This window comes from Trachypithecus francoisi, unplaced genomic scaffold (genome assembly GCF_009764315.1).
Source record: "Trachypithecus francoisi isolate TF-2019V2 unplaced genomic scaffold, Tfra_2.0 Lachesis_group4, whole genome shotgun sequence".
Classification (NCBI taxonomy): Eukaryota; Metazoa; Chordata; class Mammalia; order Primates; family Cercopithecidae; genus Trachypithecus; species Trachypithecus francoisi.
The window spans coordinates 105,220,786-105,281,733 of record NW_022681469.1 but is presented as its reverse complement, the minus strand read 5'-3'; the positions used below and the strand labels follow the sequence as shown (position 1 = coordinate 105,281,733).

General features: G+C 39.3%; 1 protein-coding gene across 2 annotated transcripts; it reads right to left on the bottom strand.

Moving 5' to 3' along the window:
- Positions 1 to 920: 920 nt before the first annotated feature.
- Positions 921 to 40,348, bottom strand: GARS1 (glycyl-tRNA synthetase 1). Of its 2 annotated transcripts, XM_033194894.1 has the most exons (18): positions 39,893 to 40,192; positions 39,100 to 39,217; positions 36,150 to 36,251; positions 35,007 to 35,109; positions 33,878 to 34,019; positions 32,256 to 32,344; positions 31,805 to 31,881; positions 25,305 to 25,450; positions 22,772 to 22,921; positions 19,279 to 19,441; positions 18,062 to 18,226; positions 13,686 to 13,793; positions 12,720 to 12,865; positions 8,880 to 8,965; positions 6,276 to 6,385; positions 3,401 to 3,494; positions 2,505 to 2,695; positions 921 to 1,230 (listed from the first exon to the last, which is right to left on the bottom strand). In XM_033194894.1, exons 4-18 carry the CDS (start codon positions 35,062 to 35,064, stop codon positions 1,105 to 1,107), a joined length of 1,851 nt encoding a protein of 616 aa, XP_033050785.1. In that variant the 5' UTR covers positions 35,065 to 35,109; positions 36,150 to 36,251; positions 39,100 to 39,217; positions 39,893 to 40,192; the 3' UTR covers positions 921 to 1,104. The 2 variants fall into 2 exon arrangements, with proteins under 2 accessions (XP_033050785.1, XP_033050784.1); XM_033194893.1 differs by lacking the exon at positions 39,100 to 39,217 and having other exon boundaries at positions 39,893 to 40,348.
- Positions 40,349 to 60,948: the final 20,600 nt, after the last annotated feature.

Here is a 60,948-nt window from a genome sequence, read left to right as displayed (position 1 = left end):
TCACAGCTTCAATTGTTCTTCACACCAGAGACAAAAGGGCACACTGGAGACCACCACTCCTCTATCCAATACTGTGGGGGAGGAAGTGGGGACACTAGACACGGTAGTAGCTCTGGAAATAAATAGCTGCTTAAGTTCACACACCCTTGAATTTTTCCCTTACAAATAAGCATAGTCTTCTGAGTTTTCTATACAAAAACATAAAAGTAAAGCACCTTAAAACCTGAGCCAAAAACTACTAGCCTAGAATCAAGACACTGCGATAGTCAGGAATTGCTAAATCAGATGAGACAGATGGGTTCCCCTAGCATCAGGAGCTTCATGATTTCCAGGTTACCAGTGGAGCTGAGTACAAGCATGCCTTAAGATAGAAGGCAAATCTGTCAAGGCCCTCCCCTCCTGGAGAATCTGCAGTGGGGTTGGCAGTCCTAAAGCTCCACTCCAGCACGCTGCCTCCTCCACTGCACCACTCCTGCCACCCCATCCTCGCCTCAGTCTTTCCCAGAAGTCATTTCATCTGCTTGGAGACTGTTGTCACAGTATCTGCACGATGCATCCTTTTCTCAGAACAAGATAAAGCATAGAAAAGGGAAATCAATAGACAGAAAGTAGAGGAGTGGTTGCCTGGGCTGAGGTTAGAATGGGAGTGAGGTAAATGAGCATGAGACTTTTGGAGTGATGGAAATGTTCTAAAATTGGTTTGTGGTGGTGGTTGCACAACTCTGTAAATATACTAAACATCATTGAACTGTACACTTAAAACAGGTTATTTTTATGGTATGTAAATGATATCCCAATAAAGCTGTTAATTTTTTAAAAAGTGTTCACTGTGTTTAACATTAAGCCATGAGAATGTCTACCCAAACGTGGGAGAAACAGCCTTGCTGAAAATGTAAAAACACGAGCAAATAGATCACAAGTTTGTTCAGGATTCCTTCAAACTTTAATTGTGGGGGTAAAATCAGGCAGCCACTGAAGATAAAATACAGTCCCTGGGAGTAATCACAATGCTGTTTTCTTTTGTAATGTGGACATGGTAAGAGTTTTTTGTTTTGTTTTGTTTTGTTTTTCAGCGCAAGTGGTCAAAAGTTGTCAAAATTGTCTTCATTCCTCGATTGTCTCTTTTTTACCAGTCTCTTGCCCTTCAAACAGAGGATACCTGGCCTCCACATCGGCCCATGTGGTGCTGCCATTGCCTAGGTCTCGGACTATGCTGGGCAGCTCAGAGACCTACAGACAAGGAGAGAGAAGCCAAGTATCAACCAACTTGTTCAGATTTCTAAGAAGAAGATTCATCCTGAACTCAGGAAACCTTACACAGAGCCAAACAATGTCATGCCGGGCATGGGTTCATGTTCTTCTTCTAGCCCACAATGCCCACCAGTTCCCCCAGACAACTCAATTCTGCCACAAAGCCTTTCTTAACTTTTCTAAATCTCTATGTCCCTTGCTTCACGTGTATTAACTATTAGAACAAACAGGAGTCAGTCAAGTAACTCGGGAGTTACATAAGACTGGCAAACTGGAGAGCTCTGACGAAGGCGGCCACTGTTCCTTAGCCAAAATCAAACACTGGTTGCCACACAGCAATGGTTCTCAAACTCGAGTGCACGTCAGAATCATCTGGAAGTCTCGTTAAAACTAAAAAAGTTTTGCTTGCCCCCCCCGCCTCTCCATCCCCAGTTTATGATGTAGTAGGTCTGGGGAGGTTTTGCTTATCTTACACATTTCCAGGTGATACTGATGCTGCTGGTCTAGGGACTATACTTTTGAGAACCACACCTAGATGGGTACACAGGTCCAGAGTAGCCAGATGGTCTCTAAAAAGTCAAGCTAGAAATTCACGACTTCTGGATTAGACTATAAACTCCTTCAGAAAAAAAAAAGTAGTCTTTTGCTTTTGTTTTCCCTATTAGTATCTGTACGAAGCTAAGTACGGAACAGGCACTTGAAATATGTGCTCAAAGTTGATAAATTAGGCAGGCAGACGTCATTAGAGCAGCTACTCTTTCCTTTCCCTTACCACCCATCCTTCCCCTTCTGTGCTTCTACCATCTCCATTACTGCCTTCCTATTGACCAAAATTACTGAAACATGACTCACTGTTTTCAATATCTGAACACGGAAAAGTTTATACATATGTCTATAAAAATAAAAAATTAAAATGTCTAACCCCTCAAAAGCCTACCAATAAAACTCTGGCAACAAATTCTTGGCATCATATTTCTCTTGCCCAATAAACAAACAAGTATAAAAGCAAACTGCTGGAGAATGAGCCCAGAGCAATACAAATGGTTATAAAATATTAGAGAAGTGCTAATGGATATTTTCATAATTAAACCAGGGGGACTTGAGAATCTGGGCTCTGTCTGATAGAAGCCGTTCATTAAAATTAAAAAGAAAAAAAAAGGAAAAGGAGCATATACACATCAAAATCCAACACAAATCAGTAAGAAGCAGTACACATTTCTAAGGCTAAAAATGCCAAAGAGAAGGCCAGATACCTCTGCTCTTATCTGCCGCATTGAGTCACGGTCCCTCAGAGTTGCAGTGTGGGGGGTCTTGTTCACTGTGTCAAAGTCAATGGTGACACCAAAAGCCACGCCTATCTCATCAGTCCTGGCATAGCGCCTTCCAATTGACCCAGAGGAATCGTCTACCTTGTGAGACACTCCGTGCCTGGTGAGGGCTTCCGCTATCCAAAATAAACAAAGTAAATTAAATATAGAACAATGGAGTTAAGCCCAATGTTATCTAACTACTGTCTTACAAGCTCAGGAGACTTATAAAAGGGACCAAGGCAAGACAGCAACAAGTTGAGCTGCAACACAAAGAAACATCCCTAAAGTTTAATAAATCCGTTGCGAGAATCCAAATCTTCACGCATACCTCCATCTGATACAGCTATAGGAGGAACAAATATAGGACCAAGAGCCAAGGCCAGAAGGTGAGTCCTGACTCCACCACCTCCATTTTTATGGCTCTGAGCAGGTCAATGGACTCTCCCCACTTCCCAACTCTGAAATAAGTGGGATGTGCCAGATGACCACTAGGATTCCTTTCAGGGCCATGGATTCTGTGGCTGTAGATCCACTAGGGTTGCTACACTCCACTTGCGTTCCCTCGATGAACTGAGCACCAACGTCAGTATGAGAAGGAAATAATTTTTAAATCTGACTCTTGGGTCCTACCTTGACTCACTCAAACGCCACAATAAAACATCTGAGTAAGCATACCCTCTCTCTTAGAAATAACAGTACAGGCTAAAATCATGTACTCTTTATAAAATCATTTATATTCTTTATTCAATCTCTATTTTTATTGAAATAAACGATATATTTCCTAAGATTCAGTCTCCTGATGGTGTTCCCATGGAGTTTACCCAATTGAATTTGCTTACATAATTCCTTGACAAATGGCATGAACTCCTGGTTTTGGCTCAGTGGGAGGACGGAACATTTGAATGGAGCGACTACAGCAGGGAAACTGAAGAACTGGATGATTTAAAAAGAAAAAAATCCAAATATGTTAATTCGTAAATATCTAAATGCTAATACACCAAACCAAAAGAGGTTAATATTCAGCAAGTGTTCAAGCATAACATCATTACCCAAATGCCAGAAAACATGACATGAAAAGCAGTATGGCAAAAGAGAAGCAGGAGAACCAGCATCAGAAACACCTGGTTTCAGCTCTGAATTTGGGCCAACTCATGAGCTCTCTTTCTAAGCCTTGGTTTCTCCATCTAAAAAGCAGGTCTCTACCACCTGCTCTGCTTGCTTCACAAGCCCGTTACTAAAAAAGTCAAATGATGTGAAAGCATTCTGAAAGCTACTACATACAAAAGACGGTAATTTTTGGTCCCACATAAAAGACAGTTTTTCTGTGGAGACTACCTAAATCATCAAACAAGTGGCAGTGTCGCAAACCAAAAGCCCATTCTGTCTTTCAAGAAAAGAACCTATGAGCCTTAGTGACCAAGTGAAACAGAAAAGTTTAATTAGCTCACAAACATATGTCCAAAAGAAATAGTACAAAACAAATAAGATGCTCCATATACCTACACTAAAAAGTACATACAGCCTTCTTAAACTGCCCTGAAATAGTTTCTGAGTAACTCAGAAATCAAAGAAAGCAAAAATAAGGCTGGGCACAGTGGCTCCTGCCTGTAACCCCAGCACTTTGGGAAGCTGAGGCAGAATAATTGCTTGAGCCCAGGAATTCAAGACCAGCCAGGGCAACATGGCAAGACCCCATCTCTACAAAAACTAAAAAATTAGCTGGGCATTGTGAGGCGCACCTGTGGTCCCAGCTACTCAGGAGGCTGAAGCAGGAGGATTGCTTGAGCCCAGAAGTTTGAGGCTGTAGTCAGCTGAGATCATGCCACTGTACTCCAGCTGAGCAACAAAGCGAGACCAAAAAAAAAAAAAAAGCGAAAATAAAAATATTCTGTGGAAGGCAAACCAATCTACTACTTTGGGTTGGAAATGGGAACTGAAGGCAGTTCTTAATACTTGTACAAAAGGTACACTTGAAGGCAAAAACACAGAATAAATTTGTCCCATAAAAATAATGAATGACACAGATTCCAGTTTAGCCTCTTACCCAAAGTTCAATTAACCTTTAATGCCAAGCAATGAATATCCCACTCTAAGTAAGGCCTGTATTCCACCAACATTGCTGCTCACATCACAGAAGGTTCAGAATTATATTCCCTTCCTCCATCTTGTGATATTTCTATTTAATATGAGACAGTAATAGGGACCTGCCTTTATAGAAAAATAGTTTTTAGAATTTCACTAGCAATGTTTTTATACGAAATTTATAGGCAAATAGATTGAGGAACTAGGTGCTAATAATTTGGAAGCATTTTTGGCTTCCCACAGTCTAATCAAATTTCTCTTCATCATGGGAATTCACGCAATTCATAAAACACTGTGACTAATTTATTCTTGTTTAGCCCTTACGAAATTTCTATTAAAGCTCTAGTTATATTAATATTGTTAGATTCAAAGAACAGCTAAAAGATTTTCTAAAACCTTTGTATTAGAAAAATAAGCAGAAAAAAGCTTGAAGCAGACTTGACATCTAAAAAGAACACATGCAGTTATGTTTGTCATCATTTCTCAAAAAGAACCAAGCCTTATGCTTGCATACCTGGGGCCTAGCCCAGGTTCTTACAATCTGTTGAATGACTAGGGCTGCTTCTTCAAGGTTGGGAAATGAAGATGCAACTTTAGGGCAGAGAGTACAATACTAACTTTATTAGCTATGTATTACAATCGTGTGTCAGACTGAAGTACTGCTGCCGAGAATGCACTAGTTCATCCTTCAAGGTTAAATGTCCTAGAAAGAACCACAGGGTTGATGTCTAACATTACATACACTCAAGCTTTAGAATGGCCAAGTGGATGACACTGTTTCTTTCAATCAGCCTGACATATACAACCTCTCCTTTTTAGCCATCCTTCTGGTTGGCTTTCCTAGCAATCTGACCAGGAGTGTAACTTCTGCAGGCAGAGGCGAGGTAAAAATGGTGAAGTAAGGCAAGGAGATAGAGAGGAAGAAGGCAAGGAGCAGTGATTCAGAAGCATCAGAACCAAAAGAAAATTTGTGGGAGCTGATGAAGACTTCTTATAAACTTCTATCTTCAGCAATACTTGAATGCTAGGAAAGGATATACCCCAGATTATTATCCCATTTATGATCTGTCAAGCTTTCACAGTGAAATCACCCAGGGTTCTTATTATTAAAAAAACACCCAGATCCCTGGGTCTTAGACCTAGTGAATCAGCATCTCCAGAGTAGAACCTAGGAATTCACATCTTTACCCCAAAAGTACCCCAGACAATTTTATGCAGTTTGAGAGGGTTCCCTTTGATACTTTACCAGAGTATAGATAGAGTTTAGTGGTCTGGCTAAATTCTATGAGTCATCTCATCCTTCTCAAATTTCTGAAAACACAGCATATCCAGAAAGTATCATTCCTTCCATTGACATAATATAGATTGTTCCCCAAAGTAATTGGTTCAGTCTCAGAATAGAGAGCACCAGGCAACTAAAATAATAGCTTCTAGAATAACCTAAAGCTCAAATAAGATAACACAGGAAAGTGGTTTGTCTATAAAAACTTAAGCAAAGATGAATGTTAATAGCACTAGTAGATTATAGTAATAACTAGTTGATCATTCTAGAGTCTTATTAATGTACTTCACAATGTAATTCGAACATTTTTATTTTCTGACACTGTAACAGCACACTACATGACAACTTACTGTTCTCTGTTCATCTCCTTCTCGTACATGGAATGTATGTTCAAATACCGTATACATGATCCTACCCAGGCCGAAGGAGGGTTCAATTACATTCGGAACAACTTCTTCCACTGCGAAACAGAAATTCAATAACATTCTCTTAAATACCACATAATGCATTTCAGATTCTCTCTATAAACAATTCGCTGGGCATGGTGCTCACGCCTGTAATCCCAGCATTTTGGGAGGTCGAGTGGGTGGATCATCTGAGGTCAGGAGTTCGAGACCAGCCTGGCCAACATGGTGAAACCCCGTCTCTACCAAAAATACAAAAATTAGCTGAGAGTGGTGGCAGATGCCTGTAATCCCAGCTACTTGGGAGGCTGAGGCAGCAGAATCACTTGAATCCTGGAGGCGGAGATTGCAGTGAGCCAACATCGTGCCATTGCACTCCAACCTGGAAAACAAGGGCGAGACTTGGTCTCAAAAAAAAAAAAATCTTAGCACTAAAAATATCTCTATTCTAGATGGATTTTTTATCTCTGTATATTAGAACAAAGAAACCAGAACATACCTAAAAACTATTTGCTAATAGGAAACATGCCTCTGAAGAGAAAGTTAGAGTGAAAAAACCTTTCACCAAATTCTGTTTATACTGTGTAAAAATGAAATCTGAGTTACCAGAATATTTCTTCACCAGTTGGCAAACTACGAAGAGCAGCAGCTACACTTTGTCTCTATCACCTGCCTTGGCTACCCAGAAAGCACAAAAAATCTAAGGCTTTTAATAAGATTTTACTAGAATTTAAAATCTAACACAGCTGGCAAAATTCACAAAAACAATTCCTACACACAGAAAGTATTACACAATTTGTGTTTCTTTAACTTTTTAGCTCGTTATCTTGATGAGAACTTGTTCAGAACCAAATTACTGGCATTGTATTACCAACGTTCTGGGGTCAGGACACCCTTAGGGAAGACTTTGCTCAAAGAATAGCAATCCATCAAAGACATCTTACAGTGGCCTACAGCTCTTCCTGTGGGTAAGACAACACCCGTGGTATACACAGGAAATATATTGATAATTATTACTTATTATGTGGAAAGGAAGAAGCACTGCTAAGCACTGTCCAGGTCTAAGATAACTGGCCATAACCTTGGAGAGTTTATGTTGTTTGGGAAATGAGATCGTTGGAACCAAAAACTCACACATGTAGGGGAAAAGAGATCCTGTTTGTCTACGATAAAGAGTAATATTTTATAACCACGATCAAGGCATTTCCCCACCATCCTTCTGTGGTATCTGAGTAATGGTGATGTGCAGCTCTGAACTAGCTGCCAGGATCGTGGCTACAAAGCCCCAGAGCGTGATGGAGAAGCCCCTGCTTACTCCTACCACTGCTCACTGAAGCCTGGCTACAAGACAGGCCAAGAACAAAGGCTCACTCTCTCCACTGGCAGTAGCTTCTCAAACACCCACTACTATTCTGTTTCCAGGAATTTCAATTCAGCCACAAATAAACTTCGGCATCCTTCATATATGCTCCAAATTACTCATTGCCTGATTCACATAATTTGTTCTACAAAAAAAAATCATCTTCCTAACTTTTAAAAAAGCATGAAACATCACTGGTCTAAATGGCTTTTTTTTTTTTTGAGACAGAGTCTCGCCCTGTCACCCAGGCAGGAGTACAATGGCGCGATCTCGGCTTACTGCAAACCTCCCGGGTTGAAGGGATTCACCTGCCTCAACCTCCCGAGTAGCTGGGATTACAGGCACGCACCTCCACGCCCAGCTAATTTTTGTATTTTTTGTTTGTTTGTTTTTGAGACGGTGTCTTGCTCAGTCGCCCAGGCTGGAGTGCAGTGGCATGCTCTCAGCTCACTGCAAGCTCCGCCTCCCGGGTTCATGCCATTCTCCTGCCTCAGCCTCCTGAGTAGCTGGGATTACAGGTGCCCGCCACCACACCCAGCTAATTTTTTTGTATTTTTAGTAGAGATGGGGTTTCACCATGTAAGCCAGGATGGTCTCAATCTCCTGACCTCGTGATCCACCCACCTCAGCCTCCCAAAATGCTGGGATTACAGGCGTGAGCCACTGTACCCGGCAAAATTTTCGCATTTTTAGTAGAGACGGGGTTTCACCATGTTGGCCAGGCTGGTCTCAAACTCCTGACCTCGTGATCTACCCACTCTCGGCCTCCCAAAGTGTTGGGATTACAGGCATGAGCCACAGCGTCTGGCCCCTAAAAGACTTTTTAACAAGTTATTTTGCCAAAAAAGACAGGGAATGAGGGCTAGGCGTGGTCGCTCATGCCTGTAATCCCAGCACTTTGGGAGGCCGAGGCGGGTGGACTGCTTCAGCCTAGGAGTTCAAGACCAGCCTGGGCAACATGGCAAAAACCTCATCTCTACAAAAAATACAAAAATTCGTTGGGTATGGTAGCGTGCTCCTGTAGTCCCAGCTAATTGGGAGGCTGAGACAGGAGGGAGGAATGCTCAGCCCGGGAGGCAGAAGTTGTGCCACTGCACTCCAGCCTGGGTGACAGAGCGAGACCCTGTCTCAAACAACAGCAAAAGCTTTAGGGAGCAGTGACTTTTAGTTTATCATATTTACAAATTTACCATATAGTGTTTTCTGGAATCTCTTCACATTGACCATGTCTTTTGTTAACTGAAATGTTTTCCCTTCAGTTTCAATTGTAAATTCCCTACAAAGAAACAAAATACATTTTGTATTAGTTCAAACAGGCACCCCATGCCTTAATTTAAAGGAATTTTGTAGATTGCTAAATTGCTTTTTATTTTTATAACTTGATCAACTCTCCAGATATAATAAGTCATCACTTATTTAAATTATTTCATAAGGAACACCAAATTAAGTATTATTCTAACAATGGCACCAAAAAGTACTCTGAGGAGATACACCAAATTTTGACTAGTTTCATAAAATTCCACGAGTAACTTAATGACTAATGCCTTTGGTTTTGAGATCAAGGTAAAACCAAAAACAACTTTTTGAAAATTCAGTTTTAGAATAATAACAACTTTGTCAGAAATAAGCCTGCTGGTAAAAACACAAGGGTTCTCATTATTGTCCCAACAAATGTACAAATGAACCAGCATGTCATCTTACAGAAGTAATTTTACAGTCCAATGCCCACACTATTTTCAAAATAAATTTTGACATTTGTGTTGATGAAGATCAGTTTAAAAGAAGTTTAATGTTTCTGTTTCATATGGCAACATAAAATATTATCCCCCCCCAAAATCACTGGCTGTCATGTATTTGTGTCCTGAGATATACCCATTCAGTTTCAGGTTATAATAATTCACCCTTATGAAGAGTTTCATGTAATACCTGTATTTCAGCTTAGGAGGTGTTTCCTCACATTTTGAGTATCAATTTGGATTTCTCTTGCCTCCCAAGCAATTCAGTGCTAGGATAGAGAGCCCTCATGTGGTTGTCTCGGAAGCTGGATACTTGGCATACGTAACAACTGCATTTTGCTTGTTTCCACCTGTGATAATTTCATGCCTCATCTGAGTGGTGTTCACTGAATTCTTCCATTTTTACTATTCTGTCTGAAGTCTGTGTGTGCATGCATTAAAGATTCCATTACATACACAGTGTTATATTCACCCTCTCTGTGAGCACAGTCTAAGTGTATCATAGTGAACAGCTATAAAAGAGTTGCAATTGGGTCAGGCATGGTGGCTCATGCCTGTAATCCCAGCACTTTGGGAGGCCAAGGCAGGCGGATCACCTGAGGTCAGGAGTTCAAGACCAGCCTGGTCAACATGGTGAAACCCTGTCTCTACTAAAAATACAAAAAATTAGCTAGGCGTGGTGGTGCACACCTATAGTCCCAGCTACTCGGGAGGCTAAGGTGGGAGAATTGCTTGAAACTGGGAAGCAGAGGTTGCCGTGAGCTGAGATCGCACCACTGCACCCCAGCCTGGGTGACAGAGTGAGACTCCATCTCAAAAAAAAGAAAGAGTTGCAATTGACAAGAAGACAGCCATTACTTGAGAATAAGTAATAAAGCAAACTGTGTTTATGGATAATGATATTTAACTAGTAATATAACTTAGTCCATTTTAATGGGATTTGATATTGTTTTAGTATAAATAGGTGTTAATTCTAGAAGACTAGAAATGTTTTAAAATTTTGCTGAAACAGATATCTTCAACTTGCAAGAGTTCATCTTTGTCCCATCTGTTCTTTGTTCCTTTTCCTCTTCTCCCATCTTCTTGTGGAATATTTTTTCTTATTCTACTTTATCTCCACTATTGGTTTATTAGTTACACTCCTTGTTTTTTGTGTGTGTTATTTTTTCCCAGGTGATTGCTCTAGAGTTCACTCTATGCATTTTTTAACTTATCATAGTTTATCTTCAAGTAACATTACACCATTTCATATATAACGTATACACCTCACAAGAGTATATTCCTAATTCTTTGCTCCCACCCTTTGTGCTATTGATAGCATACATTTTACTTCCATGAGTTATAGATTCTGTATTATTATTTTTACTTTAAATACTCCATTATCTTTTAAAGAAATTAAGAGATGAGAAAGAAAATGCCATTTCTATTACCCACATATTTATAATTTCTAGATCTCTTAAGTCTTCTGGGTAGATCTAAACTTTCATACTTCTGCCTGAAGAAGTTCCTTTAACAATTCTTATAGTGGAGGTCTGTTGGTAATGCACTTTCAGAGCCCTGGATTGTCTAAAACAGAGGTGTTCAATCTTTTGGCTTCCCTGGGCCACACTAGAAGAACTGTCTTGGACTGCAAGTAAAATACACTAACACTAGCCATAGCTGATGAGCAAAGAAAAAAAAACTGCAAAAAAAACTCATAATGTTTTTCGAAAGTTTACAAACTTGTGTTGGGCAGCATCAAAAGCCATCCTGGGCCATATACAGCCTGCAGGCCGCAGGTTGGACAAGCTTGGTCTTAAAGTATTTCCTCTTCATTTTTGAAAGATATTTTTGCTGGGCGTAGGAATTTTAAAACACTTTAAAAGATTTTAAAGCACTTTAAAAGATTTCATTCCATTATATGGTGATCTGCATAGTTTTTGATATGAATTCTAATCATTCTTATCTTCATTTGTTTTTATGTAATGAGTCTTTTTCCCCTTTAGCTGCTTTAAAGGTTCTTCTCTTCATCCCTGGTTTTTAGCTATTGATTTTCATGTGTCTTCATATGGTCATCTTTGTGTTTATCCTGCTTGGGGCTAAGCTTCTTCAATCTGTAGTTTTATTGTTTTCATCACATTTGGAAAATTTCCAGCTATTGTATATTTTTTCTATACGCCCTGTCTAGGCTTAGATGGTCTGATATTGTCCTATTGGACATTTTTTTCCCAGTCTTGTTTTTTCTATGCTTCATTTTGGATAGTTTTTGTTGCTGTCTTTGAGTTCAATGACCTTTCTTCTGTAATGTTTAATCTACTGTTAATCCCATCCAGTGACATTATTTGAGATACTGTCTCTAAATGTTTCATGTTGTTTATATATATAAAAAACATGTGTTTATATCCATATTACACATATATTTTTCCATTTCTCACCTCACATGTTCATGTTTTCCTTTACACCCTTGAGTACATGAAGCATATTTATAGTAAGTGCTTTAACATCCTTATGTATTTACCGCATCATGTTTCTTCTAGGTGTTTCTTTCAACTGACTTTACTCCTCATTTTCCTGCTATTTCATATATATATAGTAATTTTTATTGTTTGCTGGATATTGAAAATTTTACATTGTTCAGTGCTGGATTTTGTTGTATTCCTTTAAAGACTTTTCTCTATTTTTTTTTTTTTTTTTTGAGACGGAGTCTCGCTCTGTTGCCCAGGCTGGAGTGCAGTGGCAAGATCGCGGCTCACTGCAAGCTCTGCCTCCCAGGTTCACGCCATTCTCCTGCCTCAGCCTCCGAGTAGCTGGGACTATAGGCGTCCACTGCCATGCCTGGCTAATTTTTTGTATTTTTAGTACAGATGGGGTTTCACCGCGTTAGCCAGGATGGTCTCCTGACCTCGTGATCTGCCTGCCTCGGCCTCCCAAAGCACTGGGATTACAGGCGTGAGCCACCGTGCCCTGCCTTCTCTATTGTTTATATTCATGCTTAAACAATTAGAGAGTATTCTAAACCTCCAAAAAGGAGAAGTGACCTGAGAGATAGTAGATGTAGTTTCTAACCCTTCCTGGCTGGGTAAGTCTCTTTAAGAAAGTTAATAGGAAAAAATATATATATATTTATATTCTACTTCAAATCTTTTTCCAGGCTCTAATGCCAAAATCTCAGGAAAGACAGTCCTTCAAATGCAGCCAAGATACAGTACTTACCTGCAAAAAATCTTAAGAAATTAATCACACCCTAACTTTCAGAACCTGGCAGAAGACACAACTGACTGGAGCCCATGGAAGACTAAACATCTGAAATCTTACCCTTTCTCATTCAGCAGCATCTCCATTTCTGTAACGCAGCACTCATCACAAATGGCAAGATACTCCATCACCAGTTTTGCATCCTTCTTATAAGCCTTACCAATTGCTCCCTTATTGGGTTCAAACTGAACAACATTGACTGTTTTGTATGAAGTAGTCAAGGAATCCAAAACTACAGCACTGCCTCAGTATTTCAGAAAACGAGCCTGAAAACAATCAGTCAACAACTTAAAACTACCCCAGCTCTCTATCAATACTCCAGATCCTGTTTATGTTGATTTTAAGACAAGATGAAACACCTGTCCACAAAATCATTCAGGCAAATCTCACCCAAAATTAATACCATCAATAGAAACTTTTCCAGTTACAGCGAGAAAAAAGAGATATTATTTAATCAGCAATGACCCAACCCATGGCATAAGAACTTCTGATAAGAATTTATTTCTAAAATGCCCAAAACAAGATCTATTTCCTGTCACTGACCTACCCCTAAGAAATCAGCTCATAACTTCACTGCCTAGTAAAGAAAGAAAATTTCTATTTTGCTGATTTTCAGACCAAGTGAGTTAAACTATTATTTCATCTACTATCAAATGGCACTCATCTTTTAATGGAAAAAGCTTTCACCAGGCACTCTTTATTTAAAGAGCATGTAGGTAGGTGCAGGTGTGAAGCGCATTTTGGAAACAGCTGAGAAAAACTATTAACGCTCTGAAAGATATTCAGAGTATTTTTCTAAATATGCTTCTTTTAAAGGCCAAACATTGAGTGGGCACATGTCAGACTACAAGTGCAGAGAATAGGAAAGGAACAAAGAGATAGGTAAAATAATAGGTTTAAACAAGTGTTACTACGGTATTGAAAACATCTCCATTTATCCATAGAACACGGTAAAGACTTGGACTTAGTCATTAGCAAGATGTTCACATGTGAATCCTGAGTTTTTGGAGTGACCAGAAAGGATATGGGTTCTTTCAGAGGTTTCTCAGCTACAAGTGGGACTTTGGTGGCTCGTGTATGACAGGAGAGGTCATAACAGGAACGATCAGCACATCCAACAATCTCAATCCAACCCTAAAAAGATATAATCAATAAAAACATTACTTACTTATTACTTACATTGGGTTCATTCACAAATGCATGCAGATTATAACCCTTTCATATATTCAAGGATAATTCGATTATATAATCTTCATTCAAATTTTATAAATATTTGAAATGGGAATAGCCTCATATATCAGGCAGCTAATAAACCTATAAAATATAATTCACACGGATCTGGGTATGATGGCTCACGCCTGTAATCCCAGGTACTTGGGAAGTTGAAGTGGAAGGATCACTTGAGACCAGGAGTTTGAGACCAATCTGGGCAACATAGTGAGACCCCATCTTAAAAAAAAAAAAAAAAATGAAAGAAAAAATATATAATTCACACTGTACACAAAATAGTATTCCTTTCTGGATGAATTTATATTGTCACACTGAGTCTGCGGTGTAAACTAATATATTCTGGAATTTAATTACGGAAATTAAATGTGAACCTAGACAAAGCCTGTAAATTTGGTTCAAATTTGTGAACAGGAATCAAAATGAACTTGGCAGAAACCATAATTCTTTGGATGAAGTACCTACTGTTCTCACAACTTGACAGATGGCTGACTAAACACCTACTTCAGCTTGCCATAAATGTGGGCATTTGGATTCGATTCACTTTCTTTACTGAACAAAAGAAAACTCAGTATAAGAGTGGATAAAGTTTAGGTCACACAATAAAATTATATAAGAGCATTATGATCACATTGATGCCAGGTTCCCTGTCTTATAAATACATACATAAGATACTTTTAAAAAGCAAAATTTAAGTTATTTTCAAAGAACCTGCAAGGAATTGAATGCTTGTGTCCTTGGCAAAATTCGTATACTGAAATCCTAACTCCCAACATGATATTAGGAGGAGGTGCCTTTGGGAGGTGATTAGGTCATGAGGATGGAGCCCTGATCACTGGAATCTGGGACCCCAGAGAGCTCTCTTACCCTCTTTCACCATGTGAGGATACAACAAGAAGTTGGCAGTATGCGACTGAGAATGGGGCCCTCACAAGAATCAGACCATGCTGGCACCCTGATCTCTTGACTTTCAGCCTCCAGAACAGTGAGAAATCAATGTCTGTTGTTTATAAGCCACTCCGTATGTGGTACTTTCTTATAGCAACCCCAACTATGACAAACTCTTAAGAACCCGTTATTTCAATAAGAAAAAGAGTTTGTAAAGAGCTTATTTTGGTAGATATCTAGTTAGTCCTTCTCATGAAGATTCGTTGTTTTTTTTTTTTTTTTTTTTTTTTTTTTTGCCCTTGATCCAAAGAGTTTGGGGAAATTAAACCATCAAAACTACTAAGCTTGGCCAGACACAGTGGCTCATGTCTGTAATCCCAGCACTTTGGGAGGCTGAGGCGGGCAGATCACCTGAGGTCAGAAGTTCAAGACCAGCCTGGCTAACATGGAGAAACTCCGTCTTCACAAAAAATACAAAAATTAGCCGGGTGCAGTGCCATGCATCTGTAATCCCAGCTACTCGGGAGGCTGAGGCAGGAGAATCGCTTGAACACAGGAGGCAGAGGCTGCAGTGAGCGGAGAATGCACCACTGCATTCCGGCCTGGGTGACAGAGCAAGGCTTTGTCTCAAAAAAAGAAAAAAGACAAAACTATTAAGCTTTCCAAGCCCATGTTATCACATGGGGTGTCTGTAATAAAGCAAGCAAATATAAAACTCATATGAGCTCAGAAACTCCAACACAAAACAACAAAAGGAATTAAAGAACAAAGCCTAAAAACATGCAATCTGGCAATCTGACATTCCCTATACATGTCGACTGGTAAATATACTTATGTTCTTAAACATACAGTTTGGTGGTTATAATTTACCAAAGATGTCAACTAACATTTATGTACTAAAAGGTAAAATTACAAAAACGTGCCTGAGAATAACAACGTTGGGGTAGCGATTACTTCTCTGGAGGGAAAGAGGATTAGTGTGGCATTAACTACAATGGTAACTTTTTTTATTAAAAAAAATATATAAAGCACACAAAAGTACTAAACTCTCTAAGGGAGTTCTTCCCTCTCGTTAAGAGCATCTGGGAATCTGCAGCTTCTTGTTTCATTTAGCCCTGTTTTCCAGTGACTTTCCATTTTCTGATCCCCAGCCTCACAGTAGCACTCAGATAAGGACTAGAAGGCATACAGTGGGGTTTATAAAGCAGTACAGCATAACTGTTAAGAGCATGGGCCTGGCGTCAGACAGCCAGGTTTATATCCCAGCCTCACCACTCACTGGCTGTGAGACTTAAGCAAATTACTTAATGGAGACAGCAAGAACAACATCTGGTTTAATCTGAAATTAGAGTCAGAGCAAACTAAGAGAAGGAGCTGGGTATGAAACAAAAAGAAATAATCTTTTCTCATAAAAAAGGAAAAACATTTTATTGGTTTGATCCGAAAATAAAAAGAAGTCCCAGAAAATCTAAAAAGTGTAAAGAAATTAGTGATCACCCATAATCCTAAGAATAATTACTATTATCATTTTGACATATGTCAAGTAAGCTTGCTAAGAAAATCCTAACAGATTACAGTAATTCTTTCCTAATTCCACAAGGGAAAAAGAATATATTAAAAACAACATCATTAATAGCCATTTATAAACGTATGCAGATTATGCATTTATGCATGTGTGTGTTACAACACATAGAAAAATCATCTAGAGAAGGCAGACATACCCAAGACCATGGAGCTAAGCATGATCTTTTTTTGTTTGTTTGAGACAGGGCCTCACTCTGTCGCCCAGGCTTGAGTTCAGTGGTGCAATCACGGCTCACTACAGCCTCAACCTCCCGGGTTCATGTGATCTTCCCACCTCAGCCTCCCAAGTAGCTGAAACTACAGGGGCGTGCTATCACACCTGGCTAATTTTTGTACTTTTTGTAGAGACAGGGTCTTGCTATGTTGCCCAGGCTGGTCTCAAATTTCTGAGCTCAAGCAATCCTCCCACCTCGGCCTCCCAAAGTCCTGGGATTACGAGCATGAGTCACCACACCCAGCCAATTTGGACATGTTTTAAAAGCTGTAAAAAAACAACAAAGTTACGTGACAAAGACTCATAAAGCTAAAAATATTTACCATCTAGTCCTTTATAGAAAATGTCTGCTCAATACAAAGAAGAGACATAAAACACCTGGGGAGAGGCACATAACTGGAAGTTTCATTTTCTACATAATATTCTTCAGAATTATTTTTTCCTTTTTGTTTTAAAAAAAGTAGCCATTACTTTTTAAAATATGACTGATTTTGATTTTTAATTTTCAAAAATCCATAAAAAGAAAGCCATTTTAAAAAGTAAAAACTGCGCCTGTAGTCCCAGCTACTCGGGAGGCTGAGGCAGGAGAATGGTGTAGGCCCGGGAGGCGGAGCTTGCAGTGAGCTGAGATCCGGCCACTGTACTCCAGCCTGGGCAACAGAGCGAGACTCTGTCTCAAAAAAATAAATAAATAAATAAATAAATAAATAAATAAAGAGTGAAAACTGAACCAAGGGTACAGTGGAACAAATGACCCTGGACTAGAATAAAGTCTCTTTCTATGCAGGTGAGGAAGCCTCTCTAACACCCAAGAAGGGAAATGCCAAAAGACTCTCAGCCTTGTTTTGGATGCCACATTTCCTCCTGCCACCAGTATAGACAGCATCTCCTATACGCAAATGCCTTTCATCCCTCAGCTCCAGTACTGATGTTCATGCTTGGTGGTGGAGGCTGGAGGGGTGACAGCACACAGGGGCAGGAGAGTACCTCGAGATCGTCTGTGAATTTTGAGTTAAATACATAACATTTGAGAAAGGTAATACTTAAGCAAGAGATCAGAATCAACTAGTATATTCCCCAAAGCTACCACATAGCTCATTGAGCTAAGAGCACTATGACTTTCTTTACTCAACCTCTCCACCATTTCCAATGTTTGCTGGGATTCTTGCCAGGAAGGAGAGGCCAATGTGTCTTAGATCCACTACAGGATATTGCCGGTAACACTGCCAATACACTGTACAGCTAGTGTACACATCAGCACTGTCCCATCATCAACTAACTCTTTCTCTCAGCTGTCTAAGACTACAACGGGCTCTTTAGGACACATAAAAAGGCAGGAGGTAACTGCTTTTTCCATTTTGCTCAGGAAAAGATCTCTTTTCTTTTCCCTTTGTTCCTCTGTGACATAAAGTGCACAAAAATCCATTTTGATACCTGGGCTCCTAAGTTAACAATGTGAAAACCACATGGTAAACAGCACCCCACTTACATAGGATGTTTTGGATTCTGCATCCCAACAGTCACAGGCATAATGGGCCATCTCATTCTCCATGTGCTGCCGGAAGCGGAGTTTATCTGGAGATATTCCAACCTTCGTGAGGTAGAGGTAGATGCGGCCAATGAAATAGCCTAATACTGTGTTATTAATCACACCCTAAATCAACCAGTAAGAAAGCAAGCATGGAGGAAGAAAACACACATTAATTTGAAAGCCAAGATACCATTTTCCATTGACTCCTACTGAAAAATACTTGAAACCCAATGCAAACTATTATATCTTGCTTTCAAAACAATTTCAAATACTCAGAATGAGATCTTGGTTATTTTTTAATGGGTTAATGTCAAGATGATGATAATGGAGTTATTCAAAATCTGTTCAACATACTTAGTGGGTCAGCAAAAATTCAGCCCAGTACCTCATACCTTCTCAATCTACAGTACTAAAAACAATATTCATAATGACACTAAAGAATGGCAAAGACATTCCCTTCTGAATTAACCAAAGTAACGAGACATGTTGAGGGGATTTTAATGTATCCTTACCCACTGAAATTTGTGAACCCCATAGAGTACACATAATCATTTTAGTGTTTGGAAGGACCTTAGAAAACATCTAGCCCCATCTCCATACACTGCAGAGGTCTTCTCTGCAAAGTGGCTGACAAGCTATCGACCAATCTTGCCAGGAATATTTTCAGGGCCAGGAAGCTCACTGCTCCGCGAGGCAACACATTCCACTGGTGGACAGCAGCTACTGTTGGCAAGTTTTCATGCACTCACTTCTCCAGGCAAATATTTACAAAGTGCTTATATGCAAGGCCTTATTCCACTGCTATGAATACAGAAGAGTCTGAAACCCAGAGGGCTTGCTCTCTGTGGGTCCAATTCTGTCTCCCCCAAAGAAGTACATACTGTTGAGAGTCAGATTGGTGAGGCACAATGCAAACCAAGATCTATTTTCCAAGTGCTCTGCTAAACATTTTTTTTTTTCATGCTAGCCCCAAGGCCCACAAATTGAGATGTTCAGGTGATTTTTCTCTTACTATAATAATACTGTATAATAAATTCTGTACAAAACCAAGTTCTGTATAAAAAGCAAATGACCGCCAAAATAAAATACTTTGTCACCCAGAACACATAGAATTTGCTAATTACTGCAAACCCTGAAGAGGCACAATCTAAGTTAAGTTACCTCCAGAATCCTACCTGTTCAACAGCATCTCCCAGGCGCATTTTCCGAGCGGACTGTCCGCTGACCTGGGCTTTTGCTGAATACAAATAAAGGTGAAGGTCTGCCACATTTTGGAACTTGGGGTGGTCTTTCTCACTGGGATCGACAAAGTGCTCAATTTCTGCCATTGTGAATTCTCTGAAAGCAAAAACATAAGTAATAAATCTGCATATTTAACTACAAAAAAAAAAATAAAACAAACAGTAAATAAGGCCCCTATTTTCAACTGCATTCTAGTGATAAAGGCTCCATACTACAGTCATCTTTTTCACTAAACACAAAGTTGGTTTCCTAAGGGAATGGCCAAAAAAATTTTGAATTAAATTTGTCTAGGTAGTTGTTATTTTTATTTTTTTGATGTATTATATTTCTACAAATGTATGGGGTACATGTGAAGGTTGTTATTTTTAAACACATTAATGAAAATTTTATTACTCACTATTTAAAATAAACATGATCTAACTTCTCTGAAGTACTAATTCCTTCCCTCCAGCTACGTTCAAAAAGATTATTACTTTTAACTGAAAATAACTTGTTAAAGGCAGATTAATAGTTTTTTAAATTAGGAAAACATACGCAAATATCACATGCAAAATAAGAAATAAGACATTGAATAGTGACATCCAGATAAAATGGTTTTCCTTAATGCATTAGCAAGTCTTTATAAGTATACACTAAATGAAGTTCTTCATCCCATTCAAAGAATGGGAAATTAAAAAGCGAAATGAAATGGTTCTTTAGTTTTCACAGCAGTTTGATTTCTTCTTTTTTACTGCTACAAAAAAGTAAATGACTGATAATGGCATCATACAGCTGGTTTCTTTGGAGTAAGAGTTTCTTAAATAAAGTGTTATTCAAGGCAAAGGACATAAGGCATGAATTGAACAAGCTAACATCAAGCTAATTACCTAACGATGAAGTGCACACTGTAATGGTTTCCCAAAGAGATTTCTCTGAATGCAATTTAGTAGCTATTTGGGGGGAAAGTGTTTCAAGTTAATTTTATGAGTCAAAATCAATCTCTCTTCTTTCAAGAAAAATCACATTTTCTGGTGTACTTCCATGATTATCGCAGATGTTTTACAAGTAATGTAAAATTGCTTAAATGGATCCTAAAAATACATGAAATATACTGCAAAAGAGGTTTAATTTTTAAATTTTATTTTTTAATAGTGTCTCTTATTTGGTCCTGCAGCACCTATGTTTTAGTTGTCTTTCAACAACTAAGAAACATCTTCTGCGCCCATATAAATGTGAGAGAAACAAACATGGTGTTTATTCTCACATAGCTTGTAACTGGGCTGACAGCGACTGAATATCTACAATGTGGGACAGGATAAATTAAGGGCCCTGTTTAGAATCTCCAAAAGGCTGCTGTCAAAGTCTTTCCACCTGTTCCGTCACAAATCTCAGCACAGTGTCTATAGTTAATGATTCACCGTATACCTGAAATCTGCTCAAAGAGTAGATCTTAAGTAGATCTCACCACTAAAAAAAAAAAAAGTAACTATGTGAGGTGATAATTATGTTAATTAGCTTGACTGTGGTAATCATTTCACAATGTTTAAGCATATCAAAGCACCACACTGTGTGACTTGAAATCATACAAATCAAACAAAATTTACTCATCAATAATCTCAGCTCATAGATAGGAGGCAGGAATCATCAGAATTCTGAGTAACTGTATCTGAGTTCAGAGACTGTACTTGAAACTATAGAGAACTAAAATATATACAGGCTAGGAAGACAGACAAGTCAATCAAAATAAAATAAAATTTTAGAAAATCTTCATATGAACAATCTAATACCCCTAAACTAACAAAAGGAAATACAGCTATGCAAAGATTAATCACCAGAGAACTCTGCCATCAAGAAGAATCAGAACACTACATGTCCTACCATGGAACAAAAGCCAGGAGGATGCTGACTCATGAAAAAATTAGTGGACTTCTGGTCAGGAACTTGCAAGGGACATAACAAAACTAGCCAGAATTCAGACACAACACTTTGAAGTGAAAATGACCAAAGAATACACTGTTGAGAAACCCCAGAGCCTTTCCACCAGTTAACCCCTGAGATCACTCCCAAGTTCCAAGCTGGTTTCCCTATCCACCACTTTGTTACTGCACAGGCCCCAGACACTGCGTTACTTCTCAGTCCTTCTCAATAATCTTCCCATAGCTACTCTGTGTAAACCCTCTTCGTAACACTGGCTTTAGACAAGGTCAGTCTTACACAGCTTCCTCAGTTTGGGAAGGCATGCTTGCTAGATATTGAAACAGTCAAAAACAAACAAAAAAACACTCAGACACTGGGAAATAAAACGAAGTCTCAAATCTGACAAATTTTTCATTGCTATCATACCTGGCTAAAGTTTCTGATGACCTCCTCTTTTTACATGAAAGCCCAGCGGGGTCCTTCCCCCCACTTTCTCTAAGTTGTGTACATTCTTTCCTCTGTAAGTCCCTCCTTCCTAAACTATAAGCCTGAAGGGCCTTAGAGATACAGTTTGCACAGAACGTAGGCATCTTCTCCCAGACAGCATCATGGGAACTAACAAGATGAGGCAGGTGCTGTGGATGCTTTGATTCAGAGTCAGTGACTGGGCTATGTTATGACTCAAGTCTGTAATTACAGTGAGTAAGAAGAGAAGATAGGAAATGGGTGGGCGCTGGGGCTGGGAAAACACTTTGGGGCCTTAGAAAGTTGTGTTTAGCTACACCTCATATTTTATATGGAATGTATTACACTGAGAGATGGTACCAGGAATAACATGTATAGAAATCACAAAAAGCTTAAGTCATAAACAGCTAAGTCATAATAAATTTCTAAAGAAATGTGGAACTCACCAGCCCCAATATGCCTCCCCATACAACCCTGGATAGATCAGACAAAAGTAGACTAATTGAATAGAGGCAAGTGAGTGAACATGAGTGATGAGGGTAAGCTTGCTTGCTGGCCTTTCTGTCATACAGGCCCCCAAATACCTGGACGGAGGTTGTGTCCAGAACACTAGTTGGTTACTGATACATCCTCACCCCAACTTTACCAATGTTGCCTGCCCTAGACACCTAGAACAATCCTCCCGTCATAACTTTTACCCTATCCCCACTCCACACTTTCATACACATCACCATTGCCCAGAATGCCTTGGTTTAGACAATCAAGATACTACCACCCTCGACATATATGATGAACAAGGAAAAAGGTAATTTTGGAGCAGGTGAGATTTAAGATATTCTCCATCCTCCTTCCTTTCCCTTCAAGTTCACTTTTGTCACTCAAAACTGCCTGTCATCCTAGAGATTACATTTAGAGGATTCCAAATGTCAAACATGATTTTTGGAGAAGACAAAAATAAATTCATAATCAGGATTATGAAGCAGAATTGTTTCAATATAGCAAGCTTTCATTTTCAATGCAATGCCAAGGTCATTCACTAATTTGTAAGAGTAACCTGAGCAGTACCTGACTCTGATCAGTCCAGATCGAGGGGAGATCTCATTTCTAAAAGAATTTCCAATCTGGGCAGCAGCAAAAGGCAACTTTCCTTGGTTGAATTCCAAAAGTCGTTTGAAATTCAAGAAAATTCCCTGTGCAGTTTCTGGTCTCAAGTACCTATAAATTTAAGTAAATCAGTCTGTTACAAAGAAAGAAATTATGTTTTCCAACAATCCTGAAATTCTAGATACAAATCCTAAAAGTCCTAAATATACCATTTTCACGACAAAGTTGTACAGGCCCTAAAATGAAGTTTTAGAAATATTTTCCTCAGTATCAAACATTTTCATAGCAAATATTAGAAAATGTATTAATTTGTGTGGCAATACTACTGTTGGCAATGCCATTTCATTTAATTACACCAGTGAGTCAAAACCTCATTTCTCAAAAAGCAGAAATAAAAATAATTTAAAAACACCACCTCAGGCCGGGTGCAGTTGCTCACACCTGTAATCCCAGCACTTTGGATGGCTGAGGTAGGCGGATCATCTGAGGTTGGGAGTTCAAGATCAGCCTGACCAACAGGGAGAAACCCCAGCTCTACTAAAAATACAAAATTAGCCAGGCGTGGTGGCACATGCCTGTAATCCCAGCTACTCAGGAGGCTGAGGCAGGAGAATCCCTTGAACCCGGGAGGCAGAGGTTGCAGTTAGCTGAGATCACACCATTGTACTCCAGCCTGGGCAACAAGAGTGAAACTCCATCTCAAAAAACAAACAAACAAAAAAACACCACCTCTCCCATAGTGCCCCTTAAACCCCTGATGTATTCTAAGTCATCATGTACATGAAGGCAGATGACAATCTTAGATCCTCTGGAAAATAATACCTACGCCTATGTTTAGCCCTGTTAACCCACATATTAAAACTTAACTGAGGGGCTAAAAAGAAATCAGTATGGGCTCACATTTAACATCAGCACTCACTTATCACTAACTATCACCTCACCAAGCCAGGTAATTTTCAATGTTTTTCAAATCATTTTATTCTCTGCAGTATTTTATATTTTCAACCAGAGGCTTCCGCATTTCTCTGTATTTTAAAGATATAGTCAAGCAAATACACTACTAAAGCCACTGCCCTCTCAATTTCCTAGGAAATATCCTGTGCAAAACATCCACTAAGGAAGTGCTCCCAATGGCCTACTTCAAAATAAGTATTTTACTAAAATAACTTTAAAACCAAGGGGTAAAAACCCTAAAACTGTACCCTCTTCTTACTTAACAGACAAACTCTTTTGATTTTTATGGCCCTTTCCAGATTTAATCCAAATGTAAGTAAAGTTTACATGCATATTTACAGTTACTATGTATAAAATTATGTATTATTTATATTTTATACTTTTCCATTTTCTAAATAATAGTACAAATTTCTCACATTAATAGTGGCAGAATATTATACTAAACTAATCCACTTTACTATAATTTGTTTAACCACTGTCAAATTACTGAATAGGTTATTTCTACTTTCAGTTTATATACTTCTTGTGAGTATAGTTTCCTTTCCTTCTGAATTATTTCCTTAGATCAGTTCCCAGAAATGGAACGTCTGGGTCACAGGTTATATCTCGTTTTATGACTCTCTGTACATATGGCCAAAATGAAAGGCTTGCCACTGGCCTCTTTCCACGAAATATTCCAAATCAACCTGATGTTTCATTAGAATAATTAACTGTGACACATTTTGCCACAATTAATTTTCCTTATTCTTCAGTTCTTCCTCTGGGAAACACGATCTATCTAGCTCATGTAGCAAAAACTTACTCTCTTACCCTAACATAAGAAAAATATCTAAAGCTATGAAAAGGAACATTGACTAAGTCTGTTAAACAGTGGACAAGGAATCAGAAGATAAAGATTCCAATTCTGAATCATACTGTAAACTAACCAGATGTTCTTTATCCGTGAAAACCACATCTTTCAAATCAACAGGCTACACCTATGCTGTCCAATATGGTAGGCCACTAGTCACATGTCTATTTAAATTTCAATTAAGATGAAATAAATTTTAAAATTCAGTGCCTCAGAAGAACTTGACCCATTACGAGTGCTCAAGAGCCAAATGTGGCTGGTAGCTAATCACACTGGACAACACAGATTACAGAAAATTTCCATCACTGCAGAAAGTTCCATTGGACAGTGTCAGGCTAAACTAAATGGTTTCTAAAGTATCCTTCAGCAATAAGTTCAATGGCTTTCAAAACCATTCTTCAACTGTCCCTTCTGCCCTATGCAGCTATAACTAGAAGACATAGTGATCAGAGATTTTACATCTATTTTATGGCAAAAAAAAATACATATATACCAAAACAGAAATTATATTCAGAAATAATTTTTTTAAAGTAAGACATCTCTGCCATTATTTCTCCATAATATATTCACCTGTAGTTCTGTATATCACTTTTTAAAAGTTTTTCCTTCATAACATTGATATTTACCTTTTATTATAAGCAATTTTAAAAACTTCATTACATAAACAGGTAAACAATAAGTGATACACACCCAGGCATGTTTCCTCCAGGCCCAATGAAAGTCTTGAACATTAAGTTAAAAGACACTGGAGGGGATAGGTCATTTCCAGTAATGGGAGATTTTACATTATAGTTCACAAAAAGATCCGCAAGTTCTTGCTGTCCATAGTTATCAAGCTAAAGGACATATAAAGAAATTAGTGTAAAAGACAAAGAAAACAAGGCATAAGATATAAAGTATTACATATAACCCTAGCAATCAATCTACTGTTATATAACTCACACAAAATTTAGGAACATCACAACTAACCTAACCTTCAGGACACCCACATTAAAACCATAACCAGCCGGGCGCTGTGGCTCACAGCTGTAATCCTAGCACTTTGGGAGGCCGAGACGGGCGGATCACGAGGTCAGGAGATCGAGACCATCCTGGCTAACACAGTGAAATCCCGTCTCTACTAAAAATACAAAAAAAAAAAAAAATTAGCTGGACGTGGTGGCCGGCGCCTGTAGTCCCAGCTACTTGGGAGGCTGAGGCAGGAGAATGGGGTGAACCCAGGAGGCAGAGCTTGCGGTGAGCCAAGATCGCGCCACTGCACTCCAGCCTGGGCGACTAAGACTCCGTCTCAAAATAAAAATAAAAATAAAAATAAAAAGCCCACAACCAATTTACACACTTTCCATTTATCAAGAGAGAAACAAAATATCTTTCTGGGACCTAAAACTCATATAGTCACTGTTTCAAAATGAAAGATAAAGCAAAATACCTCTTATTCAATTATAACAGTTATTAGTTGGCAAGAATCTGAATTACATAAATAAGTTTTCAAAGCTGAATTTTACTACTCTGAACACATTTAAGGTGCATTTCTGCATTTCTCTGTATTTTAAAGATCCAGTCAAGCAAATATACTATTAATAGCCACCACCCTCTCCTCAAATGAGTAATTAAATGTGCATTGAACTTTCCTTTCCCTTAGGAGCTAAGATATTAAGCTCCTAGAAGATAGAAGCTGTTCTTATTCACCTCAGCATTTTCCAGTGTATTGCATATTGTATACATTGACCATCAATGCCAAATCCTGTAAAATGATATATGACCTCCAATTCAAGAATTTCAAGTGGCTATGATAAACCATCTAATAGTAAGCAATATTTAAAACTTAAAAGTCTCCTAATGGAAACAAAATAATTCAATAAATCAATTAATGGCCATAAGAACTGACGCTTTGAGTTCAGAAAGACCTGGGTGTATCTCCCAACTCTATGCCACTTATAGGTTGTGTGACTACAGATTAAGTCTTACATAACCTCTCTAAGAAGAGGGGAGAACAGCATCTACTTCACTATGTAAGACTATTTATGAAGATTAAACAAAACATGTAAAGTACTTAGCACAGGCAGGACCTGGTACATAATACCTACTCGATAAAGAGCAATTATGTTTGCTCCCCTCATAAATCCAATGGTATTTCTACTCCATAAAAAGGCAACTCACTCACACTAACCGCATGTTCCAGGTTTGAATGCGCGATTTAAAACACTAAGCCTTCTAGACTCTATTTCTACAGAATTTCTACGGGGAATCCACAAAATAACGTTATACAATTACCCAAGAGGCTGGATCAATGAGGAAACTGTTCCAGTGACCTTCAAGACACGGGTACCGTAAATATAAGCTGGTCCTACTGGAGCAGAAAGTCAAACAGCCTGAGGAACAGCTATTTCCCAGGTAATTCAAGAATATATAGTGCTTTCCAATAAAAGGCATAATGTAAAAAGAAATCAGGAGGAAAAAGATTCCGCCAATACAGATAGAAATCAAAACCCCTGGGAAAGGGAATCTGGCAATATCTGACAAAATTACATTTGTATGTATCCTTTGACCCAGCAATCCCATTTCCAGGTATCTATCCCAAAGACACAATAGCAAAAACATGGAAAGATATAAGCACAAGATTATTCAATGTAGCACTATCTGTAATGTTAAAGATGGGAAATAACCCAAATGTCCAGCAGTGGACAACTGGTTATAAAACATATCCACACAATGCAGAATTATGTAGCTATAAAATGGAAGGAGGCAATCTCTATATACTATGAGGGACCAATCTCTGAAATATTTTGTTATGTGAAGAAAACCACAGTGGAGAAAAGTGTGTATGGAATGCAACCATTTATCTAGAAAGGGGGGCATACAAGTATCTATGTCTTTGTTTATATTCTATTTTTTTTTAAAAGGCAGCTGTTTCAAGTTAAAAACTCCTTAGGAAGCAGGGAAGTGGAAGGACGGAAGGTGAAGGGAAGAGAGATAGTAGACTACTTAAATATACCTTGTTTTTTAGATTTGCCTGTAGAGGTATAGAAAATGCTTTATATGATTATAAAACAAATTTTAATTTTTTTAAATTATACTTTAAGTTCTAGAGTACATGTGCACAACGTGCAGGTTTGATACGTAGGTATACATGCGCCATGTTGGTTTGCTGCACCCATCAACTCGTCATTTACATTAGGTATTTCTCCTAATGCTATCCCTCCCCCACCACCCCACCCCCCGACAGGTGTGTGATGTCCCCACCCTGTGTTCAAGTGTGCTCATTGTTCAATTCCCACCTATGCATGAGAACATGGAGTGTTTGGTTTTCTGTCCTTGTGATAGTTTGCTGAGAATGATGGCTTCCAGCTTCATCCATATCTCTGCAAAGGACGTGAATTCATCCTTTTTATGGCTGCATAGTATTCCATGGTATATATGTGCCACATTTTCTTAATCCAGTCTATCACTGATGGACATTTGGATTGGTTCCAAGTCTTTGCTATTGTGCTATATGATTATAATACAACTTTTTAAAAATGAAACCCTGAATACTGAAAATAAAATGAAATACATGGACTAACTGCACATCTAGCTGATGACATCGCCACACAGACAGAATGACTCCAAGTGACTTTAAATACAGTTATCAGACTGTAAGACTACACACTGCTGGCATATCCCTAAAGAAAAGAATAAAAATATTTTTAACTGTTTTTAACATTCATATTGCCGATAGTGGTGTGGGTACTGTCATTCTGAGACTGTTAACGTATACAGTGGGAGATAAGGCATGTCAGTAGTTATGTTTTGTTGCTGAGAAGTGGGATTTTTGGTGAGGTTTACATGAAGGAGAGATTTAAGATTAACACAGTAAAAACCCCATAAACCTAACTTTAAGTAAACTATTAAGTATCTACATTAACTCACAAAAATTTTATCTCTTAAAAAATACCAATTTCGTAGCTCAGATCACTGACAAGGTCTATAATTAGTGATCAATACCAACCCCACTAGTAAGTACGAGGGCTCCTTGGAGAAATGTCTGATTCCAAGTCCGGGACAGGAAATGTACAAGATGAGATGGCAATATCTTGTCATATTAAAGGAAGTTTTCAGAGACTACTAGGGCTGTGTCAAAAGGACTCAGCAGAGAACTCCTAGTCACCAAAGACTGGACAATTTAACCATCAATAAGAAAAATGCAACTGACTGAATATCAAATATTTGAATCTAAAGTTCACAACAGTAGGAGGAAAAAAGGAAAAGGCAGGCAGGAACTCGTGAATTTCTGAAGGATGTTAGGGAACCAACTAATGGAAAACAGGTTAAAAAAGACAATGGGTGGGAGAATGGATTAAGCACTTTTTCTCACTTTTCTTTATAAAGGGTGTCTCGGAGAAATCAAATAGTTGATAGAAAAAGTTTTTCCATACAGAAATAGTCTAGCTAAAAAAAAAAAAAAAAAAAACAGAATGACAAAAACCACCATTTTGAAACCCCCTCATCAGTTAATGCATCTAAACAATGGACATCAATGGCCACAGCCCACAGAAGAGCTGACCAGGTACTATGTACCTCCGGACAGGAGGCCATAACACCACTTAACCAAATGTCTTGCCAAAAATACCTGGTCAAGCCTCTAAATCTAATACAGAAAAAGATGAACATGTGTAACCTCACTACAATAACATAATTAGCCAAATCCAGACCAAATTCCAGTAGAAAACAATAAGGAACAAATGACTCAGCTTCTTGAAAAAAATTTTAATGAAAATGCTGGGAAAAAAGGGAATGAAGGAAGGCCATATAGATTGGAAGAGATTTAAGAAACATATCAACCAATCACAAAGTACAGACTTTATCTGGATCCCAATTCAAATTTTAAAAACTGGAAATATTTAAGACAGCCTAGAAAACATGAACACTGATTAAATATTTGATATTAAATTATTAACATTTCCCAAGGTAAGAGGATTGAAAAGGATTTTTTAAATCATTTAAAAAGCCTTTATTTTTAAAGGATTTTTCTCTTTTAGAGATAGATAATGAAAAATTTACAGGTATAATAAAATAATGTTTGAGATCTGCTTCAAAAAAATTCAGGCTGGGCACCATGGCTCACATCTGTAATCCTAGCACTTTGGGAGGTCCAGACAGGAGGATCGCTTGAGCTCAGGAGGTCGTGGCTGCAGTGAGCCACGTTCATGTCCCTGCACTCCAGCCTGTGCTACAGAGTAGGACTCTGTCCCCACCCTACTACACACAAAAATTTAGGGGAAAGAAGTCAGTAAAGTGAGAGGGGAACAGATACAAAAAAATTTAACAGTGAAGCATGGGGATAGGTACATAATTGTTTATTATGTTTTTATTTAACATATAAAATTTCGTATGTTTTGAATTTTTCATAAACAAGTTAAAAATGATTTTTAAAACTGGAACATCCAGAGATGTGCCAGCAAAAACAGAGACGAGAAACAAAAGAATTCGTTCTGAGCTGTTAAATCCACATAATAGGAGTAGAGGTCTTCCTACCACAGAAGGTAAATCAGGACCTTTAAAGAAACAATCGTGCTTCATGAAGCTGAAAAGGAGTCAGACACTAAGGCGCAGAAAACGCTATTCTGTGCTTAAGCAACAGATGGGCTTTCAGCCAGTGAATCCACCAGGGCCATTTCTGAGTGCTACACCATTTCCCATGGGTCCCTAACTTTTCATTGAAGATTATATTGACAGCTGTACATGTATCTGATATGGCAAATCAAAAAACAAATTGCTCCCCTAGAACACAGATCTAAAATAAAAGAGAAGGCCAATGCTCAAACAATAAATTGACTTGTCAATCAACTAGTTACTTCCCAACTCTGACAACGTACTTGGAAATGAATGATACTGTTAAGGTTGAAAACATATATATACAAAACCTCAGTAAATCTAAAAGTCTGAATGGAAAATTTTAGGGATACTTAGAGGCACTTTCCATTTTTTCTAATAAAGGGTATGCCTTTGGAAAAGAAAATGAGATGAACGTGTGGCTTCAACAGCATCAAAATATAAGAAATAATTTTCTAAACCATGAGTAACTGTACTAAAACAATGAGCTTCAAGCAAGGGATAAAATTATACTCCACAAGGATCAAAATAAATCAGCAGATGATTCAACAGCCAAATTAAGAGAGTTTTCAATGTAAATGAAGGAGAAATTATTTTAGCTATGTTGGAAAGTTAACTATCACAGAGAAAAATAAGCATGCTAAAAAAAAAATTAGGACAACAGTGGAAAAGTATCCAGTAATTCCCATGAGAAAAAAACAACAAATTAGGGAGTTCTATATTCAAACACAGAGAGAGACACAGATCGGTGTAAAGAAAATAGGTTTAATCACTGCACTGGTTTTTTGTTTGTTTTTCACCCAAGGAAGTAAATAAAATTTAAGAAGTGAGCCTCAGTAGATCTCCTGAGTAAACATGGTGTTGGAGAAATGTACTTTGCCTAAATGGAACAGCTGATAGATGAGGTGAGACACCAGCAACATATATACCTGAGCACATGCATCTTCCCAGGGAGGCGTGCAGTTTTGATCATATTCTTAGGGTGGTCTGTGACTCAAAAAAAGGATAAGAACTATTTCTAATATAGAAAGTATTCCTGCAATTGGCAAAAGGTCAGAATAATCTCTGTGGTCTATTTTTTGTCTTATCTAAAATTTGTCAGCTTAAATATACAAATTATATAACTTTAGAACTACAGGCAAACTGGGAAAAGCAAGGACAGAAAGGTAGGGACCTGCTGATGAGGTTCTAAGAATAATAGCACAAAATCAGGGTCCAAGCAGAGGCAGATCAAATAGCTAGTGAGAAAGTGCTCATCAAGTTATCTGCCCCGAAATCTCCACACCAGTGCTGAACACTACCCATCATCAGTCACTCCTGTGGTGTTAGCTATTAAATCCAGAAAAGCAGTTTCCAAGGACAGACAAATTTAATGCCTATTTACACTGACTTGTTAGTTTTGGCTGAAATAAAGGGTTAGTCACAAAAGAGAGAAGAAAATAAAACTGCAAAAAGAGATGGTATAAAGGACAGAATTAACCTCTGCTTCTTTACAATGTGGCCAGGGTCAGCATAATGGGAAATGCAACAATCATTAAACACTGGAAGAAGGACAGCGACCACCTAGGTTACTCTGATAACATCTCTAGAGTACTCACCTGGGCCAAAACACTTTCCATCTCTGATTTCTTTTCGACAGAACACTTCTTATCAGACATCAATTTCTGTAAATGAGCTGTAAGAACAGTGTTGACATATGATCATCAATGGGAAAAAGGACAATGCACTTTTCAGTTTCAATGCTGGACAATTAAAAAGTAAATCCATGGATAAAGTTCTTAATTTACATGAATCCCATGGTTGATTTTACAGCAGTAGTCATGGTATTGTCTTGATTCATTTGCTAATTAGAAAAATTATCTGTATATAACTAATTAATCTACACATAACTTTTTTAAAAAACAAGGGACTTGATTTATATACTTAACATCTGTGCACTTTACTGTTTGAATGTTATGCCTCAATAAAACATTTAATGGAGAACATCTGAGAGAAAGTTTAAACCTTTTATTTTGATCACTCCTACCTGAAGGAGATGAAGAACCTCACCTTTTAATAGATGGTCAGCACGAAAACATTCTCCATTTTTTACATCTTTCACCATGAAGTCAGCAAATTTGTCTACATGGCCAGAGGTCCTAAATTAACAAACGCCAACTCAATTTGTCATTCTCATACAAATTACACATAGATATTACCTTATAAGATAATTCCCCATCAGTGTTTATATCTGTGTATCTCAAAGATGGAAGCTCCCACATCTATAGTAATGATGTATCCATGACAGACAGTATGCCAGACAAAATTCTTCCTCAAATCTATTTTTCACCCTCTCCCACATTCTTCCTTCCCATAAGAAAAAACACATTAACCACACAATAAAAAGACAATTCTTTTCTACAAGTTGTCATAAAGTCTGTACTATTCTTCAGGATCAATTAATCCATGCCTATGCCATTATTATTAGTGATCTAAACAAAGGTCAAAATCATTGGGAATTTGACTAGTTAAGAATTCATGGCAGCTTGGTATAGACATTGAACCTTAAGAAAGTAGTTTCTGCCACTAAAACCTGTACTGACATTGGTAGTATCTCTACAAAGTTCCTATTGGTGGAACAAGTAGCTAAAAGGATAGGTAGCCTTGATCTTATAGAGCCACCATCCAGAATTCCTCATCTTAACTGGCTGAAATTATTAAGAGAACCTAACGGATGCCAATAGTAAAAATTAGCTCTCCACCAGGCAACCTTAAATGAATAACGACAAGTTACAAAATGGCAAGAATTCCTCTTTCAGTTTCACATTCTGAAATTCTGCCCTACTTTGGGAGGCCGAGGTGGGCGGATCACTAGGTCAGGAGATCGAGACCACCCTGGCTAACACAGTAAAACCCTGTCTCTACTAAAAATACAAAAAAAATTGGCCAGACATGGTGGTGGATGCCTGTAGTCCCAGGTACCTGGGAGGCTGAGGCAGGAGAATGGCGTGAACCCGGCAGGTGGAGCTTGCAGTGAGCCGAGATCAAGCCACTGCACTCCAGCCTGGGCGACAGAGCGAGACTCCGTCTCAAAAAAAAAAAAATTCTGCCCTACTTTCAATAATGTTGGTAGGAATAATCTACATTTCTGCATTGAAACTTCAATACAAATAGTATTTAATTGAAAATCTCTACAAATATACCTTTGCTCAGAACTTCTAAAAACTTGTATTAAGGAAATAATCAAGGATACACCCAAAAATCCATCTATCAAGATATTCAGTGCAGTCAAAAATGAGAAACACCTTAATGCTTTCAATATGGCACAAAGTAACATATTATGGCACTTCCATAAAACAATACTATGTTGTCATTAAAAATGTTTTAGATGAAGTTAATGACATGAGTATATATTAATCTATATTACATGAAAATAAGCAGTGTACTGCTAACACTGAAATACATAGGGACATACAGAAAAAACAGATTGGAAGGACAAACACAATCATCTTAACATTGCTATCTGTGAGCAGAAGGTATATGTTTCTTTGTTTTTCCATATTTTCCAGATTTTCTACATGAACATGAGTAGTTCTTTATAATCAGGAAGTTATTTAGCTAAGTATATTAAATAATTTAATAAGTTGTTTTATTTAAAGTAGGATTCCCCCCACTCCAAAGTAGGATCTCACTTTAAAACTGGCTCAGGGGTGAGCATGGTGCAATCGATCTCCAGGATCTGTTCCTCTTGGATAAAGTGCTGCCTCCAGGTCTGAATAATATTGTTCTTCAAAGCACAGCCAACTGGCCCAAAGTCATACAGACCACTAACACCTATAGAATATGAGAGGAAAACATGTACTTTACCTTGTTACTCTGAACAAATGAAGGCAAGGAGACATGAGAAACTGATACCTACAAGACTTCACATACTCCCTAAAAGTGTATTCAAGTCAACAATGGAAATTCCTCAATACTGAAGAGCCTTACTTTCAGCTAGCTGATGGAAGTAAAATAAAAAAGCTCTTACACCATTTACTAATATCCTATTTATTCCCTAATTTCAAGCAGGACTAGCCCAAAATCTACAACAAAAGTTCCCCCTTGTACAAGAAACAGAATGAAAAAAGATTCTAGTTTTCTGCCATAAAAATTAGAAAATAATTTCTCACAACAACAATGATCTATAATTTTAGCATCCAATTCTCTACTTTATTCCTGGGTATTTGAGGCACTATTTAACCTCAAAAGGGTAAACATTTACAGATCTGCTTAGCCAAACTCAAGTCAACTTTCAGTGGCAAAGTACTATATGTCTAACGTCGTAATAATCTACTGACTATGAAAAATACAGTTTTACATTTCATCAGTGAATTGTATTTGCCTATATACCTTCATATGGCATTCAGAGTGATTTATCTACATCCCTGGGAAGAATGCTTTCTCCTGGCAGATGACCATAAAGAATAAACTAAGGACTGTTTTATCACCGTCCCTGTGTGAAGAGGCACAGTATAGTTAGCCAGTACTACAATGGCCCAAAAGAGTACATGAGTACACAGACACATCAAATGTATACATGGGCCTCCAACAGTTCCCTACATCCCAATAGAAAATAGTGCTCTCCAAGAATAAATACAGTGGAGAAAAATAACAGGTATTACACCAAATGGTGACTCCAAGCAAACAAAAGCAAAATATCTATCCTCTGCTTCGTAGCCTGATACAAGCGGATACCAACAGGCAAGCCATGTTTTCGATTTAAGTATAATATTAGAGCCACTAACAACACAACAGTTCTTTTTGTTGTTAATCCCTTACCTCCATAAATAGCAAAAGCTTGATCATAGAAAAACCTCCTCTTCAGGGTATCTTCCATTTTTGCTCGGTCTACAATATCATCTTTGGGCTGTAACGCCAGCTCCTGTTAGAGATTAAATAAAAAGTGAGCGATTGGAGGGGTGGGTGGGAATCTAAACTTACGTATCTGAATTTAGTTTATTCCTCACCAGAATTAAATATAAAATTTATCAAACAGACAAGATTTTGATAGGTTAAAAACAATAGAAGCCACAGGTCTTTTTTTCCCTTTGAGTAATATAAAAGATACCTTTACTTCATCATTTAGGAAAATATATGATCATTTCCAAGATTACAAGACTAAGCTTGGCCAGGTGCGGTGGCTCATGCCTGTAATTCCAGTACTTTGGGAGGCCGAAGTGGTGGATCACCTGATGTCAGGAGTTCAAGTCTAGCCCGGCCAACATGGCAAAACACCATCTCTACTAAAATACAAAAATTAGCCGAGCGTGGTGGCGGGCACCTGTAATCCCAGCTATTTGGGAGGCTGAGGCAGGAGAACCACTTGAACCTGGGAGGCAGAGGTTGCAGTGAGCTGAGATCGCACCACTGCACTCCAGCCTGGGCAACAGAGCGAGACTCCATCTCAAAAAAAAAAAAAGACTAAGTTTACTTCGATGTAGATACTGATAAGCAATATAAGCAATATTTGAATTGTTAGTGGATTGCTATAGCAAAATGATTAATTTAAAACCCCAAACAACTTAAGTTTGGCGATGGGAGATCTATGGGAGATCTATTGTTTGAAAGGTCTGGGAGCAGGTATCAAATAAACAGACTTTTTCCTTAAAACAAACAAACAAAAATCATTATTTCCAGACATAAGAGAAGTCGTAAAGAAGAGCACAATCCTTTCCATGGAAATTCATGTAGCGTACTGAGTCCAGAATTTGCAGGGTCAGGAAGGCGTTATTAAAAAGTTGACATTTTGAAAGGATGAGGAGCCTACCAGGTAGAGGGAAAGGAGATGAAGGCATTATGGATAAACAGATAAACCAAATGATACTTGTTCAGAAACTTTTCTAGGTCTCTCCCATCCAAAGAAATTAAAGATGAACAATCCCATACCTACTTACGTTCCTATTTTAGCATCCCAGGACTCACCTTTGCTTCCAGAACCCTCTTGCGGGCTTTGAGCTCAGCCACTGCTTTGTCTACATCTACTTGGGGTGCTTTATCTTCTTTCAGTTTTCGCACAAGATCTCCCTAGCCAACAAAAAGAATTTATGTTCAGGATTGGTTTCAGAAGTCAAGAAATGGTAGAAATGTGTTTTTAAGCATGCCTTTTAAAGTCTATGTAAGAATGATACAATTCAGGTCAAGTGTGGTGGCTCATGCCTGTAATACCAGCACTTTGGAAGGCCCTCTTCACCACCTGAGGTCAGGAGTTTCAGATCATTCTGGCCAACATGGTGATACCCCATCACTACTAAACATACACAAATCAGCCAGCCGTGGTGGTGGGCGCCTGTAATCCCAGCCACTCGGGAGGCTGAGGCAGGAGAATCACTTGAACCTAGAAGGCAGAGGCTGCAGTGAGCTAAGATCACGTCACTGCACTCCAGTCTGGGCGACAAAGTGAGACTCCGTCTCAAAATGGAAAAAAAAAAAAAAAAAAAGAATGATGCAATTTGAATGTTTATTATGCGAGTGGTCATTATGAATGACGGTCTCTGCCCTCGTCATTTATAATCTAGAAGAACATACAGGCAAATTAACAAATAACTGCTCACATGGTGAATTTTTTCCTTTGGGTATAGAGGGGAGAAAAAGGAGGGGAGAAAAGCATTGATTAAAAAGTAAGAAAGAGCAAGATTTGTACTGAGAACACAGAAGAACCAATAAATCGACCACCCTCTTAAATCTCTCTCCTCTCGCTTACAAAAAACAAAAAAAATATTATTCAGTTTTCCTCCCACTTCTCTGATCATTCTTCTGTCACTGCTGGCTCATCTTCCTTTGCCTTTCTCTTTATAGTTGGAATTTTTTCCTTGCTAATATTTCTGAATTATTTTATTAACTTCCAACAACCTATACTAATTCCGTATTTATAGTAATATGGTGAACTAGGTCATCTGAGAAAACAATCAAAATATTACCTATATAGGATGAAAAACTTTCAGCTGAGTAATTAAAGTTGTTAAATTGATAGAGCCCTTGGGCACCCAACAGAGTTTTTAATTTCAGTGATCCATTTCCATACAATATGTGGTCCATTTTCACACTGCAAGATTGTTTTTGGTAGTCTGTTGTTCTTTGCTCATGTCTTTGAGTCCTCTTTCTATTTTAAAAAATTATCTTAAGCATTTTAAAAGTATGTGATTATTCTAATACTTTTGGAGAATCTAATTCTATTATCATTTCCCCTGAGTCTCACTCAAGGTGGCTTGTTTCCTTGTGGGTTTTTAAATTTTGAGTTTAGCACTTATTATTTTGGTAAATGTAATCTGTGAATTATCCTAGAAGACCAATGTGGAAAGTCTGCTTCTTTTGCAATATGACGTTCTGGGTAAAGTATATGAAGAAAGACATATGTAGGTGGAAAAGGAAAAATAATTTTAAAAGCCGTTTCGCATAATTGTGGATATTCTTTGATACTACCTCAAAACTCTGACAAGTATTACTTTCTTCAAGGTTATTTCTAACTCAGAAACTATAGCAACAAATTTTTTGTACTGTTAGAATAAATCTATTAATGTATCTTAAGCTTTGAATGGCTCTTTCACCAATACCTGATTTCATATCATGCACCGGTCACCTGGAAAAACATTGGTTCACTGAGTTATGCAGATTATCCAACTACTATAAAAAAAAAAAAATTCCACGTTTGTTAATATCACCACTCATCTCATCACAAATATCTTTAAGGACTGTGAAGCTGCCAAGCTCACAGCAAAAGATACACGTCTTCTCAAATTCTAAAATTTCTCCAAAGGTTATTATTGGCCACAAATAGTAACCACTGTTTTCTTAAAGTGACAAGCTCACTCATTCATTTTCCAAATTAACAAATTTCTATGAAACATGTGCTACTAACAAGACCAGTCGTTAAGTAAAAATCCCACTCCGGAAAGGTTTTCAATTGCACTTCACAATGGAATTATCCAAAATGGATAGGGGTGACAGTGTGTCTCATTTCCCCATAAACAAAAAGTGGGTAAAATTAGATCCTCTTTAAATTATCTTTCAGCTGACATCGGACTCAATAATTCACACAATTAACTAACCGATATATGTGTGTTACTGGAAAATTAGAAAAAATATCCAAACTAACTTAAATCAACTAACTCACATATTCGGAAAATATCTTAAAGTACAAAACAATTAATAATCAAGACAATATAAACAGTACACAAGGCAGTAACAGCATCGGAAAGCTGCCGCGATCAAAGTTTACTTTAGTTAACTTGATCCAGTCTTAACTACCGATGGATGATTTTCACTGCAGTTCCAGGCTAACGTGGCAGAGGGAGGGGTTTGGGTGTGGTTTTTTTTTTTTCCCCAAATTAGTTGTATGTTCCCTTCTAAAGGGAAGGATATTTTTAAAATGGCAAGTTAAGAAAAGACAAAAGAACCACACCTAATTTTATTTGTGGAGTGGAAGGTGGGTGGAGGGAGACAGAGAAAATACAATCTGTGTTCTGACACCAATCATGAAGAAAAAAGTTAAGCCCGTGGTGATATTTCAAAATGAAAGGCTATTTATTAAAATCGGTCAGGCTCAAACCAGCGAAGAGGACAGATGGCAAAGTGGCTGAATTTGCGGCAGCTATACCCCAATGAATTATTTCCGAGAGAGGGTTCCACCCTCTGTAGCTAAGGCAAATTATTGCATCAGGCGCCCATGCAGGAGAAACCCGTTTGGTGTTTACTACTAGGTCATCGATCTCGGGGTCCTACTGCAAGCTTCTGGCTCTCCCTAATTGGATATGGGAATCATCTGAAATAATCTTTTCCTCGCCATCTCTAAATTCTAATCTCTATGGCAGTGCCCTAGGTAAAGGAGGTCTATATTAAATCACCAAGCCCTCCAGCCCATGAAACCTTCCCTCACCTTCGGGAAAATCAAATTTCAAAATATTCCACACTAAGGATGGCTGACATCACCAAGTAACTCCGCAACATTTAGTTTCCCAGGTTTACGATCTGAGAGCTCACTGGTTCCAAATGGCCTGTTCAGAAGCCAGAAAAGATGACACGAGCAAAGGATGATGAGTTTACAGCATTAATAGAAAAGTTCGACACCTCCCCACATCCACGTTTCAACTCTGTTTTCTCAGTCAATCATTCGGCTAAACTAAGCACTGAATGAAGGAAGATGTTAAGGAGGAAACACTATTCAAAGCGTCCTGAAGATTAAAGGGCCTGGCCGTAAGACGAAAGAACCGGCAGTTTTTCGGCTCATCATTGACCACGGAAAGTATTAGGAAGCTTTCCACCCAAGATGCACAAAGAGTACAGCAGAGCCTGGAAAACTGAAGGTTATTCAGTTAGGAGGCGAGGAGAACCAAAGGGTCACAGATCCCAGCCCCATTGGAAATGGAGACGCGGGCTGTGACAGAATGGGAAAGGAGAACAGAGCCAGAGGAGAGAGACGCAGGAAGTCGGAGGGGTTCCAGGGAGTCATCCAAACAGAGAGGAGGACGGAGGTCCGCGGGAGATGAGGTGGCTGACGCACGGGGGACTTAGGACCAAAGTGGGGGAGGCGAAGAAGACGCCAGAGGATGAATGGAAAGAAAGGGGTAACCGAAGAGGAGGACAGTTCCTCGGGGAGGAGGGAAGGATAGCCAGAAGAGGGCCCTGGAAGAAGAGCCGAAGGCTTAGCAGAGGGCGCAAAACACTGGTACCTGCTGGCGCACTGCTAGCCTGAGAGGTGCCAGCACCTCCTCAGCCCCCGCGCAGTCCATGCTGCTCCGGGAGGCGGCGGGGAAGGAGATCCGGGCGCAGGAGGGTGCGCTGAGGAGCCGGCGGAGGGGGAGCGAGGGCCGGGCTAAGAGCCGGGGCGGCAGCAGCAGCAGTAGAGCGGCGCGACCACCTCTAAGCAGCGTTGGACGCGGAGAGGGCATGAGCCGGCGGCCCTGGGCGGTCTAGAGAGGGTGGCGACGGAAGCGGCGCGCGCGGCCCGGCCCGGAGCATGATGAAATCGCCGCGTAAACGCCGCGGCGCGCGTGCTGCCGCACATTCCCCACCCCACGACGCGGCGCCGACTAGCCGCGGCAGATTCGACACAAAACCCGGAAGGACACATCCTAGGGTTTTCTCCGGCTCGGGCGAGGGGTAGGGCTGCGAGTGAACAGATTTGCACAGAAGTGCGTCAAGCCACCCCAGCAGGGTGGGGTGGATGTTCAAGGACACGGCTCTGAGCGAGACCTGCAGGCCGAGGCACACGAGAACCTTCAAAGCATAGGTTCTTACACGAGTGACACCCCGGCGGACCTCCTTGAACGCACACTTCTGCTTCTGTTCTTTCGCGCCCTGCGCCTTAGAAGGGTCGCAAAACATCAAATCAGATAGGGACCTTAGAACATCTCAAGTGCAGATGTTCCCCAGATGAGGAAATAGGCCCAGAGAGGTTAATGATTTTCCCAGTGTCATACATTCCTGGTCCGCCGATGTCAAGACAAAAGCTGGCGAAAGGCGGAGGAGTGAGGGAAAAGGGTCACCCCAGGCTTTCTGGAGAAGGTAAATTCCAATCTGCCCTTGCGGGGCGAGCAGGATTTGAACCAACAGAGATGAGGAAAGGCAAGAGGTGCCTGATAAGTCCTTCTGCTTGGCATAGCGTCAGTCTGTCTGCCTCCTGTGGTTAGACCCCAGCAGACCAACCACCCAGAGATGACTTCCGCCTGCCCCACATTAGGTTCCTCCTGCCCAAAGAGTGGAGGGCCTAGAAAAGCTGGGTTCCCCCTCCAGAAAAGGAAGAGAAAAATAATGTGTTGGTTATAAAAAGAGCATTGCGCACACCTGCAAAAATGGCTGAAATGAAAATGATGGAAAATGCCAAGTGACCCTCTGAGACTCTCCCACACTGCTCAGGGGAGTGTCAACTGGTGCAGCCAGACACTTGGGAGCTCTTCCGCAGTATCCACTGAAGCAGAGCACATACATCTCCTGTCACCCACAATCACACCCAGGGGTGTGCAGGAGTAGACGGGCTCACTATAATGAAGTCTCCTTTCCTAATAGGATGAAAGTCCATGTTAGTTCTCTTCCCATTCCAGTGTGCAGTTCTGGAGAAGTTCTTCCAGTTCAACATGAGCAGGGTGGGTTGCTTAAGAACCTTCTGCAATATTAAACAGTTATATTTTTAAACACTTTCAAGATTTGATATTAATTATAATTTATTTGACTTATTTTACTAGGTAATTTTGAATTTATTTTAATATTTTTAAATGTGAAAATCATTTTAAGTATTACTTTTATTTTTATTTAGATTTTTATTAAAATGTTGAAATTCTATATCCTTTGAATAAAACTGTATTTTATTTCTAAAGAATTCCTTAGATCAATAATGTCTCATCCATTTTCATGTTAGAACAGTCCTGAAAGGACTCTAAATCTGTTCTTCCCTCCTCCCCCACCAATTCATCCTTCCCACTGCTGCTTCAGTCATTCTTTCTTTCTTTCTTTTTTTTTCAGACAGACTCTCGCTCTTTCACCCAGGCTGGAGTGCAGTGGCATGATCTTGGCTCATTGCAACCTCCGCCTCCCGGGTTCAAGCGATTCTCCTTCCTCAGCCTCCTGAGTAGCTGGGATTACAGGCGCGTGCCACCATGCCAAGCTAATTTTTTTTATTTTTAGTAGAGACAGGGTTTCATCGTTTTTGTCAGGCTGGTCTCAAACTCCTGACCTCGTGATCCACCCACCTCGGCCTCCCAAAGTGCTGGGATTATAGGAGTGAGCCACTGCGCTCGGCCCAGTCATTATTTGTGAAAGGCAAATCTGACTGTGTCCCTTCTCTTCTCAAGACACTTCAGTAGGTCCTTCATGGCCCTTGGCAGAATTTCCCAAACTGTTTTCCTGTGTCTGCACAATAATGATAATAGTTTACGTTTGTTGAGGACTCACTATGTACCATTTCGTTCTAATTTATCTCATGGAATTTATTCACCAATTTAGTGAGATAGGTTCTATAATTATTCCCAGTTTTCACATGTGGGATTCAAGGGACTGAGATATCAAACAACTTGTCCATGGTCACACAACTGAGTGAGTGTTGGGCCAGAATGTGAGCTGGGGGCAGAGGCAGATTTTCTACATAGCTAATGAAGCTTCAAGTGAGTTTAGCCCCTTTCTCGGTTGGGCTCTTTAAGTGCCCTGCAAGAGGCCCTAGTATTGTGTATGTATGATCATATATTTTTCTTTCTTTATTAAAGTTCATTTATTTGAGGGAAATACATTTTGCATACATTAAAATGAACAAAAATGTATAGTTCAACGGGTTGCAACAAAACAATACCCTCTTGTAACCCCAACACCAAGCAAGATAAAGAACATTTTTCCCTGACCCCACAAAGTTCCCTTGCATGTCATCCTGGTCGTCCCACCCTCCACAACCAGGCAATCACTATTTTGATTTATTTTCCTCTTAGATCTAGACTGTTGTATAAATGAAATCATGTAATATGTACTCTGTGTCTGATGTCTTTAATTGGCCATAATGTGTGAGAGATTAATCCATATTGTTTCACATATCAGAAATTTGCCCTTTTTTGCTCTGTAGTATCCCATTGTGTGAGTATACTATAATTTATTAATTTATTCACTAGTTGATAGACATTTGGGTTGTTTCATATTCTAGACCATTATGAATAATGCTACTGTGAACATTCTCATACATCTTTTTTTGTAGATATATGTTTTTATTTATCTTGGGTAAATATCTAGGTGCAGAATTGCTGAGTCAAACGATAGATGCATATTTAATTTTATTAGATTGTCACAAGTTTTTCCAATGTGGTTGTATGTAAGAGTTTTCTCATGAGCAATATGTAAGAGTTTTAGTTGCTCCACATCCTTGTTAACATTTGATGTTGCTGGCCTTCCAGATTTTAGCTATTCTAACAGCTATATCTCTTTGTGGCTTTTATGTATTTTCTTGGTGATTAATAGAGTTGATTGTGTTTTCATGTGCTTAGTGGTCATTTGTACCTCTTCTTTTGTGAAACTTCCACATTTTTTGTCTTTGCTTTTTAATATTGAATTATAGGAATTTTAGATATGCTGGATACAGTCTTTTGCTAGGTACATGTTTCATGAATATTTTCTTCCAGTCTGTGGCATGTCTATTTGTTAATGATGATTTCGATAAGCAGAAATTTTTAATTTTGATAAAGTCTAATTTATCATTTCTTTTTTTTTTTTTCTGGGTTCTAAAAAATCTTTGCCTACACTCAGATATTCACCCATATTTTTGTCCAAAATAATAGTTTTGTGTTTAGGTCTATGATGCATCTTGAATTAATTTTTGTGTATAGTTTTAGGTAAGGGTCAGAGTTCATTCTTCCCGTTTCACATGTCCGTGTGAAGAGACCACCAAACAGCCTTTGTGTGAGCAACAGCCTTTGTGTGAGCAAGCTGAGTCCAAAAAGAGAGTCAGCAAAGGGTGGTGGGATTGTCATTAGTTCTTATAGGTTTTGGGATAGGTGGTGGAGTTAAGAGCAATGTTTTGGGGGTAGGGGGGCGGATCTCACAAAGTACATTCTCAAGAGTGGGGAGAATGACAAAGAACCTTCTTAAATTTGGGGGAGATTATAAAGAATCTTCTTAAGGGTGGGGGAGATTACAAAGTACATTGATCAGTTAGGGTAGGGCAGAAACAAATCACAATGGTGGAATGTCATCAGTTAAGGCTATTTTCACTTTTGTGGATCTTCAGTTGCTTCAGGCCATCTGGATGTATACGTGCAGGTCACTGGGGATAGGATGGCTTAGCTTGGGCTCAGAGGCCTGACACTTCCCATATAGATATCCACTTGCTACAGCACCATTTGTTGGGAAAAAGAAGAGCTTACAAAAAATTATTGCCATTGATCAGCTGTAGTGCCTTTGTCAAAAATAAGTTGACCATATAAGGTGGGTCTATATCTGGGGTCTCTATTCTGTTCTAATGATCCATTTATCTATCAATAATTTTTATGCTAGTATCACACTTCCTTGATGACTGTTGCTTGAGGATAATTCTTGAAGTCAAATAATGTATATTGTCTATCCTTTCTTTTTCAAAATTGTTTTTCTATTCCGGGTTCTGTCTATTTCTATATACATTTTAGAATTGACTTGCCAACTTTTTAACAATACCTGCTGGTATTGTGAACCTGTAGGTTAATTCGGGGAGAATTCCTAGTTTAAAGGACTGAATGCATTTTGGTAAATAAATGTATTCCTAAGTATTTTATTCTTTGAGTCTTGTAAATGTTATTTTATTTTCCATTGGTTTGCTGTTAATGTAGAGAAATAAAATTGATTTTGTATAGTGATGTTGAAACTTTCACTTATTAGTGCTATTATTTGTTTTGCAGGGGCAGGGGTTGTAGATTCCTTAGGATTTTCTATATTAATATGCACATCTTTTGTAAATAGAATCAGTTTTACTTCTTTCTTTCCAATATTTATGCCTTTTTCTTTTACTTGCGTGGTTGCATAGTCTGGGTCATCTTGCACAATATTGAATAGAAGCAGTGAATGAACATCTTGCCTTGTTCCTGATCTTAGAGGGAAACGTGTCCAATGTTTCTCTATTAATGTAATGTTAACAAATTCAACTTGATTTTGTCTTTCTTATATTCTGCTGGATTTTATTTACTAACATCTTGATAAAGATTTTTGCCTGTATGTTCATAAAAAATATCAGCTTATCATTTTTTTCTCTTGTATCTTTGTCAGGTCTTGGCCTGGCTTTATAAAATAAGAGTTTCTTTCTCTTCTATTTTCTGAAATTTCAGTCTTTGTAAGATTGTTATCATTTCTTCCATAACCATTTGATAGAATTCACCAGTGAATTCTGGAGTTTTCTTTGTGGAAAAGTTTTTTTGCAGATGCAGAGCCATCCATGCTTTCTATTTTATCTTTTGCCACTTTTGGTAAGTTTTGTTTTTCAAGGAATCTGGCCATTTCATGTAAGTTATCAGATTTATTGTTTTAAAGTTGTTTATAATATTCCAGTATTATTATTTGAATATATGTATAAGATCTGGAATGAAATCTCCTCTTTCATTCCTGATACCAGTAATTAGTTTTTTTCTCTCCCTCTCTTTTCTTGATTAGTCTTGCTAAAAGTTTACAACTTTATCAATTTTGTTAAACATAAAAGTTTTGAGTTTGTTAATGTTCTCTATTATTTTGTCTATTTTCTATTCCATTGATTTCCACTTTTATCTTTATAAGTTTTCCTTTTTACTTACCCTGGGTTTAATTTGCTCTTCTTTTTTAGCTTCTCAATATGAAAATTTATAAGCCTTTCTTCTAAGACAAACATTTGAAATTATAGATTTCCTTCTACTTACTGCTTTAGTTAAATCCACAAATTTTTGATACATTATTTTCATTTTCATTTAGTTTAAAGTACTTTCTAATTTTCTTTTGATTTCTTCCTTGACTTACTCCTTATCAAGAAGAGTGTTGTTTAATTTCCAAATATCTAGGGCTTTTTAACATATCCTATTATTTTAATTGTTGCTTTCTAGTTTAATTCCTGTGTAATCTGAGAAAGCCTTTTGAAATTTATTGACTTGTTTATGACTCAACATATGGTATATCTTGGCGAACACTCCATGTGTACTTAAAAAGTGTGTATTATCCAGTTATTGTATGTTGTGTTTTATACATGTCAATTAGATCAAGGTGGTTGATAGTGTTGTTCAGGTCTTCTATATTACTTCAACCCAAATAACAGAGGGAGATTCTCCAGAGATATTGAGTTTATTTGAGATACGCAGGGGACTTGCAAATCCAGGACATGGGGCTCTTGGGACCATAGGCATATCTGAAGAGGCTGAGGCAAAGGGAAGCTTTTAAAGGCAACAGGGAGAAGTACACATAATTTGCTTTGAAACAAAGAGAATATTGGTTACAGCAGCTTATCACAGGAGTTGAAGCCAGTTCATTAGTGAAGACAGTGTGTCAGGCAGGTGTTCTTGTACATCTGGCTAGCTATCCTTGTGATCCATGTAACAGTTTGGGAAGTCTTTGACAAAACTTCTTGTTACAGGCATGGGCAGGTAAGAGCTCTTCAGAGAGTCTTTGTAATTGAGTTCTTATCACAGATATGTGTGCAAGCCCCCACCGCCCCCCGCTGCCACCGCCTCACTTCTCAGCCTGCCAGCCTTATTTATTTATTTTTGTTAGAGTTTGACATAAGTAATTCCACTTAGACTCTGACAACTTTCATGATCATTACTAATTTTTTATCTAGTTCTATCAGTAACTAAGCAAGGAAGTTAAAATATCTAACCACAACTGTGGATTTGTCTATTTTTCCCTTTAGTTCTTTCATGTTTGCTTTATGTATTTTGAATTTGTTATGAGGCATGTACACATTTATAATTGTTATATCTTACTGGCAAATGACATTTTTATTATTATGAAATATTCTTCATCTCAAAATGTACTTTGTATCTTATAATCTGTTCAGCCTAACATTAATATAGCCACTTCAGCTTTTTTATGATTACTACCAATAGTCAGTGAGGAGCTGAGGCCTCCTGCCAACAGCCATGGGGGTGAGCCATGCAGGAGGTAGATTTTCCAGCCCCAGTCCAACCTTCAAATGACTGTAGCCCCAGATGACCTCTTGAATCTAACCTTATGAAAGATCCACAACTTGCCAGCTAAGCTTCTCCCATATTTTTGAATTTCAAAAACATTGAGAGAATAAATATTTGTTGTTTTTTAAGCTGCTAGTTTTGGAGTAATTTGTCACATAACGGTAGATAACTAGTACAGGGATCTTCCCTGAACCGAGTATACGATTCTATTTCTTGAGAAGGGAGGTTCCTTCAAGGTGCCTCCTGGGGCTTTGACAATGAGTGTCACAGCAGTGAGGTAGTATCCTCCCTGAATCTTCTGTGCCATGTAAGAGCCCCGGCACCTGTCGTATAGTCATTTAATCAACATTTACCCCTTGAGAAGCTGAGAGTTCCAAAGTGATATGGTTTGGCTGTGTCCTCACCCAAATCTCATCTTGAATTCCCATATGTTGTGAGAGGGACCCAGTGGGAGGTAACTGAATCATAGGGGTAGGTCTTTCCTGTGTTGTTCTCATGATAATGAATAAATCTCATGAGATATGATGGTTATTATAAGGGGGAGTTTTCCTGCACAAACTGTCTTTGCCTGCTGCCATCCCTGTAAGATGTGACTTGCTCCTCCTTGCCTTCTGCCATGATTGTGAGGCTTCCCCAGCCACGTGAAACTGTAAGTCCAATTAAACCTCTTTCTTTTGTAAATTGCCCACTCTTCGGTGTGTCTTTATCAGCAGCATGAAAACAGACTAATACACAAAGCTTGATTTTTTTAGTCTTATTTCCTTAGGCTCACGCAGCCCTAGCAAGAGCCAAAGCAGATAGGTGCACCGAGGAAGCCTCAGAAGGATGAGTAAGCCCAGCTTGTGGGCCAGATGATCTGGCCTCATTAATCCTCCCTCACTGACTCTCCTTTCTGGCCCGTGACCCATTAATAATGTTTTGCCCCAACTTCCAGCCTCACTTAGCAAAGATTTGTTTCAGCCTCTGTCCTCCAAAAGTGAGGAGATGAGGTCCCTTGAATTATGTGGGATAGTGTCAATAGCTGAAGCAGTGCCATTTGTTGTAAGATTTAATTCTCTTTTGATTTCACTGGTACAGAAGCATCAGGCGGGAAGAGGTATGTTTCCCTTCCCTCCCTCCTTGATTCCCAGGGCATAGGTAAGGGAAAACTTTATTTTCTAATCTGTTAAAGTACGGTTGGGGAGGTGGCATTCAGGGGCTTGGAGAGTGAGAAGCAGAAGTGGCCAGAGTGACAAGATTTTCTCTGAGATGAAAACCTGCAGAATCAAGGCCTGTGGGTGCCAGAAGAAATGGAGACCTGTTCACTGACTGTGACAATGCCAGGGTCTCAGGGAAGAAATGGTCATGTGTTGCTCTGGTGGAAACTGGGTCCTAGTGATGGGATTCTGAACCTTTGAAAGGACTCCTGTGTTCCAACTTGACACTGAGTGACCAAACTTTTGGCCTTCAAGAGACCTCTTAGGACTTAAACGTGTATGTCATGGGAGTGAGGTAGTGTCCTCTGTGAATCTTCTATGCTGCACGAGAGTCGTACACCTGTCACATAGTCATTCAATAAAGGTTACCAAGCACCTACTATGTGCCAGGCATTGTTCTAGGCACTGGAGGGGCAGCAGTGAACAAAAATAATGAAGTTCCTGTTTGCAAGGAGCTCATAGTCTTTGGGACCAGATTGGCAAAATAAAAATAAGCTGATTAATACATCATTTCAGATATTGATACTCTAAAAATAATAAAGTAGGGAAAATTGACAGAGCGTGATGTGAGATGAAGGTGGTCTTTAGATAGGTGGTCAGTCCTCTCTGAGGAAGGAACATCTGCTCTAGGACATGAACATGACAAGGAATCAGTCACAATAAGAGCATGTGCCAAGGTCCTGAGGTAGAAACCTGCTTGGCCAGTGAAAAGAACAGTAAGAAAACCCGTCTGTCTAGAATATTGTGAGTGAAGAGGAGACTGGTATAAAATAAGAGCAGAGAGGTAAGCAGAAGCTAAATCATAGATATTGTAGGCCATGGTAAGAAAATTGTATTTTCAGTGCAATGAGAAGTCACTGAAGCATTTTAAGCAGGGGTGTAAATGGTCTGATGTCTGCTTTAAAAGGATGATTTTGGCTATGTGTGGAGATTGGGCTGGAATGGGATGAGGATGGAGGCAGGATACTAGTTAGGGAGTCATTGTTGGTGCCCTTTAGCTTGCCTGGGTCAGGGTATGAATAGTGGAGATGCGAAGAGAGGTTGGATTTAGAAGCTATTTTGAAAGTGAAGCAAATCAGACTTGCTGATAGAAAGACATACTGCAGGAGGGAGGAAAATCAAGAGAAGAAAATAATACTTACTTGTAGATAGTTTTACTCTAAGAAAATGAATAAATTGTGGTGTCACTTCCTGGTATGGAGGGAACAGGGAGAGGAGCAGGCTCCCTGCATCAGTGAGAAGGGATCCAAAAAATAAGACATGGATTAGACCTGTGGAAGAACATGCTGATGGAGAACAGGAAAGGAGGATGAGTGAAGTGAGAGGTAGAAGCTGCATGAAATTCAGAGACTTCCTTTCTGTGACTTCTGTGAAGTAGGAGGTAAAGTCACCTGTTGAATGTGAGGGGAAAGGTTGCCAGGCTGTAATGTTGTGGAGGATGGAGGAGGTTGCAAGACCCGGTATAAAGAACACCAGCGTAAACCCTGTTGGAGAGATGTGTAAACAATTCAGGCCAGTGCTGGAGGCCCAGCTGAGCTTGGAGACTGTTATGGATTGAATTGCATCCCCCAAAAATGTTTATTGAAATCCCAACTCCTGGTACTTGGGAATATAAACTTGTTTGGAAATAGGGTCTTTGCAGATGTAAACAAGATGAAGTCATTAGGATGGGCCCTTAATATGACTGGAGTCCTTAGAAGAGTTTGGTCACAGACAGATTTGCAGAGGGAGAATGCCAAGTGAAGATGGAGCGATGCAGCTGCAGGCCAGGGAACACCACAGGTGGCAGCCACCACCAGAAGCTGAGACAAGGCAGGGAAGGATGCCACCCAGGGACTCAAGGAAGCACAGCCCTGCTGAGGCCTTGATTTCAGACTTCCAGCCTCTAGAATGCTGGGATGATACATTTCTGACGTTTTAAGCCACCAAGCTTGTGGTACTTTGTTATGGCAGTCCCAGGAACCTAATTCATAGACTTTATAGACCATAGCTCTTTCTTCATCCTCTTAATCTTTATTCTTTCTAATTACAGAAATAATACAAGCTCTTTGGAAAATACAAATATTATAGCAGCATATGGCTTGGAAATTGAAAGCCAGAGAGAGAAAGAATAAGGAGGGAGGGGGACAAGTCACATATATTTAAGATATATCAATATTTAATATACATACACATTTTTTAGAGATAGTTTCTCACTCTGTCACCCAGGCTGGAGTGCATTAGTGCCATCATGGCTCACTGAAGCCTTGAACTCATGAGATCAAGCCATCCTCCTGCCCTAGCCTCTCAAGGCATGTGCCACCACTCCTGGCTAATTTTTTTGGTTTTTGTAGAGAGAGATCTTGCTATGTTGCCAAGGCTGGTCTCCAACACCTGCCTCCAGTGATCCCCCAGCATTGGCCTCCCAAAGTGCTGGGATTACAGGTGTGAGCCACTGTGCCCAGCCTCTGGTTTTAAATATTTAGAATGCATTTGTGTTGTTTATATTTTTACAAGCTAAATTACCTCTACATTTAAAAATACTTTTGTCGGCTGGGTTCACAACTTGTACTCTTTCCTTTTTTTTTTTTTGAGATGGAGTTTTGCTCTTGTTGCCCAGGCTGGAGTGCAATGGCGTGATCTCAGCTCACCACAACCTCCCCCTCCTAGGTTCAAGTGATTCTCCTGCCTCAGCCTCTCTAGTAGCTGGGATTACAGGCACCCACCACAATGCCTGTAAAAATACCATATATTTTTAGTAGAGGCGGGGTTTCTCCATGTTCGTCAGGCTGGTCTTGATCTCCCAACCTCAGGTGATCCGCCTGCCTCGGCCTCCCAAAGTGCTGGAATTACAGGTGTGAGCCACCACGACCGGCCAACTTGTACTATTTCTAAGCAAACACAAGTCCATTTCACATAGATAACACATTACATTTCTACAGAAATCATTGCATTAAGCCTATTGAAATGCATCTTGCCGTTTTTTAAACTTAAGACCATGTATAAGTGATAGTTCTTTCATATCAGTACATGAATCTGGGAAGACCCTAATTTTCAGTGACCACAGGTCTTTAATCTGTTTTGATTTTTGCCTGGCAGCGCTCAACAGCTGGGAGCTGCCCCATGGAAAGGGACTACTGGCCTAATCCCAGGCTGGGGTTTGACTAAAAGGTTGCACCAGGAGGACAAAAGGGAACGAGAGTAAGACCACTGGCAAACGAATGACCAAAATGATAGACTTGGGCCATATTTTGGGCTAATTGTGCCCCCCAAAATATATATGTTGAAGCCCTAACCCCCAATGTATTGGTATTTGGAGATGGGGCCTTTTGGAGGATAATTAGGTTTAGATGAGGTCACGAAGTAGAGCCCGCATGCTGGGATTAGTGCTCCTACAAGACATCAGGAAGTTTGCTCTCTCCTGTCATGTGAGGATACAGTGAGAAGGCAGCCGTCTGCAAGCTAGGAAGAGGGCCCATGCCAGAACCTGACCACGCTGGCACTCTGATTTTGGATTTCTAGTCTCTAGAACTGTGAATAAGTACATTTCTATTGCATAAGCCACCCAGTCTATGGTATTTCCTTATGGCAGCCTGAGCTGACTAATACAGGCCTCAAGATTGGAAGGGGAAGGAAGTAAAGAGAGAGAATTGGTAGGGATAAAGAAGAGGCATCAAGAGACTTGGGGTATCTACTGCTGAAGACATCAGCCCTCCATGGCAAAACTGCACAGCATGTTTGGAGTAAGAGAAAGCTGAAGTCTCAGCAAACAAATAGATTCTTCATGTTCTATATCACCGGACAAACTGCAGCCCTTTTATACATATGGAGTGCTTTCTGGGCCAGTCCTGTGGCCCCTTTCAAATGTATGGTGTTGAAATGTATTAAGTTTATGTCTTCAAGGTCTGCCCCTCCCTTCTTGCATTATATCATAAACTCTTCTCATTTCTTTTCTTTTCTTTTCTTTTTTTGAAACGGAGTCTCACTCTGTCACCCAGACTGCCAGGCTGGAGTACAGTGGCGGTTCAAGCGATTTTCTTGCCTCAGCCTCCCGTACTCAGGATTACTGGCACACACCACAATGCCCAGGTAATTTTTTTGTATTTTTTAATAGAGACTGTTGGCTAAGCTGGTCTCGAACTCCTGACTTCAGTGATCCACCCATCTCGCCTTCCTGATGTGCTGGGATTACAGCCATGAGCCACCGCGCCCGGCCAACTCTTCTCAGTTCTAAGTGTCCTAACACCCTGCATCTCCTGCTGACTGCAAGGCAATTCTCAGGGAGGAGCCTGGATTGTGTCCATGTGTGAAGAAAGACTCTGCTGCTGATGTGCAAAGGAATGTGGATGTGATAGTTTCCAGCCTGAAAGGCCCCCTCCTTTCATCTCCGCAATGTAGTTCTTAGAAACAACAAGCCTTACTTTTACAGTGAGTCCATGTCTAAAACTTTATGTGAACCCAAAATACCTGAGATAGGTCTCAGTCAGTTTAGAAAGTTAATTTTGCTAAGGTTAAGGATGCATGCAAGACAGCTTCAGGAGGTCTTGATAACATGACAACATGTGTCCAAGGTGGTTGGGGCACAGCTTGGTTTTATACATTTTTAGGGAGACATGAGACATCAATCAATATATGTAAGACATACATCAGTTTCATCTGGAAAGATGGGACAACATGAAGCAGGGAGGGGGCTCCCAGGTCATAGGTACAACTGCATTCTTTTGAGTTTCTAATTAGCCTTTCACTGAACACATAACTTACAGGAATGGTCACTTATGCCTTAGTCTGGCTTAGTGAAACAATAGGAAAAGGAAGCAATTAGATATGCGTTTATCTCACATGAGCAAAGGGATGACTTTGAGTTCTGTCTGTCTTTTGTCCACAAGGAATTTTCTTGTGGGCAAATTGTGAGGGAGGTACGTAGCTTTTTAATCTTTGTAGCTATCTTGTTTAGGAATAAAATGGGAGGCAGGTTTGCCTGCAGTTCACAGCTTGACTTTTCCCTTTGGCTTAGTAATTTTGGAGTCCTGAGATTTCTTTTCCTCTCACATCTCCCCCCTTTTCTTTTTAAAATCTTTCAGAGAGAGCATTTTAGAAGAAAACAAGTATCTGGTCTCAGGCTTTGTCTGATCTCTCATGGCTAGGATAGTTTATTCCTAGATGGACAAGTACCACGTTATTTGGAAAGCTCATTTTTAGTAGGTTATGAAGTCTCATGTCCTAGGAAGAGAAAATAGGGGGAGGAAGGAAGAAAAACAACAACAAACAAACAAACAAAATGAAGAAGAATCCTGGAAAATCGATATAGGCTGTATTACTCTGAAGTCCATGTCAGTAGGCAGGTATGAAAGTGGTTTATGTGTGTAAATAGGTTGCTATTGTTTTCTTCTGAAATTTATGTTGTCTAGCTTCAGTTTGTAGGGCTTTAAGAAAGACTGCTTAATTTTAAGTGATTTCGAATCAGGAAAAATGGGGTGGGGGGAAGTAAAGGAAAGAAGAAAAAAATTGAAAACATTATTTTGGAGACTTATAACCAGGAAAAATTTTAGAATTCAATCCAAACTATAGAAAATAATAAAAATTGGAAAACATTAGGCAAGGCAAGACTGGAATATAATAACAGGTGTACTATAGTTTATGTTGAAATATAATTTTCCTCTGTCCAGTCTCATTTTCACTAAGACAAGTCATAGGACGAATTCATTTGCAAAATAGGTTTTAGTCTTATTATACTCGGCTGGAGTATTTGCATAAAGTCAGAAGGATAATTATTTGCTATATAGGCTCCTCTTTTTTTTTTTATTGGCTTTGCTGGAACTTTATTCCACTCAGATTTAACTTTAATGCATTAAGCCTGGCCTGTGCCTGCAAATACTTGCATTAGTTGAGTGAATTCCTCATTTCAACGTCCCAAGAAAACTTGGGGCTCTTGAGCCTGTCAGAAAGTGACATTCTTTGCTCACTACAGGTCACCCTGTTTCAGGACTGTGTAGACAAGGTATGAGACCAGCTTTCTCAAGGAGTTTTTATTGGCTCTAAAGTCAAGTTTCATTCTTTAAAGGAGTCTGTTTGTATTTGAAAGCATCCCATTCCAGTCAAAACCTTGGTAAAATAACCAGTGTCTCCAATTGTGCCCTGTTACAAAGGAACATTCTTGAGAAAGAATCTTTCTCAAAGGGAAGATTCTTACTGCATGTATGCAAATAACTATATTGCCATAAGTTAAGAATACTCACAACTGGTTTCTAAATTTTGGAGAAATCAGGTAGAGAGAAATATGCTCCAAATTTTGTTTACAGGAATATACTTTACTCCACTGTTAAACTATAAATAGCGGCCGGGCGCGGTGGCTCAAGCCTGTAATCCCAGCACTTTGGGAGGCCGAGGTGCGCAGATCACGAGGTCAGGAGATCGAGACCCTCCTGGCTAACACGGTGAAACCCCGTCTCTACTAAAAATACAAAAAACTAGCCGGGCGCGGTGGCGGGCGCCTGTAGTCCCAGCTACTCGGAAGCTGAGGCGGGAGAATGGCGTGAACCCGGGAGGCGGAGCTTGTAGTGAGCTGAGATCCGGCCACTGCACTCCAGCCTGGGGGACAGAGCGAGACTCCGTCTCAAAAAAAAAAAAAAAAAAAAAAAAAACTATAAATAGCTCAAAAGTTTTCTTGGCTCTGAAAAATAAAGGGTCAGCAATGTTTTAGGCAAAAAGTCATAAAAGGATTATTTCAGTTTTCTATTAGTTCAGTCCAGGCAGTTAACTCCTTTTCTGGTTGATATTCATGAACATTTCAGCTCTCCAATGGAGTCTTGGAAGTTTTTCCTCTCTTCCAGTGTCACATTCTCCAAAGTTATTATAAGCCTGCATTCAAGAGCACCTGTCAGAGTCCCATAGCTGACTATAAAACCACCTTTTGAATAGGATAAAAGTTAAGCAACTGTGGATGACAAAAGTCTTAGAACAGTTATAAAGACACAATTGACAAGGATATTTGGTTACTTCTGTGGCATACAACAATTTTACATAATTATAATTACCATAATTACATAATCATAATTACCATTGATAACATATGCCAAGACATATCAGAATCACAGGAATTTAATACAATTCTCAAACACATACCAATAACACATGTGCATAAATATAATCCAAAGAAGGTTAAACATTGTTTCTTACTTGACAATACTTCCTGTATGATTTTATTATATCAAATAAACCAAATATGTCTCTTTTGAACTTCAGGGGACTAATATAAAAAAATTAATGAGGACCAAAGTTAGAATTTGATTTTGGAAGGTTTGTCAAACAAAAAGTTTAAAACACTTAATAGCACAAAGTAGGATCACAGGTCATTGTAAAGTCATTCATTTAGACAAAGTGATAACTCAAAGATTTTTTTTTAAGGCGAAAACCCTTATTCTTTGAGAGAAGACTTCATTTCCCAAACTATAAGCCTTAATCAAGATAGAATGAGGCCAATTAAACTTGTTTTTCAAAATTTTATAAACAGTCTATAATATTAAATAGTTTAATCATCTTGACCATAAGATGTAATTTCCATAAGCCTTTTTTATAACCTTTTATTAAGGAGTGGGTTAATGCTCCAAGAAAACCTTGTTAATCTGACTCAGAGGCCCATATGCTAGTCTTGCATCAGTGCCTTCAACATTAATGGTTAATTTATAGAGAAACTAAACTTATTTTAGCTCTCAAAATTGGCTCTTACAATGTCACACATCCATGTCTTCCATGATAGTTCCTGGGTCTTGAGGAGTTGAATAGTTTTAATTTCTGGCCCTGTGTATCATGAACGCTTTTGGTTGGTAACTTCTACAGGGTCTGAAGACAAAGCTTTAACTGCTGTCAGGGTTTAAGATTTAGCAGGACTTGGCGTCCTTTTTAGACCCAGGAGTCTAAACCCTGTAACTTGATGGCACAAGGACTTTAAAAGCACATACAGAAAGTTACACAGATGTAATAACCTTAATGGAAAATATTTTTTCTTTTAATCTCAGTTTTTTCTAAGCAGACCAAAACTTAGTAATAATGACATAGGAACTATTTCAATATGAAGTGTAAAATCCGTTGTTAGGCCAGTTACCCAAAAGCAAAAGAAAAGAGCTTCTGCAGTGTGACTGCTGTTCCCTATGGAGAATCCATTTAGATTAACTGCAAGTCAAAACTAATTAAAGAGATACTTGAATTAGTTATGAGAGATGAAGCCAGCTGGGCTTCTAGGTTGGATGGGGACTTGGAGAACTTTTCTGTCTAGCTAAAGGATTGTAAACACACAAATCAGTGCTCTATGTCTAGCTAAAAAGATTTGTAAATGCACCAACCAGCACTCTGTAAAAATGCACTAATCAGTGCTCTGTGTCTAGCTAAAGGTTTGTAAGCACACCAATCAGCACTCTGTAAAAACACACCAATCAGCGCTCCATGTCTAGCTAAAGGTTTGTAAATGCACCAATCAGCACTCTGTAAAAACACACCAATCAGCGCTCTGTGTCTAGCTAAAGGTTTGTAAAAGCACCAATCTGCACTCTAAAAACAGACCAATCAGTGCTCTGTAAAATGGACCAATCAGCAGGACGTGGGCAGGGCCAAATAAGGGAATAAAAGCTGGCCACCCAAGCCAGCAGCTGCAACCCACTAGTGTCCTCTTCCAGACTGTGGAATCTTTGTTCTTTTGCTCGTCACAATAAATCTTGCTTCTGCTCACTCTTTGGGTCTGCACTACCTTTATTAGCTGTAACATTCACTGTGAAGGCCTGTGGCTTCACTCCTGAAGTCAGTGAGACCATGAACCCACTGAGAGGAACAAACAACTCCAGACACGCCACCTTTAAGAGCTGTAACACTCACTGTGAAGGTCTGCAGCTTCACTCCTGAAGTCAGCAAGACCACGAACCAACCAGAAGGAAGAAACTCTAGACACATCTGAACATTTGAAGGAACAAACTCCAGACACACCATCTTTAGGAACTGTAACACTCACCGTGAGGGTCCGCAGCTTCATTCTTGAACTCAGTGAGACCAAGAACCCATAGGAAGGAACCAATTCCAGACACAGTTAGACATAGGAAGAATGTTTCCTGGGTCATGTGTGAAAATTTTTGATTTCATAGAACAATTTAAAGCCAAGAGCACAGAATATTATGTTGCAATGGAACATTTCCTTTAGACCTTTAAGAGAAAACATTTTTAGCATCAGACCACAACAGAACCCAAAAAAAAAGAAACTTACAGAAGCTGAAAATAAGTTGAAGAATAGAGTGATTATTTCAGGCACTTTAAGAGGGGAGAGAAAGCTGAAAACAGTGAGATGCAATACAAGTTGAAATTTGCTTAAAAATTGTGTCTTTTATTAATTTTATTAAGAATGAAGCAATACTTCAAGAAAATTCCATTGTTTTAACCAATTCTTTTTTTTTTTTTTGTGATGGAGTCTCACTGTCACCCAGACTGGAGTGCAGTGGCGTGATCTCGGCTTACTGCACCCTCCACCTCCTGGGTTCAAGCAATTCTCTGTCTCAGCCTCCCGAGTAGCTGGGATTACAGGTACCTGCCACCACTCCTGGCTAAGTTTTGTATTTTTAGTAGAGACAGAGTTTCACCATCTTGGCCAGGCTGGTCCTGAACTCCTGACCATGTGAGCCACCTGCCTTGGCCTCCCAAAGTGCTGAGATTCTTTAGAATATAAATGGTTTTTAGGAAATATGAAAACCCAGTTCCTGGAAAGACCATTAAAAATAATTTCCCTTTAATTATAGACAACTTGATCATCTAAAAGTTTCTTTTTCCAGAAATCCTCTTATGATTTACACAGACATGCTTGTGAGGTGGGAGAATAGGGTCTGGAGGCAGCGAACCTAAGGCCAATTTGCCCTGACTTTCTAGAACTGAATCAAAAGGAAAACTCCACCTCTCCACACCCAAGTAAGGAAAGTATCAGATGCTACTCTCTTTGCACTGCCTCACAGATGAAAAATGGAAAGTACCCCTGATTGGTCCCCTCCCGCAACCAATCAGACTTGTTGCAAGCCATGTCTTCACGTGTAACTTCACTTCAGCCTCTGATTGGTCACCTCCCACAACCAATCAGACTTATTGTGGGCCACTCCTTCATTTACATAGGGTATTTGTTACCAAGTAACAAATGGGAAACTTCTAGAGGGTATTTAAACTCCGGGAAATTCTGTGACCGCCCTCTTGAGCTCCTTGCTGGTGCCCAATCCCAGTCTGTGGAGTGTACTTTCATTTAAATAAATCTGTGCGTTCATTGCTTCATTCTTTTGTTGCTTGGTTTGTGCATTTTGTCCAATTCCTTGTGCAAAATGCCAAGAACCCGGATGACTCATAGTCAAGACCCTGCACCAGTAACATATATTGGCGAGCCAGCCAGGAGGTAAGCCCAAAGTTTGGGATTTATTTTTCTTCTCTTGTTTTCCCTTTTCCTCTCTGCTCCTTACAGGGGAACTCTTTTCTCTCTCTCTTTTTCCCTTTCCAGCTTGGGGCCCTCGGTGGACAGCGCCTAAGCACAGAGGCAAATGCAGATTTCTAATCAGGGCCACTCCCCGGTGAAACTGAAAGGTTTCTGTGTGAAAGTGCCTGACCACCATGCCCGATTCGGGTGATGAACCTGAGTCCTTTTCCTTTTTTTAGTCTTTCAATGGCTGTTTCCTAGTAGCTTCTTGGTAATTGAGGGCAACTGGTCGGGACCACTCTCTAGTGTCACCTGAAGGCGGAGGAGTGAACCTGGGATAGCTTCCCTCCCCAGAAGGTGGAGGGACTCTTTTGTATCTTTTTGAGTTATAGTGATGCAATTGGCAGCAGAGGCTCATCCAGGGTGAACTAGCACACATTTTAGGCGACTTAAACCCTCTTTTCTTAAGCTAAATTATTCCATAGAGTTAGCCTGTAAGGGCAAAAGATAGTGTCTCTTAGATGTTTTGACCTCCCTTCTCCTACTCAATCTATTGACTGGCTGAGGACCTTTGGGACCCACAGGCTTTAGAATACATTCTACATCTTGGTCCTCCACTTAGGGGAGCTTGGTGGTCATTGCTTTGGCATCAATTTGCTTGCCCTGAACCCCATAAAAATTCTATATATGTTTTATATACCCAATATAAACCCAATCTTTTATATGCCCTCTGCACCATTTCTTCATGGGGAATACCCCACCCACCTTGGTACTGTTAACTCCACAGTGTTCGGGAACCTCCTTAGTCTTGCAAGGAATGCAGGAAGATATGGCCCATCTAAATTGGTAGGATGCTAGAAGCTGAGACCTTCATCCAGGGACAAAAGAAAAGCTCATATTAGACCATTGCCTCTGGAGGGAAGACATACAAAGCAACACTGGTACCCACCTAAGGTCAGAGATGTCTGACACTTTTAGACTGGACCCCAAAGGGGGATGCCCTAGGGGATCCAACTCCAGACCTCAACCTCTCCAAACGGGATTCCCTAGGCAGAGGTTCTCAGGTCTAGTACTAAGCCCTCCTTAGAAGTTTCTCTCTCTTGCAGACCACTATAGGAAACACTCCATCTATTCCACCTGACTTCCCACTTGGCTGCATCCTCAACCATTGAAATGAATTTGATCCTGATAATCTAAGGAGGAAACATTTGATATTCTTTTGCAATAATATTTGGCCCCAATATTGTTTGGAATCTGGAGTTTGCTGTTGAATGGGAAAGTGGGATGACATTGCGTGTATCCAGGCTTTGGTGCTGCTGTTCTAAGAAGGGTCAGGCCTGGTCAGCATGTGATGCTGTCCTTTGGTGCTATTTGGCTCCAGTGTTCTTTGGAGTCTGAGGAGGTTTGACTTTTAAAAATCAAACTGCCACGGAAACTGCTTTACCGAAAATTTTGGTTCACAGCCTTCAGTGGATTACCTATTGGGGCAAACAGTGTAACCATGTAAAACCCTGTGAGCTTGTATTGCTATCTCACGGCCAGAGTTCCAAGGTAAAAGCTATTGGATCTTCGTTTGTGTATGTATCTACATGTCTAGATGTATTTATTTGTATGTACACTTGTTACATGTTGTGTCAACCAAATCAGCTTATAATAAAAGAGCACTCATAAATTAAATAAGTCTAAGCAATTTTCAAGTTCATGTGACTTAAGTAAATCTTTACTAAACAAGCTGGCTTTAAAATTATTGGTAAAATGAAAATAGAAATGTCTTCAGAATTGTCAGCATACATTTTTGTCTGGGTTTCATATTTGTCTTTGCTAGAAATGTTGACGTGTCAGCATTTGGCATGGAAGATTATAAAGCTATGAACCCAGCCAAAACAAAATGGTCTTAGTTTATGTGCCTTCTTTGACAAATGAGACTAATTTAATATTGTTAGCTAAATCTTCTGGGTTATTGGCAAAAGTACCTATGCATTTAACTTTGTGGTTCTTATTTAGGTGAACACATGATGTTCATTGGCTATTAAAAATGGTTAAAAAAGAAATAACTAACTTTAAATGATGATGTTTAATATCTCAGTTATCAGAAGTAATCTAGATAAACTGTTAAAAATGAAAGAATTAAGTACATGTAAATGGGATTAATGTTTAGGTAAATTTTGTGTAATTTAAAATCTTAAAAGTATTTTTGATGCTCATTGGATATCTGGGTCATTTCCAATTGAGAAAGGGTTATGATATGGAGGAATATGTTCCCAAAAATTGTGGAATTATTTTTATCTATAAAATGCTAATATCTGATAGTTCAGGATTTTTTGCTTCCTAAGGTTTCACTAAAATTTAAGTTTACTAAGGTGATATGGTTTGGCTTTGTGTCCCCACCCAAATCTCTTCTTATAGCTCCCATAATTACCATATGTTTGGGGAAGGATCCAGTAGGTGAGAGGTGATTGAATTATGGTGTTCTCATGATAGTGAGTGGGTCTCAGGAGATCTAATGGTTTTGAAAATGGGAGTTGCCCTGCACAAGCTCT

Excerpts from the sequence above, each read along its gene's own strand:
- GARS1 (XM_033194893.1), bottom strand. The coding sequence starts at position 40,111 with ATGCCCTCTCCGCGTCCAACGCTGCTTAGAGGTGGTCGCGCCGCTCTA. Across the intron at positions 3,495-6,275 it reads AAGGAGATGAACAGAGAACA|TTCTTCAGTTTCCCTGCTGT; the intron begins GTAAGTTGTCAT and ends TAAATCATCCAG. Across the intron at positions 1,231-2,504 it reads TGCGGCAGATAAGAGCAGAG|GTCTCTGAGCTGCCCAGCAT; the intron begins GTATCTGGCCTT and ends CCTTGTCTGTAG.